At 36.8% G+C, this 53214-nt stretch overlaps 2 protein-coding genes across 3 annotated transcripts; one reads left to right on the forward strand and one right to left on the reverse strand.

The window, feature by feature from the left end:
• The first annotated feature begins 6970 nt into the window (after positions 1–6970).
• Positions 6971–22822, forward strand: Trpgamma (Transient receptor potential cation channel gamma). The gene is made up of 19 exons (XM_017625740.1): positions 6971–7043; positions 7745–7875; positions 8095–8332; positions 9424–9566; positions 11034–11223; positions 11377–11671; positions 11776–11898; positions 11962–12117; positions 13422–13561; positions 13663–13931; positions 14007–14123; positions 14192–14387; positions 16128–16322; positions 16394–16435; positions 16508–16688; positions 16764–17102; positions 19648–19989; positions 20111–20235; positions 22545–22822. The coding sequence occupies exons 2-19, from the start codon at positions 7763–7765 to the stop codon at positions 22791–22793; spliced, it is 3453 nt and encodes a 1150-aa protein (XP_017481229.1). The 5' UTR covers positions 6971–7043; positions 7745–7762; the 3' UTR covers positions 22794–22822.
• Positions 22823–31350: 8528 nt separating this feature from the next.
• tho2 (THO complex subunit 2-like protein) lies at positions 31351–43088 on the reverse strand. 2 transcript variants are annotated; one of them, XM_017625742.1, is made up of 21 exons: positions 42964–43088; positions 42515–42898; positions 42272–42437; positions 40348–40595; positions 40154–40287; positions 39842–40089; positions 39626–39769; positions 39015–39565; positions 38757–38943; positions 38423–38694; positions 38237–38354; positions 37816–38160; positions 37468–37752; positions 37197–37402; positions 37038–37140; positions 36203–36977; positions 35424–36140; positions 35281–35333; positions 31851–32028; positions 31727–31776; positions 31351–31647 (listed from the first exon to the last, which is right to left on the reverse strand). In XM_017625742.1, exons 2-21 carry the CDS (start codon positions 42886–42888, stop codon positions 31519–31521), a joined length of 5283 nt encoding a protein of 1760 aa, XP_017481231.1. In that variant the 5' UTR covers positions 42889–42898; positions 42964–43088; the 3' UTR covers positions 31351–31518. The 2 variants fall into 2 exon arrangements, with proteins under 2 accessions (XP_017481231.1, XP_017481230.1); XM_017625741.1 differs by having other exon boundaries at positions 42515–43088.
• Positions 43089–53214: the final 10126 nt, after the last annotated feature.

Below are 53214 nucleotides of genomic sequence, written 5' to 3' on the forward strand. Positions count from 1 at the left end.
TACCCCTTTTTGAAAAAAAACATAAAAATTATTTTTTATTTAAAAAAATAAATTTTAAAAAATTCATTTTAATTAAAAAAAATAAAATTTGTAAAGACTGAAGAGAAATCTATCGAAAACATTCCTGAAAAAATTTTCTAAATACAATAGGTAATTAGTTATATGGATCCGAAAAAATGGCCGTTTGANAACCTTGGTGCAAATTTCATCCCGATCGGAAGACATAGATTTCAAAAGTTGGGTCACTTGAGGTGAAATGCCCCATATATATATGACCTGGTCCAAATAAAAAAAAAAAAATTAAAAAATTAAAAAAAAAAATAAAAATATTCCAACGAACTGATAACCTCCTCCTTTTTTGGAAATCGGTTAAAAATCGTATGTATTTATGGAATTAAGAACAAGATTCCATCGTGAAATTGTATTTAAATGAAAACTCAACAAATATATACTAATAGTTTTATACTAAGTAGTTATTGCAGCCATCGATTTTAAGTGAATTAGCTTCAGTAGTAACCGTAGATTTACCGCAGTTTTCGTGTTTCTGTAAATTACCGTTATATGGCAAGTGTAGGTGGTTATTGCCCGATTTCAAAGATTTTCAACAGATTTCTTAGCTACACCCTAGGCAAGGCTCACATCGAGTTTGGTAATGATTGGTGAAGCGGCTAGTGAGATACAGCATTTCATCATAAGTGGGCGGGTTCACGCCCATTTTCCAAAAATTTCATAATAATATTATTTTTTACTAAAATTCTACTCCACATACTAATTCTCAACAATTTGGATCTAATATTTAGTGAAATATCGTAGTTTTTTCATTTTTCGAAAGTACCGTTATAATGGAATGGTAAGTCCTAGCTTCCTCATACTTGCACTTTATTATACTAAAATGGAATGGGCTAAAAAATTGCATACTCAACTTTTTTCTAGAGAGCGTAAATAAAAAGTGCAATATTTGAATGTAATTTTGCAGAATTTTCTTTAATTTTGCACAAGGTTTAGAACTTTGATTTTTGGGGTTTTTGTTGTAGAATTAACCATATATTTTTATAAAAAATTAGCGAAAAATAAAATATTTAAATAAGAGTTGCCCGTATTGTAAAAAATTCGCTGTCACTAAACTTTATTGACTGACTGTATGTGCATACATATGTACATATCGTCGCTTAAAGTACAAAACCGCGTATCGTCATTCTGCAAAACTGCGTAACTGACATTTGCTGTCAAAAATTGGATTCGCTCACACAAGCTCTTGGCTCAATGCTTATCCATTCGTCCTGAAATATACTAGCCAGAAAAGCGATTACTTTATAATAAAGAGAACCATTTTTTGAAATCTCTCTATCTCTAGAAAATAATTGATGCAACCTTACATACGCGGTTTTGCATTTTGTTGCTACGCGGTTTTGTACTTTATGTGTAAAAATATATGTACATATATGTTTATTTTTTTTTTCTATAAATGTCTAGCTGGTATACAAATAAAAGCATAAATTATAGTATAAATTCAGATTTCAACCTTTGTAAAAAAAATTAGAAAAATTCTGCATATTTTCACCAAAATTACAAACGATTTAATCAGAATTTTGATATGCAGTTTTGTAGAGCATTTAATTATTGTATAATGAATGAAGTGCAAAATTCAAGCTGCTATAAAATCCCGTTAATTTTTGTCAATTTTGTTTTGCTGGCAGTGTCCGCCATATAAGAGAAAATTGTCGAACAAGGCATGCCTTTGTATGGAAAAAACGTGAAGCACATTCATCGAAAAAAAAAATCATTTTCGCTTCACCTGTACATATCGAGCCCTAACCGCCAAACTAACGTAAGCGACATTTTTTTCAACATTTTCTTTTTGATGCAGAAATATTCTTAGAGCATCAAGATGCATTTCTGCATCAAAAATAAAATTTTGAAAAATATGTCGCTTCCGTTATTTTGCCGGTTAGAGCTCGATATGATAAGAAATTCCAAAGAATCGGCGAAAAAAGGCCGATGCCGATGCCGATGCCCAATTTTGTGCCGATACTAGCCGATGCCGATGCCGATTAATCGGCCGGACTCTAAAAATAAAAATAATTAAATATTGGCGTGGCATATATATTACTTTCTTGGTGTATATCGGGAGTATAGGCCAGGTTAAATAAAGCATGCCCTCTATCCCATCTGCTATCGTAATCTTTCGTATCCTCGTTAACTTATAATGAAACATCTGCCACTTATCCTTGTTTTTCCTGGCTTACTTTTTTAACAAAATATTGCATAGTTGCTAACTCAATTAAGTGACGTTCATTCATCTGCTTCACCTTCTTCATGAGCTCAAATGATACTTGTATGTATGAAGTGTTTTGCTTTTTTTTTTTTTTTTTTTTATGCCTTTCTACACACTCTCACACATGCGCGCATTAAAAAGACGTTAAAGTCAAAGGTCATTTTGGCATTGTACCGCATACAACGAGTAACCGACTCAATGTCATTTCAAATTAAATGCCAAAAACTGGCACACACACACTTGCCACCTAAAGTCGTACGAACACAAACAAGAATGCAACAATTGACCCAGATTTTCAAACTTTGCTGCGTTGGGGTGTTGTATTGACGATAGTGCAAAATATTATCAACAGTTCTTATACATATATAAATGTATATGTACATACATACCTTGTATGCATTCATTTGAAATATGTTTGCATTCATACATACATATGTACGTACATATGTACATGCGTATATGTGAAATTATTATGTATGTGAAAATAGTATGACTGCATAAATTACTCTTTTCAATCATTTGATTGTATTTATATGCAGCTATTTTGATTTATTGACATGATGGATGTAGGTGTGTATGTACATATGTATGTTAATGTGCAAATACTCTATTAATTGTATTAGTATGTTTGTTGACAATCGTACCCCCCAACAAAGTTAATCACAATTTTCATATATATGAAAACCTTCGGACTGCTCTTAGTTACGCCATGCACACTCATATGAAATGCATAACAAGTTAAAATCTCTTTAAAGTATCAAAATAAATTTGTTTTGAACAACACATCAAGGTAAAAGTTGTTCACACATACATACATATGTTTATACATACATATATGTATGCAAATTTATTTGAAGAATTTTTCGCTGATATTAGTTTCTGGAAATAGCCAGCCTTATCCTGAGTTTCGCCCGAACATAAATTCAACCGAAAACTATTAATTATAAAATTATAAATTATAAATTATAAATTTATTTTATAAATCTACAGTCAGCGTCAAAAATATGCATACCCAGACGTATTGACGATTTTATTTATTTATATTTTCCATAGCACCTTTTTCTTAGTTTTGTTTAAAAATAGAATTCATTCGACAGCGTAAACTACAAAAATCAATTTTTTAATTTCGTACCGAACTTAGGAAAATGCAATAAATACCTCGAAGTTTAAAATTTTTCAATTTGACGATTTTATTTATTTATATTTACCATACCAAATTTTTTTCGTATTTTTTCATTAAAATTTTCATGGAAATTTTAAATTTTTCAATTCGATTTCATAGAAAAATTTTGAGTATGCAGTTTTGTAGGCCATTAAATTTTAGTGCAAGTTTCAATAGGCTATTAAAAAATTTAATTGAAAAATTTTAAATTTCGATGAAAATTTTTAATAACAAAATAAGAAAAATTTGGTATGGAAAATATAAATAATTCAAATCGTCAAAATGTTAGGGTATGCATATTTTTTACGCTGACTGCATATCCATATAGGAGTATAAATATATGTATGTATGTATAATAAACCTTTTGCCGTTTTTTCGTGCGCGTATCACGTAAAAACTACTGAACCGATTTAACGGAAGTTGCAGGGAAGTACACAGAGAAGGTTGTGTTATACATATACAGTTTGTTACCATCGGTTCATTCAATTGGAAGATATATGACAGTTTATCGAAATAATACCCAGATGGATAAAGAAAATAAAGAGTTGCCATCAGTTTGAAAATTTCAGTCTAAGTAAATTTAAAACATAACGTAAATATTGCAGAATGGGTATCAAAAGAAAGAAATTGAATAATGCTTACAACCGAAAATATATCCAAGGAGGATTGTCATATATTTGTGTACTTACTTTAATTTAATTGATAAAATAAATTAAATATTACATTATGGGTGTCAAACTGAAGAGTTTATAAAGTTTACTGCCGAACATATTTTTTATGCGGGTTGCCACCTGTTTTAAAAATGGATTCTAATTAAAATGATAAGAGTAATTAAATATTTCATTACGGGTACAAAAACTAAAAATGTTTAAGAAGGGTTATAGTCAAAAATGATTTTGAAGGGGGTTGCCAACTGTTTCGAAAAATTTAATTTAATTTAATTGATAAGATAAAGTAAATATTATTATGTTGGTATCAAACTAAAGCGGTTTAAGAAAGTTTGCTGGCGAAAATATTTTTGAGGTGGTTTGCTACCTAATTGAAAAATTTAATTCAATTAAATTGATAAGATAAACTTAGTAATCTTTGATTTATAAATATTTTATACTATTTACTTGTCACCAATTTAAATAGTAAAACATTAAAATATTGAAATTAAATTAAACATTACAAGATTGGTACCAAATGAAAAGTATTTCGGAAAATCAATTTATTATCTTATGGCTCAATTCTAGACATCAAGCACTTTCTTCAAAGGTGCATTAGTTCAATATTTGTCGTTTTTGGTACTGTGCGCAAAAAATTATTCAAATACCATATATTTATCTTCCATTAAAACCTGAAACTAAATTTTTGGCAATATTAAAAAATCTGCCTAATTTATAAATACCTTCAAAGCAATATTAAGTAACAGCCAATTTAAGCAAAGCAATTTAAGTGAAAAATGATTTTTTTAATTGAACTACACTGAATATTTGCTAGTAAATCAATGAAATAACTTTAAGTTGGACTCTTAATGAAAAAACGTTTCCCTTTCGAATTTACAAATATTCGTTATGAAATTTCTGTATTGGTAAATATTTGAAGACTTAAGGTGTGTTCACACAGAAAGCCGAGCGGCGGCGGAACAAAGCGAAGCTGTTAGTGTGCGCACTGAAAGAAGCGAAGCGGAGCTTTTCTCATGGACTCGACTGCAAAGATACCATAAAATTTCCTGTCAATGAAAAGCGGCAAAAATATTTGCTCAATTTTATTCAAAAGATTAGTTGTAAAATTCGTTTTTATTTGAATATTTCGATATCTTGTTTGCAGAAAAGCGTCATGAAGCTGAAAAATTAAATAGAAATTTCAAAATCAAAAACTGCTTTGCTTTCAGCGCCAAAAAGCTTCGGAAAAAGCTTGCTGTATGAACGCATTCACATAGCTATAGCAATTTGAAAACTTCACTCAGCTCGGAACGGCTTCGCTCGGCTCAGCCCCACTTTCTGTGTGAACGTACCCTTATACAAATTATTCGCGCTTATACAAATTACATATAATAAAAAAAAATTACTTTCCCTAATTACCCCTTTTTGAACTTACTATTTATTTATCATTGCCATTCATATATCATTTGATTACTTATTCACTTTTTAATATTTTTTTTTATTTCAACAGATATCTAAAAGGCACATAAAAAGTAATATATGCCCCTAATACACAAAATTACATCTTATCGGCATACATACAAACACAATTTATCTACCCACACATTTTCCCGCACTCAATACATCGCGGAGCTTTCTATTAGTTCTGGTAAAGTATGCAAGAAAAAAACAGTAGATATTTTATTATTTATGTATGTTGCTATAATTCAAACCATAAAGTACCAAACCATAATAACTAAAATACTAACTTTCAAAGTGAACTAACTTAACATATGTATTATTGATAGGCATACTTAAATACATATATAATAGGCCTTAATCGTTAAAAAAAAACATAGATTCAAAAAGCTTCATAAAATAACAAAATGCGCAGCGTCGCAAAAGCAGAACCGCTTGAGAGAAAAAGTTGCAATGATTCTACCTCATCATCTTCCAAGTAGCCAGTGCCAGAGTAAGGGTATAGTGTTGTATTTGATTTGACGGTTGAGTTGGGCTTTTTGAAACCTAAAGAGATCCTTTGACCTCCTCCGGTTCACCTTCGAACAGGAAGGTGTTGCAGATGTAAAATCGCGTTCAGAGCTTCCATAGGGAACAGCCTAGAGCTCCGCTTATGCATGGCTCCGCACTCCATTGTACTATTTGAAGCTCTGCGAGTCGCCTCACCCTCTGCTGATAGGCAATTGGTGGATGAGCCTAGCCCCTCCCAGTTCCGAGCTCACCAACCTACTGGTAAGCAATTGGTGGATAAGCCTAACCAGAGCTTTATCCATCCGCAAGTACGTCCGAGCTGAGGCATTCGCATACGCGAGGACATTGTTGAAAGCCCCTATAGAGTATCTTGTAATGCTACTAAACCCCAAATTCTTTTATTTCTAGCGATCGTTAAATTTTTGAAACGAAACAGTAGATGGCAGATTTTCGATTGCTGTGGAGAACCCGTTAACCTAACCTAAACTAACCATCAGATGGCTAAAAAGAGTACCTAACCCTGAACTTTCCCAATAAATTGTAAAACGAAAAAAAAAAACAAAACGATCCTATGCACGAATGTTGAAATAATAAATTAAAAGCATTGTCATGGCTTAATGCTGCATCTCTAACTTTTTTACTAACCTTTATGCATTCATGGCAATAAAATACAGTAAAAATACTCGTAAAAGAGGATTTAAAATTTATAAAGCAATTTATTTTTTCTTTTTTTTTTTTGTTCTTTCATTTTATCTCCACAGACGAAGGAAAAAAGTTGCATTTTGTGAGTCCGGCGCGTAGAAAATCAGTGCTAGCGCCAATTTTAAGCAAAATCAAAAACGGTACAGATGCACTGGATGGTGAGAAGAGGATCAACGGCAGTGGCGTTGGTGGAGGCAACGGTGGAGTTGGCGGCCTTTTGGGCGGTGGCGGTAATGACAACAGCAACAGTCACGTGACCGTGCAAATTGAACCGGCTAAAAAGGTCAAGGTGAGTGCGAGTGCGTGCACGCAATATGTATTTAAGCAACATACATACATACATACATACGTATGTACATATGTATGTATGCATCAAACAAATTGGAAACATGTGCGAAAAAAAAAACTTCAAAGCGCGTGCAAGAGCGTTTACATACAGCTGTTAATCATTAAAGACAAATAAATATAGAAATATGTGTGTAAACATTAGGGTGGTAAAAAAAAAAGTAAGGTCGGAATTTTAATGCTCTCACCCTTTAGGATTGTTCTATACCGAGCAAATAAGTATACGCCTGTTTTTTTTTTTTNAAAATATGTGTGTATACATTAGGGTGGTTAAAAAAAAAGTAATGTCGGAATTTTAATGCTCTCACCCTTTAGAATTGTTCTATACCGAGCAAATAAGTATACGCCTGTTTTTTTTTTTTAATTGCTTTTTTTAATTTAATTTTTTGCGGTCGCTCATAGTATAAATATGCATATTTCAAATGGGGAAATAAATGGTGTATAATTATTTTTCGATCGGAAAACTCTAATAAAGAAAGCAGGGTAAAATTCCGACTTTACTTTTCCACATGCATTTTCGGACCACCCTAGTATACATACATACATTTTTGTATGTTTATTTTTTTATAAAACTATGTGTATGTTGCATTCGTGTTTGGCCTTGAACAATTGACTAACCATAAATCTGCGTTACTCGTCACACAGCGTCACAGCATACACGGCATGATGGAGGAGGAGAACATAGTGCGGCCGCATCAGGAGATACGCCAGTTAACCTTGGAGGAGAAGAAGTTTCTATTGGCGGTGGAGCGTGGTGATATGGCGGGTACGCGAAGGTTAGTCGATTTACTCATTTACCTACATACCTATGTAGGTATGTACATATGTAAATGTGTACCTGATCCACATTTACTTATATTTAACCTGAATTTCAATGCTCGTACATCACATCTTCCGTCTGGTGGCCCTCACATTTGCTGCACAAATTTTCCGGTTGCAACTCAATGAATTTGTTATTTTTATTTTTTTTTTGTTTTTGGTTTTTACATTTTTAGAATGCTACAAAAGGCACAGGACACTGATTACATCAATGTCAATTGTGTGGATCCATTGGGACGCACTGCTCTCCTCATGGCCATCGATAATGAGAATTTGGAAATGGTCGAACTACTCATCAGTTATAATGTTGACACCAAGGATGCGCTGTTGCACTCAATATCGGAGGAGTTCGTGGAAGCTGTGGAAGTGCTGTTGGATCACGAGAATGTCACTTTTCATACGGAGGGAAATCATGTAGGTGTAATTACAGATTTAGATTATTTCAATATGCTTGTACATATGAGCAAATCTCACGAGTTGTAACATTTAAAAAAAAACGAACGTGTTTTTTTGGCAAAAATGGCGGCACACTTATGTACCTTGGATAGTGCATTATCTTCATTTTTGCATAAAGAATAAGATTTAATTTTGACTACAATTTCGAAATAAAAAAAATAAAACTTAAAAACGATATCTAAACAAAGCCAAAAAAACAGCTCGTGCTCATATACCCGTAGTTGTGTATGTAACGTATACCACCCGTAGCACCATATACAGCGTGCTAATACGCTTACTCGCACGCCTTAACTTAAAAGTGATATTATTTAAAAATAATTAAATATTGCCATGGAATATTTGCACGCCGTATTCTGCAGGAATATATACATAGATTAATTTCTTCATATATACAACAATGTTAAAACGCATTTCGAGTGCGCCAATAAAAATTTTAAAATTTGGAATTTTCGCTACGAAAATCATCGTCATCTTATAATCAATTTAACTCGTTTTCATTTGGTCGCACACTAGTTTTATTACTTTAAAATTTTTCGCTTTGACAAAAACAATATTTTCGCCGTTAAATCTTAATATTTTGAAGCATTTTAAACTTTTAAAATGAAAAAATCGTTAAATTTCAAAAATCACAAAATAGCTGCAGCCATTTTTTAAATTTGGTGGCACACTTTTTAAACTTCGCATATATGTTTTATTTGATGCCAGCTTTCCTTGCCTCTAATATGAACATTCTATATGAAAACTTTTCAAAGTTATTAAAAAAGAAAACTATGACATTTTGAGTGGCAATAAAAAAAATTAGTAATTTCGGTACTTTTTTGCCAAAATAAACGTTTTGAGGCTAAAAAAACTGTTTCATAGTTCATTATTTATTTTTTTAACTTATTTCTGCAACTCCATTTATTGAAATAAATGCAAGAAATTCTTTTTTAGCGCATTTTCTGGCGAGAGACGTAAGTGACAATTAAAAAAAAACACAACTCGTGAGATTTGCTCTTATATGTAGTCGTTTGTATGTATGTTTATTTTGAAAATTTTTTCATTCATAGAGCTGGGAATCCCAATCGGAGGACACTTCAACATTCACACCCGATATTACGCCACTTATTTTGGCGGCACATCGTGATAACTATGAAATAATCAAAATATTATTAGATCGCGGAGCCGTACTGCCAATGCCGCATGATGTAAGGTATGTAGCAGACACACTTTATATAAAAACATTTATTTTTTTTCTGGTACTATCATCTACTGTAAGCTGTTGTAGGATCAATATCCTAAGTAAGATGATTACCAAAGCCTTTGATATGAAACCACATACATATTTGATCTCCAGTAATGTGGTTTAAGTCCGAAAGAATTCAGGTTCAAATACTGATCCGATCTACATACAATTTTTTTCTAATAACACTTTCCTTAAATATACAATCAGTAACCCAGACTCATATCTCCTCGGCTGTCTTGTGTTTTTTTCACTGGGGAGGATTCTACGATCAGACCGCTCATACTTGATAATGGACCTATATCTAACAGAATATATGTTAAACTGAAGCGCTCAGATAAAATTTTTTATAGGAATCTACACTGGCGCGACTGGCGTACCTCAATAAGCGCGCCGTTGGTTCTGTCTTCACGAAAATAAATAGAAAAATCGGCGAGTACCGAAACCGATTAGATGTATAAGGTTAACAGCAACGTCGACATAGTACAGTGAATTAGGTGACAACACCTACGCTGGCTGGGCCATGGATGGGTGTGCTCCAGCTCTGGCACTTTTCGATATGATACCCAACATCAATGACGGAGGGGTGTTAAAAATTTCCTATGAAGAGTGACTTGGCTTCACTTGGCGTTCCTTATTGACGCCAGTTGACCAGAAGGTAGAACCTATGATCTGTTACGTCGCACCCGGCTAAAATTGTTTTCCCATGGATTACGTCATGGTGCCGTGGCGACTCTCCGCATGCCGGGCACTGGTGGGCAGATCTTCGTTCACTCTGCTCAGGTACGAGTTTAGCCTGTTGCAATATCCAGAGCGAAGTTGGTGCGGGTCTCCCGAACCAGACAAGGTTCTGTCCCATCCACGTCGGGTGGTTGGGTTGTGTGCCCAAAGCGGTATTCAAAGGTTGACAGTCTATGTAACTCGAGACCTACTTTCTGTGAATGCCAGTAGGTATGCAGTTGGTTCCATTGGTTGTTTTATAAACCTCTGGACTTGTTCCGTCGTATGTTGGCGAGGGCTCTTCTGCAAGCAGTTGTCTGTTCGGGTGCCCGTGTCTATGGCAGCCTACTAGGAACTTGGCTTGCAGAGCATTGTGTTATGCTCCCTAATGGAAAGTATCTGGGTCTCGTCGTGCAGGAGGTATTGTGGCGACATCAGAATTCTAGTCTAGTCGCGGTCCGGAGTGCCGTATTCTGGCAGTCGTAAATAATGCTTCTGGCACTACACACTTATTAGCGGAATACAGAATTACCTTTACAAATATTCTCTGCGGCAAATGTAATCCCCGCGGCAAATGCAATTAGTCTGGGTAAATTGTGTTGGGACCATTGTGCTTTCGTTAACGTTGGACATTCGATTATTCTTTAAGTCTAATAAGCGGTGAGGTAGAAGTATAGGAAACCAAGTACTCATTCAGGCCTCCGCATTTCATTTCAGATGCGGCTGTGACGAATGTGTTCAATCACGCCAAGAAGATTCACTGCGACACTCACGTTCTCGCATCAACGCCTATCGTGCACTGGCCAGTCCAAGCCTCATTGCATTGTCGTCGAAGGATCCTATTTTAACTGCATTTGAATTATCCTGGGAATTGAGACGTTTAAGTTTCCTCGAACACGAATTTAAGGTGCGTAGCTTTTTAATATCTACAAGCAAAAAAGCAATTTGTGGTCGTTTTGAACTCCATGTCCTTGAAGCGCATAGGCAGCGCAACCAATCGGCTGGCTTACGAAATTGTGTCCTTTCTTTTTTTTGTAGTAATGAAACTTTGCTCTTTCAGAATGAATATCAGGAATTGCGCAAACAATGCCAAGACTTTGCCACCGCTTTGCTTGATCATACACGCACCTCACACGAATTGGAAATCCTATTAAATCACGATCCCACCGGTCCAATCTATGAACATGGCGAACGTATGCATTTGAATCGTTTGAAATTGGCTATAAAGTTGCGTCAGAAAAAATTTGTGGCACACTCAAATGTTCAACAACTTTTAGCCAGTATTTGGTATGAGGGTCTACCGGGATTTCGGCGTAAAAATATGGCTCTGCAGGCGTTGGATATTATAAGAATTGGTGAGTTGCGATAATAAAGTTGGTACTTAGTAATTGTAGCAATAAAGCCTAAGGCCTTAAATCATTTTTCTAAATACGCATAAATATTTTTGTATTCCTAACAGGCATAATGTTTCCCATCTTCTCGTGGGCCTACATTTTGGCACCCTACTCCAGTATTGGACAGACTATGCGTAAACCATTTATCAAATTCATATGCCACAGTGCCTCCTACTTTACATTTCTATGTAAGTTCCAAATACCTTATCACTATACTACCAATTCCAAAATTTTCCTTCTGTTTCAAACAGTTCTACTGATGCTCGCTTCACAACGCATCGAAACATTCATTGGTGGCTGGTTTTGGAGCGATACGAACAACATCATCGCACAAGTGGAGGAGGTGCCTACAAAGCGTGGCGCGAAACCGACGTTTATCGAATGGCTGATATTGGCCTGGGTTAGCGGTAAGTTTAGACAATTCTCTACCCGTACAAGTTCGCGCAATCAATTACACAGAAGCACACAAATAAAATCGATGAAAGTCAGTCATTTTCAAAATTTAAAATGGCGGACTCAATGAGGCGATCTCATAAAATTTAGTACCTATTTATTTATATAAGTTTTTGAGGCGGCTGTTAACGAATTTGAAATGGAAATACAGCAATTATTTTAAAAACATTGCACCATATTGGATCCACCCCATTCCTGTTTGGGGTTATTTTAGTGAAGAGCGAAAAACGCCACAAGGATTTAGAAGGAAGTTAAAAGAGATATCTGGGCGTTTGGAATGGTCATATGTTGGCGGACTACTGCTGAAAAGCTATTTGTGACGAAAAGCTATTTTTAGAGAAAGCACTTATATATCATTCATCTCGCGTCTCTCCACCACTCGGATTGCCGAGTGAGCAAAGCACAGGCCCGCTATTCGAGAGATCCGTTTTCGAGTTTTCGGACAGCGGAATTTTTGTATATCTTTTTAAATTTGTTTTAATTTTTTTTTTCATTTTTTGCTTATTTAATTTAATTTTGTTTTAAGTTTTAGATCTTATTGTTTAAGAAAGAAAAATATATATTTTTTAATTACATTTAATTTGTAGAAACGTATTTTATGTATTTTTTGTTTGTTTTTTAATTTAGTATTTTTCTTTCTTGATTAAATTTTCTTTAATGTTTAGATGATTTTTGTTCAAGGAAGAATATGTTTTTAAATTAATATTTTTTTCTTTAACTTTCTTTTATTTTTAGATTTTATTGTTTAAAAAATAAACATATTTTTTCAATTTCTTTTATTTTTTAGAACCTTATTATATTTATTTTTTCTAGTTTATTATTTTTTTCTTTTGCTAATTTAATTTTCTTTTAATTCTTAGATTTTATTGTTTTAAAAATATGAATATATTTCTTTTGTTTTTGTATTTGCCTTTTCTTAATTTTATTTTTAGATTTCGTTTTGAAAACGAATTTTTTTATTTAATTTTTAAGTACTATTTTCTTCTTTTCTGATTTAATTTTTATCTGGTTATTTTTTTTTTATTGTATTTTTTTAAGAGGTAAAAAATTATTTTAATTTCATAAAATTTTTAAAAATATTTTTATATCTGTTTGCTTTATTTTCCCTTTTTTTTATTTAATTTCCTTTTTATTTATTTTTATTATTTTCCTCATTTTTATTTAATTAAAAAAAAAACTTATTGCTGGAAGGAACTTTTCATCGATTTTGTTGTTGTGGTCCTGTTTTATTCATTTCTTAAAAAATATTCCACTTCAGGTCTAATTTGGAGCGAGGTCAAGCAGCTGTGGGATGTTGGTCTGCAAGAGTATCTCAACGATATGTGGAATGTCATCGATTTCGTAACGAATTCACTCTATGTGGCCACAGTGGCATTACGTGTGGTGTCTTTCTTTCAGGTGGTTATTTTTAGCTTTAACTAAAAAGTTTTCTATCTTCTGCATATATGTATTTATTAACTCTTTCTAAAAATTATTTTTCTCCCACGCTTTTCCCATAGGTGCAAAAAGAAATGATCATTAATCCGCATGCCACTGATTTGCCGCGTGAGCGTTGGGACACATGGGATCCAATGCTCATTTCGGAAGGACTCTTTAGTGCGGCAAACATTTTCAGTAGCCTCAAATTGGTATACATCTTTTCGGTGAATCCACATTTGGGACCACTGCAAGTGTCCCTGTCGCGTATGGTTATGGATATCATGAAGTTTTTCTTTTTGTACGTACTCGTGCTATTCGCCTTCGGCAGTGGTCTGAATCAATTGTTGTGGTGAGTGAAAAGTGTAAATAAAAGCTGAAATGAAGTTGGATATAACTAATTTATTCATCCAACCAAAATACATAGGTACTACGCAGATTTGGAGAAGAAACGGTGCCCTGAAGTTTCGCCCTCGAATGTACTTATCACCATGAACGGAACCACAGATCCGAATGCTTGCATCGTTTGGCGGCGCTTTTCGAAGTAAGCGTTTAAAGCTTTCAAAATTTTGATTCGTTAATTATCCTAATCCTGTTCTCTTGCATTTTCAGCCTCTTCGAAACCACACAGACACTTTTCTGGGCTGTTTTTGGTCTAATCGATTTGGATAGCTTTGAGTTGGATGGCATTAAGATTTTCACACGTTTCTGGGGCATGCTAATGTTTGGCACATATTCCGTTATCAACATTGTGGTGCTGCTGAATCTACTTATTGCTATGATGAATCATTCATATCAACTTATATCGGTAAGTACTGTTGGTGCCTCTGAAACATGTATACACGTACAGCTTGCGATGGAATTAAGTACTAAGCTTAGATGGAATTAAGTAGCTTAGGTTAGGTTATCTTGGCTGTCCTCATCCCGCACAGGAAAAGGGCACACTTAGGCAACCATGTGATGCCATATTAGAGACATGGAAATGGAAATGGAACCAATTCGTAGTTCTGATGAAGCGCAAAAAGTCGTAAATACTGGCTATAATCCAGTTCAGTCCGACAAAAGAATAGTGGAGGAACGAGCGTCGACAAAGCGGGACAGATTTCCTCCTCATCACGGCAGATATGAGCGTAGTCGTTTGGCTGCAAATCCATTCTATCCGCGTGGGTTCCCTTCAGGCAGTACCCGGTGAGAAATGCGATTACCTTTCGGAGCAGTGGTCGCGCCAAGCTAAGGAGAGGGCGAGATCTACGCTTATCCAATTTACTCCAGATACATATATTTTGCTATCCTGCACCCACCTCGTATTTTTCCGTTCGATAAAATTATTTTCCAGCCAGAGTTTGCAGCAAGATAGCGAAATACCCGCATTACGAGTGATACTCATTGCAGACAGTAAGGTTCATGTCCCTTCCAGTTTATCCGGAACACAGTTGCCCGGTATATCGTTATGGCCTGGCACCCATGCAACATTAGGTACCTAACTCCTTGTCAGCTCGTTTGGAGTACGTCTACGTTTCATTATCAATCTTCGATGTACATTTGTCATAGTTAACTACTTTAATAGCTGCCTGGCTATCAGAAAAGATAGTTGCCGCATGCAAACTAAAAAGAGAATCGATCAGCCACCTTGCAGCATCGCTTCAGCTTGAAAAACGCTACAGATATCTGGTAGACGAAAACTAAGGCTAAGTGATAGTTCTTGCGGGTATAACCCACTTTCTACCCTCACTTCCAACTTGGAGCCATCATCCTCTCATACACCCCTTGAGGGTTTCTTTAGTCCAGTAGGCGGGAATGTGTAGTCCAGGCGCCCGAAGTCTACTGGAATATCTTCTAACCTAACCTTTTTTGAATTTGCGAGGCCAATGTGTACCGATATAAATCTAATCAGAAATCTGTTCATACGTCGAGTCAAGAGAACCTGACTTAAACCATTGCACGGTAGTTATTATTAGCACCTTTGATTGTTTGGTGGGTGAGATGAGTGTTCGCAACTTTCCATTAAATCTAAAAAGAGAGCATGAGAGAGCAAAAAGGCATAGCTTGTCGGTAGTTTTCCGCGGGCGTAATTTTGTTAGAATTTGAGCACTAAAGAAGGCAGAACAACCGCACAGAAGATATTCTACTGTTTCTGTCACTACTGATGACTTGGAACCATCTGTATAGCCGTCGACGCTGTTTTATTACTGGATATGTATACTTTCATAAAATTGTCGCACAATGTCGTTAGTTTGAAGAAGACTTAATTTGGCTATCGCGATATTGCCGGAAATGAGAATGCTTGTGAGTTAGTGAAAGAGGGTTCCACAATACCCTCAATCTGCAGTGGGATCTCAACCCAAATCAGAGCGACCTATTAGGAAAACCCAGACCTTAAAATACGCGGTTAGTAGCGATTCTAACTGGATATTGTCCGGTTAGAACCCGCGCGAGATTTATGGTACTAAAACGATGCGTAGTTGTTACTCAGGCGATAACTGATTTGTACTTTTTACTCTTAAGCAAACCGAGCTTCAACTCCTGTTACTGTTACTTAAATTTTCAGGAGCGTGCTGATGTTGAATGGAAATTTGCGCGTTCCAAATTGTGGATAAGTTACTTTGAGGAAGGTGGCACCTGCCCACCACCATTCAATATTATACCAACTCCAAAATCCATATGGTATGTGTTCAAGTGGGCGCGTAGAGTATTTTGCAGTGGCTCTTCGGCTGCCAGACGTGAGCATTTAAAGACAATACGGGTGAGTGAGAAATACCTATTTTATATTGTGAGAAAAATAGCACAGCTATACTCTCTTCATCTTCTAAATAGCGTAAAGCGCAGCAGGCGAGTGATCGCGATTTCAAATATCAGGTAATATATATATAGTGACGTATATTAAAGTTTGACTTACTAAAAAATAATTTAATTGCTTAACCATGCCAGCAAATAATGCGCAATTTAGTGCGTCGGTATGTGACCGTGGAGCAACGCAAGGCCGAGTCGCAGGGTGTCACCGAAGATGACGTGAACGAAATCAAACAGGATATATCGGCATTCCGTTGCGAATTAGTGGAAATTTTGAAGAATAGTGGCATGGATACCAACGTTTCTGCGGGACAAGGCGGTGAGCGGAGACTTTTACTGTTTTAAGTGCACAAATTAATTTTTGCTTTCTCTCTCTTTTTCTTTTCTCATACAGGTGGTGGTGGCAAGAAGAACCGTCAAAAGGAGCGCCGGCTTATGAAAGGCTTTAATATTGCGCCACCTGGTTCTACCGGTTCATTGGCGCCGGTAGCGGAATTCTCCACATCGCTGGACAATTTCGATACACAACATGAAATACTTAGTAACACACTATCGAATCTTTTCAATTCAAATTTCATACACAAAAATCAACAGAATGGTCAGACAAGCGGCAAGGAATCGCCAACAAATGGCACTACGACAACAACAACCACAATACAAACGACAACAAAATATAATAAATCGGCATTGAAACCGCACAATAAGCGCATTGCCGGCCACAAGAAGCGTTGGGGTAAGCAGGCGAGGTAGCAAGTAGGAATCACATTATAAATTAATTATGTATATATATCGAGCCTTAACTGCTTACATTATTTTTACGGTAAGGGCTCGATATGTAGTAACGTTTTGGAAGCCCATCAAGATCTTGTTGGTGTCATAAAGCCTTTCATTTCAGCCAGTCTGCGAGAGTTCTTCGAGTCAANGAATGCAAGTCGTTTTTCGAGAGTTGAATCGTATCGAAAATTTAGCGTCATTGCCTAAAACTTCCACTCGACTAGTGTATTAAAACGGAAGAACTTGGCAGCACTGCATAGTTTTCCACAATTTTCGTCGTTTACTTATTTCAGCACGACAGTAGACAATGCTAATGTTGTCGAGTCGTACAATTCAGCCTAATTTACGACTTACGCAATGAGGCTGAATATTAGGCTTGTTCCACAAGCTACTTGAAGTCACTTCGAGTTATACATACGCGTTCCACAAGTAAGCTTTAGAGTTTATTTGATATACGCTCACAGTTTGAACTTTGCTCGAGCTTTTCTACAAGTAGCCAGTGGAACAAATCTATTATCTTAATGTTCATGGACAAATCGTGCAGATGCTCCTATATTTACCAGCTCTGCTTCACCATTCAACTTTGTTTTATCTAAAGCAGGCAGATCGCTTTAGTTTGGCGTCCCAAAGCTAACAGTGTCTAGAGCAAAAACTAAAAAGTACCATTCGTAAGGATCAGGATTCAAAAAGCGTAATTTTAATTTCGAACCCCTACTCTGATCGTGATCACATAGTACTTTGCCCCATTATCGGCTCTTTCAGGAATGGTAGGTTCGTTTAGTTTCATATGGATTCCCTCAGGGCGGAAGGCGTTTCGACACTTTTCGACACCTATTACCTTTCGGAAAACAGCTGATGCAGTTGGTATGAGAAGAAATTTGTTGCTGTAGCAGATTAGTTCATTGAGTCCATTAAGCGCATAAAGTGGGCTATTTTATAAGGATTGGACTAAAGAGAGATGAGATTTGAGTGAGCATATGAAGAATTGATTACTGCTGCGCAGGACATTTTCACATCATCTCGATGACAACATTTATGGGACAACTTCATTCAATACGGCTCCACATAAGGATCTGTGAGATGACTTTTAATGTACTGGTATAAGTTCAGACGGTATCAGCCAATAAAGAATTGTTCTCCGCGAATGATGTTCAGCTCAACCGTTTTAATTCTGGAAGCGCCAGGGAAATACTCAGACAGGTTGCTAAATTGCATAAGCTAGCACGGCGCCAGGAATTTTCCACTTTTCGTAAAGCCCAGCTTGGAGCAGCCAAAGGTCCATTTATTATCATATAATCTTTCTTGACCTTTTATTCTTCTTCTTATATCCGGGTTGACCACTTCGCACTCAAACGGCGGTGATCTAAACAGAAGAGTTGGTGAAAGGAAAAAACACGAACTTAAGCTGCCATATAGATTAGGTTAGGTTGCTGTGGCAGTCGGTTAAAATAACCAACTCTCTGCTGCATATTTGGCTGACCTTGCGAAGCATTCGTATGCAACCCTCCATCTTAGTACTACCGCGTTCATTGCCTTGCTGTATGCCATTCTCTTCTTGACGGGATGCTCGTTTTAAAGCGCCTATAGCAGGTGGGCTTAAAGACGGAGTAGTCAACTTCTTGGTTGTAACTACCCAGAGTGTGCAGTATTTAAGCGTGGCCGAACCGCACCATACTTTTTAGTCTGAGCGCCGCAGCGGCGTTCATGTATTTTCCCACCAGGTTTATTGCGGGCAAATTCGTTAACACCTCTAGCGCTTTGTTTGGAGTGGTCCTTAGGGCAACTTAAATGCGTAAACACGCTTTTTTCTGGTAGCAGGATAATCCTTAGGAAATTGTTAAGCGGTGTGCGTTTAAAATAAAATTCCGCAGGCAGCTTATGTTCACTCCTCGGGAGTGTTGCTGGAACTCTTGCCAAGATATTTAATCCATAATCTTGCGTAAGCAGGGCAACTGAGAAAAAAATGCTCAAATGATTCCACCTCTTAATCCTCCAAACAAATACGGTAACAGGGCTTCGAAACGAAATTAAGTCGTACCTTAAGGGTTCCTAATGTATACTTCCCGATCAGGACACCTGATAAAAGCGATGGTTGGTGCTTAGCCAGCTGCAGAAGCTTCTGTGAGCGCGGTTCTATCCAGCACAGTCCACAGGTTGTCACAGGAACTCCTATAGCCTTGCTCTGAGGAGATTGAACTCAATGGTGTCCTGCTTAGCCAATGCATGAGCCATGCAGTTTCCTGCAATGTTACTGTGCCCTCGGGTTTGGAAGTACTCCGATGAGTCATAGCGCTCTTTACGGCCCTTGGCTTCCAGAGTACACCCTTCTTATCGGTTTAACACTCATACACGAGCCATTCAAAAAAATATTAGCTGGACCTCTCTTCCAGAGGCTATCACTCCATCAGCGGATTATTTGAATAGAAGGATACAATCGGCGCCAGCTTCGGCACCCATCGAACTTGTTCTTTTTGATATTTTCACTATTTTCTTTCCAATCGCAGGTACACTCATCGAGGCCGCCAAAGTGGGAAATGTCTCAAAAATGCTAGGCCGCTCCAAATCGGAAGACTCCATGTGCAATTCCTCGGCCAATTCGTCGCCAGTTCATGGCCAGGTGCGCGTCACATATGCACAGAATTCTGCGCAGCATTACATGAGCAGCAGTGGCGAAACGACTACGACAGGCAGTCATCGTGCCAATGCACACACGCCGACACACAGCGCCGGCATACATGGTGGCATATTCATGAAGGATCACAGCAGCAGCTTGAATAGCGGCAGCGGTAATAGTGTCAGCAGCAATGGTGGTAACGGTGCTTCGCATTTCTTTCATACAACAACCGGTAAATTAATCAATTTGATTTTGGTTATTTTTGTCAGTTACTTAGTAAAAAAAAAACAAAAAAAACAGAGTTGATTTCACAAGTGTTATTTATTTGAGTAAATAATTTGATTTTTCTTAAGGTCTCACTGCCATAGCCGCTTTGAAAAAGAAGCGCAAGAAGTTTTCATCGAGTAAGAATATCTGTCCCGTTAACGAATCCATATCCACTGCCAATGGAACGGCTGAGGCAGCATTGAACGACAAGGTTTTGTATATTTCTACTAGATAGTATTGGAGCAACTGTACTGGTACAACCGAACGAACGAACCGGACGAATGCAGCACATAAAGTCGTATGTGCACATAGTGTTGTTATTGTTACTTACTTGGTAGTTACCACTTTCATTTGTAGAAAAAAGAGACGGAAATTAGTAATGGCTTTTTTATACTTTTGTTAAACATATTTTCGTCATTTTGGTTGAATTGATGTTACGCTGTACCGTGAAAACTCAAAGAGTGGTAAAAACTGAATTTTGGAATGAAATCGCCCTGAAAGAATACTTTAGTACAGAAGCAGTTCTCTGACCAAAAGTTGATTTTTCCGTCACCAATTACGCAAACGATTGGAATATATCTTTCAATTTACATACAACGCAATTTGTAAAAGTTTATCATAATTACCGTCCCTAATTGAATTTCCAGTAGTACTTAGCGCTTTAGTTGATTTAAATTAGCATTCATCGAAATAAAAAATAACGACAAACATTTCATAAATTATTAATTTCTCTAAAACATAGATATTACTAAATTCTATTTAATTGGCCATCACAACCCGTTTAGCTATCATTAGACTTCAAATTTTGTTTGTAATCATAAGTATTATGCTCCGTTTACATTATGCCAATAGCCCAGTGAGCCAAGCTAGCGTTGGACATTTCGAGACTAGTTCAGGACTTGATTTTTTATTCATTTCATTTCATTTTCATTTATTATAAAACAAAATTAGTACAATAAGATCCCAAAGATTGTGTTCGAAAATCGCGAACTAGTATCGAAATTCTCCCGAACTGGTAATGAACTGGGCTCTAAATGATCACGAGCTAGTCCTGAACAAGTCTCGAAATTGTCCTGAGCCAGCCCCGTACTTTAAGGCTTAAAATATTGTTTCCCACTCATAATTAATATGAAAAGACTTATAACACAGTGTAGCAGCATTTTTGGGGTGTACTGTGTCTGAGAATACCACTAGTGAAATAAGTGGGAAAAACGTTAAAATGCATACCCTAGCGAAATATGTAGTCTGGGTACATTTAGTAAAATTTCACTAGGAATAGTTTTCTACAAAATGTTAACCCTCTAGCGACCACTCAGCTGCCATTTTATTCAATCTCTCCAAAAAAAAGAGGTCACAGCAACCCTTTCGTGAGGGATCTAATGGGTTAAAATGTTTCACAAAATTATTCCTACTGAAATTTTACTATATGATCCCAAACTACTTATTTGGCTCCGATATGAATTTTAATCTTTTCTTCCCCTTATTCTAAAAACACTCAGTCGAAAAACTGCAAACTTAATATGACCATAAAATATTACCTAAGAATTTGGAGGGTTTACTGTACAGGTCTAGGTCTTTCATCCTGAAAATTTATTGATTTAATTAAAAAAGTGTTTGCATACATATATACAGTACATTAGTGTGGTCCAAAAATGCATGCGAAAATGCAAAGTCGTAATTTTAAGGCCGCCGCTCCTAGGATTGTTCTATATCAAAAAATATACCCCTATATTTTTATTTTGAAATCAAAAAAATCTTAGGGAGTGCTCAAAGCGCTCAAAATTTTCCATGTATTTTATATGGGGAAAAAACAACTTTTCATGGAAATGATATAGAATTCTTGAAAATCAGTTATTTCCAATGTGAAAACTTTGTTTCCCTACAGGAGATGCCCAATAATAATACCCAATTATTTCTTTGGCCATTTTTTCATGGCAAATATATTTTATAGGTCCTCCAAACCCCTAGAAAATGCAATGTGGGACCAATAAAAAATCTTTAGTTTTGAAAAATGGTTAAATAAACAATTATATATCAATATTGGATTTTCAATCGTTTTGTACCATTTCTACGAAAAGTTGTTTTTCCCCATATAAAATACGTGGAAAACTGTTTTATATTTTTTCGGTATAAAATAATCCTAGGAGGTGGCGGAATTAAAATTCCGACTTTACTGCTTTTGGATCACTCTAATGTACATACATATGTATGAGGCACTAAAAGCACTGACATTACAGTGGATTGGCTGCTACACTATGACAGTTGTATTCGCATGCTTCCTGCATAATGTAAACGAGGCATTATTCCTTGAAATATTTTTTTCGAGTGTAGTGTGTGCATAAGATTTCATTACTTTCAGCAACTAAATTTTACAAACATTTGCCTGTACTTAAACAACTCTTATAATAATCATTTTTAAATTTATTTACACACGTCTTAAATTATAAATATTTTCGATAACATTTTTTTATTTCACTTTTCTCATACTTTTCCTGCTATTGCCACAATCAACTCGATCAGTCGCTTAAGCGCGTTTCCAGCTACCCAGCCTCACATGCGGATGGCGTCACGCCAAGTGGCAAAGATGCCACAATCACCGCCAAACCGCGTCGCCATGAACAGACACAAAGTCAACATGACTCTGTCGAAACGTCAACGGAATTTACACTCTCCAATGAGACACATCATTTGGATCCATCCAATACATCCGTCAATTCGCGTGAACCATTAATTAGTGGCAGTTATGCATCGACCAGTATAATGGGTTAAGCATAAGTATGAGTCAGAATAGATAAGTAAACAGCAGCGTAAGCTCTCGAATTGAAGCATTTTAGATGCATGCATGAATGTGCGCGTAGAATGACAAAAAACAAATACGTACTTAACGAAAGTAACATAAATATTGGAATAACACATTTGAGAATTTCAAGGAAAGAACGAAATTTACATATTACATACCTATCCATAAGCATAAAAACATACATACATATTTGCTACTATCATAAAGCACATTTGCATTCATATCATAAATAGCACCGACTACATACATATCTACCTGCCTATAACTATTTATATGTACATATCACATTTGCGTAAAATCCAACTAACTCGTAAAATCCAAACAAATCAGCACTAAGCGAATTTCACCAAAGACATTCTAACAGCTAAACTACAAATTTACACACAAATGCACCATATTAGGGTCCAAACAAACTATGGAAATGTTCAAACGTGTTGGGATAGTCAAAATCAAGGAGGTTTTGGGTACTAAATAGAAATCAAACTTTTTACAGTGGGTTAAAGTTAATACGTTTTGGTCACAAATTCAATAAAATTACTTGTTGGTTTGGCTGACTAGAGTGGTTTGTAAATTTGACCCACACACTCGTACTAACCTACATCGTAGGCTCCCCAGTCTTCGGACGTGCTCATGGCATTGGCCCTATTGAACAGTGTCCTATTCGATTCATGTAACGAGGATAATAACCTTGTCCACCAGGGTGGTTTTGTTTTCCGTCTGCGTCAAACCACCGAAAATCCGGCTGCCAGAGAACTATTCATAGCTTTACATTGTTAATCAACCCGTTCAGTTCCTCACGCGTGGTGGGAACCCGGGAATGAATCTCTGGCAGTTAAGTCCTTATTTTATTGTTGTAAACTCCCTATTCGGTATTTCGTATGTTTCTAAACTTGCTAACTTGGGGAGTTGTAAGATCTATTTCATGTTCAATATAACGATGATCAGAGTAAGACTTTTCATTCGAAACTCTTCATCTCTTAAAACGTTGTTGGCAATTAGGTCGCAAGTCAGGGTTATATCCAAAATTTCTTTTCTGGTTTTTGTTATGAAGGTCGGCTCTGAGCCTAAATTTATTATACTAAGTTTGTTTTCCAGAATAAAGTCTAGTAATTAGTTACCTCTATTGTTAGTGTCGGTGCTTCCCCACAACCTGTTGTGGGCGTTCACGTTACTGCAGATAACCAGTTGCTGTTTCTAGGCAGAGGCTATTCAGAAGCAAGAAGATGTTGATGCTATGCTTTTGCAACAATCCGCTTAAAACCCTTCATCCTGAGAACGCAGATTTTATTGCATTGTATTCATGGCTCTTGTATGAGGGCAACGTAGAGTCCACCGGCAGCCAGACGTACCAGAAAATTCGCAGATGGGCATCTAGAGTGGTGAGGGTTTATTTGGATCAGCTTCATGCGAATCTGTCCGCCCAACCTCCACCATCGTGACATCCGCATCTGCCTCCTCGACACCTCTTCACCCTCGTTGTTATTGGAGAGAAGCCTTCTTCCTCGTAGAATAGCGACCCCAAACCGGTTAGCCTCTCCGAACATTGTTTTTCGGCAGATCGTTGACTCTTTGGTGCAGTGCCCGCCGGTTTTATTGACCTAGCCTGTTCTTCCACAATACTAAACAGGCCCTCAGTGGAAGCTTTCTTATCGTAATAAGCCTGCTTCGAGGGGCGAACATTTTTAGCCATCCTTTGTTCTGAACTAGCGACCTGTCTTGAGCTGTCGGGTTTTTCTATAGTAGCGTGCCAACCACCGACATTAGCCAGGTTGAAGTTGGGTTACCCTAAGCGGAGCTGACTACGCAGCTCCAGCCATCAAACGATTAGAGACCGGTCTTCCCAGGCGTCTTACCCTCGTTTAAGCCCCCAATACCTCCTATCAATGGCGGTCTCTTCACTGCCTTGCCTGAGGCTATAACAGTAGTAGTTTTTTTTTTGGAGAACCGCTCTCCTTATTTGAGTTCTTGTTAGAAATTTAACTCATAATTTTTGATGCCACGAGTGTCAGACAATGGAGGTCCGCCTACGCAGATGTCCGTATGCACGGTACGGTTAGATAGAACCGGAGATCGCCAGGTATGCAGAGCACTCCGTTCGAGACTGCGTTAGTTATTAGTCTAGGTTTCCAGCCAGGTTGAACATCAGCACGGGTCGTCTAACACCTTTTTCCAATCCAGAGCTGTTTTAAAGAGCTTTTTAGCTCCTCCCTCACCTGCATAGGCCACGATCAAAAACGATTTCCATATGACTAGGTTATTGAGGAGCTTAAGCACGTCGCACTGATTTCCGATCTTAGCTGGACACCATTCTGACATCGAATAGAAGTCGATAGTTGGCATCCTCGTGTATACAGATTTTGTTAAAGGGTAAAATATATTTTTATAAAAAAGTTATTAAAATTAAATACCAAAAAAAAATAATAATTGTTAAAGCTTGCCAATATGTGGTGCGCTTATAATTTTGACACGCTGTTGCTTGCATTTTCTTTTGCTATTTTTAATTGTAGTTGTTTGTTATTAATTAAGAAAAAACTGTATCAAAATAAAATAAATCAAGTTCTGTGAAAAAAGTTCAATTCGGTTCGTTGCTCATCATACAACAGCCGACAGGGCGTATGCGTAATATTTTAGCTTTTTTAATTGCTGTTCAATACGCAAACAACAATTTAAATAAAAACAAAAATTATTGCACACCTTACCACCAACGCTATGCACATTTACATACACATACATACATATCATTTGAGACGTCTGCGACCAACCAAACAACCAACCACCCACCCACCCACACGCATTTAAAATCATATCATTTTGTCAGGGTTAATCACTTGCACCGCAGCACCAACATAACCAACGAAAAAAAGCATAATCGCATGCAATCCGTTAGCATAAATTGAACAACTACTCATATCAATGTTAAAAGTTGCCTTAGAACAAATGTTTTTTTTTATATATATAATACCACAAAAAAGTGTCACTATAATAAAATAAATAAATGGAAATAAAGTTTTGGAAGAACATTTATGAAAAAAGTTAATTTAATAATGTGTAATAACAAAGCTATATATAATACATTTTAAAATGAAATACGAAATAAAATTATAAAAGTTAGCAGCAATGGTAGTTCGCAAATACTCAAAAGTAGCTTAGAAGGAAATATTTAGATAAATAAAAACTAATAATTTGTTAGTATTAATTTAGTTATATGAAAGCGATTAGAGAATAAACAACAATAAATGTGTGAAAATAAAAACTGGAGTAAGATGCGTATAGTGCTGCTTAGTTTTTACTAGGAATTAAAATGTCAGAATTTTATCTTTCGAAAGTCTATGGCGAGTTGAAAGCCAGTTGCCAGAATTGCACTATTAAAATGGAAATACAACTAACGGGTTTAATAATTTAAATATATGACAATTTATACAGAATTTTTAGACTCTTGCGTTTTTTATCGGTTTGGCCCAAGACCTTTGGCAAAATGTAGACTAATTCTTCGACTCTTCTTCCTTTGTGCTCGTGGACGCCCTACATTTCGTTTTCCCCTCATGCGCCGAGTTGAAGGATCCTTTCGCCGTCATGCATGAGCGACAACATTTCCATCCAGCTTAATCGTTGCATTTTTGAGGCGTCGCGCGGTTGCATTTCGGCGGAAAAATACAGTTTTTTGAACATTCAATTCTTATATTTGAACGGTTTAGCCTTATAGAGCAATAAAAAAAGTATGTTCAGACAGGCCGCTAATAGCGCGATTAGCCAAGCTTTCTTGATTAATTGAACTCGATTTACCACAGAATTAATTGAGTGATAATTGAATGAATTTTTCATGTAACCTTGCTGCATATGATTAGTTTTGACTTTGTTTATTGAACAAATAGCAATCAGCACTAGTCCACTTTTACAGCTGATATTCCATCAGGGATAAAAAGTCTAATTTTCAAATTGTACCTAATCTGCGGTACCTAAATGTACCTTAAAAGTAAATATCTGACGTTTTAAAAGGAAATATGTCATCAGCCCTATTTTGCATTTCGACTCGAATCGAAATTTTCTCCGTTTGGCAACTTTGGTATTCTGCGTTCCGTTTCCTTTCGATCAATCTTCGAAATTTTACTCGTTCTCCTCTTCAAGCAATAACGCCGCGGCTATGGATTTCATTCGTATAATTATGTTTCCACTTAAATTAAGAGCAAACAAAATTTTATTTTTAAATTACACCAGAGAATGAGTTGAAATGTGAATAAAAATGATTTCCTGACTACTTCCAAATTTACCTAAAATGTGTTTGTACCGTATGTACTTTCAAACTGAATAAAGGTACAATTGTACGAACTTTTCCATCACTGTAGCGAATGGAGCAGCTGACTGCGTGTCGCTAATCGGGCATCTGACTGTGTGTGAACGCTAAAAAGCTGATTGAGATTTTAGTTCAACTGAGCAATGTGTTTTTCTAATAACTATTGTTTTGAGTGATTTTGTTATATGTTCATATGAACTGTATATGAACATAGCACTTATGAGCATATAGCATTATCTTGTCACAATATAGAGAAAATATAAAAAAAAACAAAAATGATACTTTATAAATGCCGACTTTGACACATCTGATGAATAAAAACTTTATTCCCTCGGTTTACCTTCGTGTTCTAGCTATAGAAATATGTAAAACCGAAATCTTTTCTTTAGATTTCTGAAAAATTGGGATATTTGCGACATTAAGAAAAAAAAACTTGATTCAAATGATGGTATTTATAGCATTTTTAAGGCGTTTTTGAGGTAAAGTTCGCACGAGAAGTATGCGTTAAATAGTCCAACCGCGCCCATTATTACAAACATATGTACCACATTTCTGAGTTTTATATTTATTGGTGCTCTTTTAATGTCATTTAAGGCATTTTTGAAGTTATGGACAAAACACCAGTCACGTCCATTTTTCGCTTAAGCCCTAAGCCAACTTCTTAAAATTTTTCCCAAAATATGGGGCGGGCTGCACCACTGTGCGTCGTTAAAAAGCACGTACTCTTCGTCATTCCCTTTTTCTTTTCATTATTCGTGGTCCCGAATATATGGTCACTGATCTTACAACGAATAGCAATGTACATTTGTACAACAAATAACGTTTTACAGAATTTCAAAAATAGTATGTATGACTTTTTGCATCTAACTCCAGTCATTGTGTACCGCGTATTATTATTAGTAGTAAATGTTGTTTAGAATGAAAACAAAAAAACAACAAGATGCATACCTAACTGTTGTAGTTAAAAACAACACAAAACAACAAATATGTATACTAAATAAAATAAAATAGCCCAAAAACGAATTAAAAGTATATCTACAAACATTCATACACGTTTACATACTATTGTAGCAAGCCGAGCAAGCACAAATGGTAAACTAGAAATAAATACAAATTATGTATAACTAATATATGAGAATAATTGTTATTTGCACACAAAACAAGTAATAAATAGAACGAGAGTTTTAAAATAAAATAAAAAAACTGCAGTTCTCTTTTGATAATTACACAGTTTTTTTATGACTTTTATTTTTTAAATTTATTTGGTAGTTAATTCGTTTAACAGGAAAAAAATTTAACAAGTAATTTTTTAGCAAAAAATCATACAAAAAAAATATTACGACTAGGATGTCCCTATCAACAGTTTCAAAAGCTCTTTTCAAATGCACAAAAACTGACCCCCCCTCTCCCTCCCCGAAATGTAGCATGTCCGATAAAAAGATGTTAATAACCAGGGTTAGAATTTTGAACTTGAAAAAAAAGGCAAAATGAGCTTTGAAAAAAGGCAAAAAAAGACAACATAATTTTTAAATTTTGTTATGCACATACCTTTATGTAAAATATGCATGTCCAATTAAATATATGTGACCTGGGCTCGAATCGTCACATACGATATCGTACTACTCGTCACGTAAAAACACATTTTTCGGATTATGACATACGCGAACGTACCATTCAACTTATACTGCCTGACGTATCACGTAATTTTCTTTCGTATCGTTTTCGATCCGTGAACGGATGTCACGATTCGAGCCCTGGTCTACGGAAAGGGGGCTTAGGTGTCAAAAAATCAATTTTCACTTTTTGGTTGATTCGGATGGAAGATGAGATGCTTTTTCACGTGGTGAAAAGCAGAAAATCCTAACTTGCTTAGAAGTGTACTAAAAATGTAAAGAAAGAAGAGTAAAAACGAGTAAACGAAACGAGTTGCTTACTTTTAACAGCTTTTTAACAGAAAACTAGTTTTCGCGCGTAAGCTCCCTTTTCGTAGACCAGGTCACATATAAACAAGTAAAAAAGTCTAAGTAAGTATTCAATAAAGTTTTTTTTACCTTTCCGAAAACTATCGCAACGTGGTAGGCAGGGGTGATTTTACGCCTATTTCAAACATCTTCGCTAGAACGTTCAGTTAGACATAATGAGATAAACTTATATAGATATATGTGGGTGGCATCACGCCCGTTTTCCAAAATTCCATAATAATGCTACTTCTTTTCAAGGGATTGTAAAGTTATCGTCTTTAAATTTCGAAATATCGAAGTTTCAAGCATTTCTGAAATTCACCGTTATTGAAAAGTGAGCGTAATTCTAGTCGAATTTCAATGATTTTCAACGTTTTGCGTTTATGTGGCAAGCACAATAATCCTACCGAGTTTGGTACAAATTGGTCGAACGGTTATCGAGATACACATATGTGGTCATAAGTGGGCGGGGTCACGCCCATTTTCCAAAATTTGATTATAAGCGTACCGAAGATTTTGTATTTCTCTAAATTACCGTTATATGGGATGTAAGCGTGGTTATTGTCCGATTATAAAAATTTTCCGCCGTTTGGTACTATAAAAAAAACTAACCAAAATTAAGTAACAACAAAAAAATATTTTAAAACCTATCCAAAAATTTGGTGCGGCTATAATTTTTTTGGACTACTGTATATAAGTTGACTATGATTACTTGGCCGTGCTATCAGAGTAGCACAAAGCCAATAATATTTGACCTACAAACCAAATACGGACAGGAATTTCAACCCTATTTGTGTGAAATATTTTATTTTTATCAGTATTTTTCTTTTAAATAATCTATGCTGAAATAAAAGTGAAAATAAAAAAATATTTTTGGCTACGGCCCTGCTGTGGTGAGTTGAACGACAATTGCCAGAATTGCCCTGTAAGAAAAAATGGCCAACGAGAGCAAAATTTGATTCAGGTACTCACAATGTTATATATACGAACACCATTGATTGATCCTATTTTTATATTTGCTACCACCACTGCATATTAAGCTGGGGCTCATAAAGCAGTATGTCAAAGCTCTAGACAAAGATTACGATTGTTGCTAGTACTTGGAAAAGTTTCCTGCGATAAGTGATGTGAAGTAAAAAAAGAACGAATTTCCAATGGACCCCAAATTCGGACTTTATTTGAGGACGCAAATTTTGTTGAAAAAATGAACGGCATTGAGAGAGCCACTTGGGTATGTGTTAAAAATGTGAGACAATGACGTTCACAATACCATGGAAAAGCGATAATCGAATAATAGTCGTTTACCTACTACTAGTCGACACTCGCAATAGGGGTGTTTGTCTCGTCTACGTCAGATGGTTGTGATCCCAAAACGACATTCACAGGTCCAGAGTCAGTGTAAGCCGGGACCGACTCCCTGTTGCTGTTGCTGTTGTTGTTGTTGTTGTTGTTGTCGTTGCTGTTGTTGTTGTTGTTGTTGTTGTTGTTGGTGCTGTTGTTGTTTTGTGTTGTTGGTGCTGTTGTTGTTTTGTGTTGTTGTTGTTGTTTTGTTTTGTTGGTGTTGTTGTTGTTGTTGTTGTTGTCGTCGTTATTTTGTTGTTGTTGTCGTTATGTTGTTGTTGTTGTTGTTGTTGTTGTTGTTGTTGTTGGTTGTTGTTGTTGTTGTTGGTTGTTGTTGTTGGTTGTTGTTGTTGGTTGTTGTTGTTGTTGTTGTTTAGTTGTTGTTGTTTTGTTGTCGTCGTTGCTGCTGTTGTTGTAACAGCATACAAATTCCCCAGAGTTTGAGGAGAACGATGCTGGAGTGATAGTCCTTAGCCAGATATAAATCAATTCAGTCCTTTACATTAGCGGCTATATAAAACTAAATATCAATATTTTATGAAATAAAAAGCCGTATTTTTAATTTTATATCTAAAGCATTTTCATACGAAAATTCAACTTTATTTAGTGTAAACACACGTCTCTTGTCCTTTTCTACTATAATTTTTTTTTTTTTTACAATCACTTTAATTTTTGTTGACATTTTAAACAAATAATCTTACAACAGTGGACTATTGAGTAACTGAATTGGTGGCATTTATTATGTATTTCATTTTGAAATCGTTAAACTTGAATTCCAAACTACATACAAATAAAAGTTTACTTAAAACTTAAAAACGAATGTAGTAAAATAATTATTATAATTAAATTAAATGTTTTCTGTAGTTAAATTTTAATGGTTTGCTTTGATATTTTTGTTTTCTTCTTTGCCTTTTTGCTTTCATATAATTAAAATGTATGCACATGTATGTATAAGTAATTAATTTGAAGTTATTGTTTTTGCTGTATTTGATGATTTATGGTTGTTGATTAGCTGGATTGGTTTATCGCTGTCACTATTCTAGTTTAAAAAAAAAAAACCAAAACTTGTAGAACGCTTGCTGCTACTGCTGCTTCGACCATTTAGTAGCCTATGCGCGAACGCGCCGACTTTGAAGTGCCATACAAACGATCCTCACGTGTGCTGCGATCACGCTCGAATTTTTCATGCGAACGTTCACGGGTCTCGCTGCGCAAGTGGGGCGACTTTTCCTATAAATGTCGAATTGATAAAATATGTGTAAAACAGTTCACAATGGAAAACATATATGTATGTACAAAAGCTAGTTACCCTCGTATGATATTTATCGCGTTCACGCAAATCATCATCGCCATTTTGCACTGAAAAGAAGATGAAGAAAATTTGCGCTAGAGTTGCAGGGAAAAATATGTATTGTTGATCAACGCCTGCCTACCTTCCCTTCGCCGCTTATGCTCTGTGTTGGAGCTCTCCTCGAGTCGTTCGCGTTTGCGTCCCAATTTTCGTTCTTTACGTGCATCCTTCTCCTCTTCGGTTAGCTTTTCTTTGCGTTCTTTATTCTTAACACCACGATCTTTCTTTGTACTCTCAACCAAATCATCTATAACCTGTTTCTGCAATTAGACAAATATAAATTAAATCATATTTCTATAGCGCACCGCAAATCTCGACGTACTACTGCGTGTTGGTGTTTTGATCGTGTTTTTTTTGTTCTACAGGTTTGTTAGTTATATATAAACCTATGCGTGGCTAATTTGCATTATTAGTAAATAGCTTATTTATGTTTTACTCATTTTGCTTCTAACTTAATATGTTTTTCAATTACACTTTTCACCCACCCCCTACCCACTTACCAACCATTCGATCACTTCAGCTCGCTTATGACCAACGACAAAACAACAAAACAGCATAAGAAGAATTGGAAATGCAGGCAACGGAAAGAAAGACACCTCACAAAGTGTTTAGAAAAGAAATGTGGATATTGATGGGTTCGGGCAAGTCGATCGATTTTTAGTATTTTCTGTACTTGCAGGTCCAAACTAGCTGTTGTAGCCGCACTACCGACTCCTGCCTCAATCGGCTAGTTGTGATTTCCCTTCGTTGATTTGAATAGTAGAAAATATACAACTGGTTTTCAAATAAGATTAGAAATTAAAGCTGCGTCAGAGTAGTCGTTTGGTGCTGCGTTCCAAAGGTATTTTCTATTAGATGCGTACAATTCAGCTTTTCTTTGGTGTTGATTGTTTGTGTCTCCTTAGCTCCGTTACAGCATGCTAAATGAAGATTTACCGCAAGAAAAGTGACGAGTGATTAAAGACTCCCCAAAATTTTAATACTCCAACTGCTTTCAACAGCTCCGCCAAACTTTTTTGTTGTCCCAGGAATGGTTGTATTGAGTAAAATCTTCGCTGTTGTGTATTTAGAATAGATATATTATGGAACGGCAGGTTTCCAGCTTGCGAATCGGTTCCTTTTAGATGCTATTCAATTGCGGAATACCATTTTACTGCTTCTAACGCTATAACTAAATCCCGTTGTCGTCGTCCAAAGTCGTATCCATTGTTTCCTCGCAGTGCCTTTTCATTTATTTAATCAGCAGCTCTCTTTAAACGTTTCCAAAGTAACAGTAGTCTGATGTTCTGCAGATGCTCAAAGTCTCTTCCTTGCTCCCAGTTGTAAGCTGAGCTGAAAGTTGCGACTAATTCTGTTGAATAATGGCCGAAGTAGCGTTTTACCCTCATATGCACAGCAGTTGATGTGTTCCAATTGTTATTTATTGCCTTCTGGTGTAAGAAACTCCAAGTATGTTGAAAATGTGTATTCCCCTCTGACGGCTGGATTATAGCGATTCTTCTTAAAATTGTCAGCTGATGATCGTCTATCGGTAGATTGAGTGGTGAGGTAAAAACCGAGGAAAGCAATTTGCAGACAAGCACCGTATGAACTACGTAGCCTCTTGAATTTTAATAAAGACTACGAGCTCATACAAGACTTGAATGTTTTTTAAGGGATCCAAATTATTGTTATGTTTGTTGTTGTTGTTGTTTCAGCAGAAGTGACAAATGAAGTTTATTATTTGATGTGTTGAAAATATATTCGAGTTGGAGAAGGTGAATTCGATTCAGTTTGATGTGCCGAGTATTTGCGTATAGATAGCTAGCTATTCGTTCTTCCCTCAATGAGTATGGATGTCGGTGATATGTGGACGGAATGATTTAAGTTATTCCCTAAGTCTTTATGGACGTGAGTAGTTGTCGGAAGTTCTTTTATTACTCTTTTATTTCGGATTAATTAACCTCTTAGGATAGTTAAAGTTGATTTATTATTTATATTCCTCCTGTCTGGTTCAAGGTCCTCGTTGAAGTCCATGGCAATCATTAACCCTGGCAATTTGTTTAGTTCCCCTCGACGGTTCTCTTAAAATAAAGTTTCCTTTCATTGTAGTGTTTGGAAATGCTTCAAAATCAGTGTACGCCCGCGTTGCCGCAAACCATTCGATTTTTGCCGCTAATGAGCTGAAGTCAAGGTCCTAAGGCGGGTTTCTCCGCCTCAATTTTCATTCAGCAATCGCAAGATTTCTAGCCAAGAAAAAGTTCCTTTAGTTGTTTTAGTTCCCTTTGAATGTTTTAAGCGTGGATTTTTCATGGTTTCATATTCTCTCCGATACATTTTGCTGGCGTCGAATTGTTTAATACGCCGCTGTATATCCTCGAGGTGGACGCCAAATCTTATTACTGAATGATTGCATGCAGTGCGTTGCATATAATTAATGGATAACACATCCTTTCAGCTTGCAGTAGTCCACTGTCGCTCTGGCAGTTATGGAAGGCGTCGTGCGAATTTTCGTGTTGCTTTTCAAATTTGTCACAGAAACAAGTACATTTCGTCGATACTTTAATAATACTTATTGACTAGGTAATATGCTTAAGTAAGAGGTTTGTTATAATTAAGAAATTCCTGAAGTTTTTGACTCAATTTGTTTTAAACAGTATCTGTTAATATTATCACATTTGAATGCGCCTTCAAGTTTTTACAAAAAAAAGTGTGTATGCAAATGTATGTATGTACATATATATTACACATTTAGTACATTACTTTTATAATTCTTTTTCTATACATTATATAACCTACAACCTAAATTTGTGTAACAGTTCCATAATTCTTTTTTTTTTTTAATTTAGATGCTCATAATTTCTTAAACTAAATTCGCTAAATTCTTAATAATTTTCAAAACCTCAAAAGGTCCATATTCATACAAAAAAAATCACATATGCTAACCCTCAAAATATAGAAACAAGTTAAATTTCATACAAATAAATTAATCTACAGCATCAAAATCTACAGTGTCTACTCCTCTTGAGCATGTGTGCGCGCGCGGTGGTATTTATTTGCATCAATGGCAAGACTTATTTTCACTTTAAGGTGTTGATTTATTCACAAAGCCTCGCGTGTGCTTTTAAAATCGACTGTTTACTTATGGATGCGCTGCTTCGTTTGATTGACGCAAATGGATTACAATTATTTTTTGATTTTTTTTTTTGTTTGCTGTCCACAGTAGTTTAAAGCTGATTTGTTATTGATAACATTTTTTTTTTAGGTTTTGCTTTGTTTCTGCTCTTCAATTCGTTTGCTAACATCACTACCAGTTACTGTTGCTGTTTTTGTTGTTGTAGTTGTTAAACGCGCTAGTATCACAAAGTTGTGGCAGTGGTAATTTGCTGTTGTGTTTAGCATTTCTATTATACACAACTGTAATGTCGATTTAGTTGTCTTTATTTGACCCTTCTGCTGCGTCTCCACATAAAGGCCGCCTCCCTCTCTCTCTCTCTTTGTCTTAGCAACTACGTTTGCACCAAAATACTAACCTTTGAGTTTGACGAAGAAGTTGTCGACGATTCCACTTTGCGGCGTTTCGTATCTGTGAAGAAAGTTGTACAAAATTAGCACATAGCATTACAATAAAATCAGACTAAAATAAGTTGATAACCTATTTGCGGCCATCTCTTACCTTTTTCATATTCAATAACATCCTGACTGCGTCGATGCATCGACGATCCGTTGCTCTCATTCGATACCGAACTTAAATCCCTAGCACGTTCACGCTCTCGTTCCCTCTCTCGGTCACGTTCGCGTTCGCGCTCGTATTCATGATGCTCATGCTTGTTTTCCACTATCTCAATATGTTCTACAGCTGGTGATTCCAAGCGGTAACGTTCTTCACCACGTCGCTTTTCGCGTTTGGAACGTGTGGAAATTATCGTATTACTGCCACTAGTCACACTGCTACCGACGCCACCACCGCCTCCAGCACCACCGCCGCCGGACAGCTCCAATTCATCATTATGACTGCGATGTTCACGCTCACGCTCTCGTTCACGCAACTCTCGCAATTCACGCTCACGCTCACGTTCACGTTCGCGTTCCCTTTCACGTTCCTTCTCACGCTCCCTCTCTCTTTGCTCGCGCTCACGTTCTTTTTCGCGTTCCCGCTCCCGTTCACGCTCACGCTCACGCTCGCGTTCGCGTTCACGTGTACGTTCCTCCTTCTTGACGTCCTTCAATGAACGGCTGCTACTACGCCGTTCACTGTGTTCGCTGCGATCGTTGATCACAATTGAAGTGGTGGATCTCGTTTCCAACTCATTGCTTGAAGCAATGCTTGTCACAGGCTCGCGATCCATTTTAATGACCTGCTTTGGGGCTTTTTCTTTTTCGCGTTTTTCCGCTGTAAAGTGTTTATTATTTTAACCATTCAAATAGTATGTAAGTAGCACTCATAGAACTTACCACTCTTCACATCGCCGTTGCTCACTTGCTTTGCCAAAACGGGCGTTGTTTCATGTTGTGCAGTGGGTATTTGCTGCACTACTGGCGCTGGTTTGGGAGTAGTTTCTACCAAGTTAATTATATTCGTTATCGCTGTTACATTATTGGTCGTTGCTGCAGTGACCACACTAGCTTGCGTGCCTGCGCTAGCCAATGGTACAGTGGCTGAAGCGGCTGTTGCAACCGTTGCTGTCGCAGTAGCCGATTCAACACGCAACTGTCGCTCAGTAACCTGATGAAAATCGCTTTCCTTTATCATCTGTGCAGCCTTCGTTTTTAGCTGTCCAATATAACTTGAGGCAATCACAAACAAATCGGGACGCTTACTTTTCTCTTCTTCACGCACTTTCTCCACTTTTCTTTCAATGATTTGGGCAAGTTTAGCCAGTACTGGATAATGCGGTAGTATGCGCATGAGAATGATAAGTGCGTTACGTATTTGCATATAGTCTTTAGAGTCCAAACAGAATACGATTGCTTTGGTAATTTTATAATGCCATTTATGACAGACATGACGATAGTTTTCATAGCCAACATGATCGTTTGCCTCGGAAAATTGATTGCTGACACGGAATTTGGTAACAAAGCCAGGATAGTTGGCACATTCCTTATTGAAAACAGCCTGATCGGCATGCCAACGCATTACGGTTTCCAGCATGGCACAGAGAAAGCGACCATAGCGGGTGGCCTCGTTTTCGGTGCAGGACGTCACGGAGTAGGTGATGTCGCAAAATATCTAAGAACAGTTTTGATGACTTAAGGTTTAGGAATAGTTGTAGGAAAACCACTGACTCACCCGATCGTAGCATAGGAGTGTGGAGAAATTAGCAGCTTTTAAATTATGTATGGTGTGTACGAATTTAGCGCAGTAGAGGGCATCGAGGGCAGTAAAGGTGCACCTGTTTAGTAAATTGTGTGAAAAATAAGTTCCTTCTTTGAATGCATAAATCGTTACCTTGGAAAGAGACACAACTGCAGGAATTGTGTTATGGTTTCATTTTTTGCTGATTTGGCAGAACGCGATAGAAACCAGTTGTCCTTTTGTTGTTGCAAACGTTGTAAAATCTTATCAACATGCTCCTGCTGTTTTTTGCGCTCATCCTGCAATTTATCCATCAAAGCAATGTAACGTTCCTGCTCTTTCTTATTCTTTGAGGCATTCTGTAAGAAAATATTTTGCTCGATGGATTGAAATTATTATATTACAATTATTTTCGCAAAAATACCGAATCCTTTGAGTCTGCAGCTTGTAGTGAAAGTTGTTTCAACTTGGATATTTCCTTCTGATAACTATCGGCGGGCACTTGCAAATCATACATACTAAGCGACCAGAAGGTCACCAAAAACTGTGGACTAATATCCTCCCACACTTTTGGACCATGCAATGGACGCACTGATTCCACAATCGGATTCATAATTAAATTAGTGGCTTCCAGATATTTTTGTAATTTTTGATTAGTTGTCAATTTTTTGGCATTGGGATCAGCCTTGCGTAACTGATCGTACTTTTGCTGTTGAATAAAACTAAATTAGCTTAAAATTACTCTAGAAAATTCTTTGTCTCATGCATTTACATTAATTTGATGCGTAAACATTGGACGTGCCAAGAAGAAGGCCACATCTGCATTGATGTGATACTCTTGCAACATGGCAATGATCGATGGCAAACGTTCGACATATTCATCCACCGAGTAGGTGGAACCAAGGAATGTTCCAAATTGTACTAAAGTATCCTGGCATTGATCGTAAAGCTTGCCAACAAGTTTCAAATGGCTTTGCGCCGTTTCACGATAGATTACGCAATGTTTTTGCTGTGCCATAAGCAAGCAAATGGCGACAGCTAAGTCGTTGTTGGCGAGCGCATCCTTCAGGCGCTGTGAAGATTTCTTCGTATTACGCACTTGGCTAAAGTAGCCGGCCTGAAAGTTGAAACAAAAATTTTTGTTATTTACTACATAAAAAGGTGTTAGCTTCAAAGGAGCATTTAGCACACACCTCGCCGCGGAGCAATTCACCACCGCACATGGCATTCAAATGCTCATTAGTCATTTCTTCAGCCGATTCGACTCCGGCCATTTTTTGCACAATTTCCTTTAAGATTAGCAGATCCAAGCTGTTTACAAGCGCGTTAAAAATGAATTCAACATATTCTTTATTAAATTGATTTATTTTAATACAAACCTCTTTTGCGATTTCAATTGGTTAGCTACATATTGCAACAGGCCACTCAGTTCGATGTTATACTTTTTAAAGATTGCACCACAAAAGGAAGCTAAACTTTGTAGCCACAGTGAAATCGAAGTGCCATCGTGCTTGAAACGATCCCTATCAGCCATGGCTAGCGCCTCAATGAGACAATAACCCAAACAGTCAAACGAAAGAGATGTGAGATATTTTAATGAATCCACGACAGGACCAATTAAGTTATCATAGATTTGAATTTGCATTAAGATCTACAAGCGAAAATACTTTACGTCATTTTAAGTTATTGGGGTTAAGTTAATTTAAAACGTACATAGTCAAAGAGGAAGCCTGGCGCGCAATGACTATGTTTGCCAATCAGACGTCCCACTGGCTTCACATTCTCCTTACTGACGCGCTTCATCAGCGCTTTTATATTTTTGTGTGCCAAACCTCGGCGTCTTATTAGAAGTGGATGCACTTGATATGTGTCGTTCTTCCAACGGGCATATAAACTATAGCTGTTCCGCAAAACAAAACAAAAAGAAAACTTGGCAAAATACTTTAAAACTATAAATGAAATATCATTTACCGAAAGTGGTATGGAAAGAATTTCAACACGGTCCAAATCTCTTCAGCCATTGGACAGTTACAGTCAAGATAGGAAAGCGCTGGCAATATGGCTGCGTCCATAATAGTCATCACCTCAAAGTAGAGCGTTTCCGATTCAGTATTCGGTGTAGGAGCATTTAGACTATCCACACCCATGTCGGTCATTATTGTGCGTAAAATGCGTATAAGTTTATACATAAGCACTGTATCGAAATGCAAGGCGGGTCCAAGTGCAATCACCATTGGTATGGTGTAGTTGCGCATTTGAGAAAATTCACGTGCTTGCAATTTTTGAAGCAGTTTTTTGTCATCACTCAATTTTGTACGACGCATATTAGCTTTGAAGCATTTCTCTGTGTACACATAATCAATGGAAATGTGTATAAGTTCGGCGAGCGCACGTGCGATAGGTTCATGTACTATAACCGATTGCTCAGGTAATTTTTTGATAATCTTCAAGGCGTTTTCCCAATCACCTACTCTGAGTAATCCCTCACACAAACCGAATTTTTGATTAGCATAGTATTTTTCCTACATAGTTAGAGAGCGGTTAGCGAATTTGTTTTACATTTGTTTTTCAAAACAAGTTACCTCATCATATGGCTTCTCCATTTCGGGCTCGACATGTTCCTTATCCTTATTCGTTACAATTATATTCAATTTACGCACAAATTCTTTTGCCTCGGTGAGGTCGCTCTCCCATTCGCTAATTATAGTTTTATCGACAGGTGTGAGCTAAATAAATAAATAAAAAAAATAAAACTAATGGTGCCACATTCTATCTAAAAAATATGAAATTTTACACACCCATTGATAGATATCATGAAGCTCAATGACACCGTACTTTAACAACAGCGAACAAACGTGGAAAAGTGATCGTGGCGTTCGCGTTTCAGCGAAGTAACGAAACTTATAACCGAGTACTTCACATATAATTGAACCAGTTGGCATGTACGCACGTAGCAATGGTATAAAAAGATGCCTTCGTTCTGGGCGTGTCTCAAATGATTCAATTATTATATCAAGTACACGATTGGGATCCAAATTGAAGCAGCCTGTATTTAAGTAAGGATGATTTTTGTTTTATAATTGTATTGTACATTTTTTTATTTCATGTACCTATGAGTGATTTAATGATATCCATTATGCTTGTTGCAGTCACGCCTTCCTCAAAATCCTGATTTAACTCAGTTATTAGCTTGGCGTAGCCTTCACTCTCCTCGCGAAAGAGATTAAAGCGGCGTTGTTTATAACTGAATGCATTGGATAAATATGAATTAAATACACACACTCTATAACGGTATCATACTCACTAAAGCTTAGTTTTTATTTTGATAAATTTCGTGTAGAACACCTTATTCTTTACGATTCCTACATCCTGCAGGGTGTCTATTTCTAAACGCTCCTTTATCAACTTATCCGAGATCACTTTGTCGAGATCTTTTACAATCTGACTGAACATGAGACGCTCCTCCTGTATGCCATCGGTCATTAGTGAAGTTTCTGCATCCAATATATTCACAATGTCCAGAATAACGGATGGAAAATCAGTATGCAGTGCCTACGGTGATAAGACAAGAAATATTAAAGCTTCCATCTTAACGTACATATCTTGGACTTATATTCAATACCCTACAACTTTCAAAAAAATTGAGAGTCTGATGCAGTGGACGTTCAGAGTTCTTAAGTAGTTTTTTATTAAGCTCTAACGGGTTTCAAATTAAAATTTTACTTTTACCTCCGCTGATTGTAAGTTTTTGTTGTTTTTCCCCAATATCAGTGAAAATATACTGGTTACTAGATAATTAAAAACGATTTGTCTTTAGAAGTTCTGACCATTTATTTTTTAACAACAACAAACAAAAACAAAACAACAACAAACAATTTTCGAACATACTTTGTATGGAAGAAAATGCGTAGCATCGTTAGCAAAAAAATTCTCAAAAATCAAGGAGAAATTCCGATTAAAATGTTTGAAATTTTGATGACCGTTTTTCCCAAATTTGTCGAATTATTATAAATTTTGTACAGAGTTTAAAACTTTGAGTTTAAGGATTTTCGTTCCTAAAAAAAAATTTATTAAAATTAATAAATAAAAATGAAGCGATGCGTACATGTCCGACGATAGCGCTAGAAGTAGTCCTCGACCTCGAGCCTTTTCACATAACCATAGAGCAGGTAGCCAAAAGAACTCTGCTTTGCTTTGATAGAGAGGGATGTGGAAAAGGTAAGGTCATATCCTCTATGAATATGGAGAAGCTAGGGTCCCCTCTCCCGCTTGCTATTTTCCCTAGAGATGATATGGGAGAAATCATAGTATTTGAGAAGAGATTTAAAATATAGCTATCACCGCCTTCGAGAGATTACTTCCGGGTTGCACACTGCACTGCTGCACAGATGGCTTGAAGACCCCAGAAGGAGTAGGGGCTGGAATATTTACGTCCAGAACCAGAATGTCTGTTTCTATGGAGAAATATCCGAGCATTTTCCCAGCAGAAGTCTATGCCATCTTTCTATGTGCGGAGACAATCATGAGGGTAGAGGGTACAGAAATGAGAGAATTATAATGCTGAACGATAGTCAGGCGGCAATCAGCGCTCTTCTATCCTACGCAGTCAAATCTTCGTTGGTCCTTGAGTGCATTAAGAAGCTAAACAGCTTTGGCAGACACAATAACATCAGGTTAGCGGTGCAAGAGGAATGCGCCAGGCAAAGAGTTTACTGGGAGGATTTAACAAGAAGAGATTCCAAAGCTTAATAAACCTCCCAAAAGAGGCATATGGTCTAATGATGTTCGCAGGTTCGGCGACTTGACCACCGAGTGTGATGCAGTCTGCAGAAGACGTGGGAGGAGTCTAGGCTCGATGTGGCCACAGCTTGAACACATCCACTCCCTACCCCCAAAGGCGCTATTGTACTTTTTGAAGGATCTGGGCTTACATGAAGTGATGTGAAGAGAAGAGGGCACAATAGATGACAACAACAACAGGTCGCAGTGCACACCTCATGTTAATATCCTTCTAATATCTGGGGGTTATAATCCCTAAGCGGGGCCGAAGGCCGCCTACACAGAAAGAAGTTCTGCGCGAAAATACTTTGGTCAGCATAGCTGGATCAAGAGCCAGAAACTACATTTTGTGAAATTTGCAGATAAGAAGGTATTGAATATTAGTCCTTGATATGATTTTCTTCAAAAAAAAAATCAGCGCATGCACATGTTCGCACTAATTTACTCACCACAACATCTGCCAAAGTATTCAGCACTGTATCTTTCTTCAACGTGCAGCGTAATCCATGCCATAGTAGATCGTAGATTGCCCTAGATATCCCAAATTTGAACTCGTCATTTTTCCCAAAAATCGGATTATCATTTTCCTTCACTTGTTGTTTTAAGAACTTCAAACTAAAATAAAAATTTTTTCGTTTAAGCAATGTTGTAGTAAACGCATATCACTCCTTTCATTATTTCCGGTCACATACAATTCACTCTTCCCCGTCTTTTCAAAGTTTTTAAATACATCCGCACTGAGCTTTACGTCCATCATGATGTGTCTTAGGCGTCCCGCAGCTGTTGCAGTGCTCGCTGATGTTGCAAAGGTGGTGGTGGCGGCGGCTGCAGCGTCTAGGGCTCCTGGAGCACCCGTACGGTTGTTGGTTGTCAAGGCACTATCACCACTTTCAATGAAACTGCTTGTGTTATGTGCACTTTTTCTGTCCGCATACGGCGTTATTCCTGTTGTAGATACACCGCTACTGGCACCACCAACACCACCGCTTCCACCTTTCGCCGTCGTCGATGTACCTGACCCTGTCACAGCCGTCTGCGCCTTCGTTGAAGTCCGCAATCGCCTCATACAGTAATTACTAGAGAAGTCGAAAAAACAATATTTTTAAAGCAGCGTCAGAAATGCGCTACAAGTTTTTTTCACAATTTTCCCGGAAATTTTACACAAATTTTGCACGATTTTCCTTAATTAAAAGGGCGAGAATTCGATAGTGTACCACAAATTGAGCGTTTTGGCTGTCAAAAAAATAATTCCTATAGCCCTTGACAGCTGTCAAATTAAAGAAGAAGCAGAGAATAATCGCATGGCTGGGTTGGGACTTCACTAAGAAATGAAATTAATCAAATAAGAAGAAACGCTTATTTTTATAGCAATGCCAAATAAGAGTTGCGATCCCGTACGAGTCCGGATTAGTCAGAAATAGTCAGAATCAGTCAGATTTTACTGGAAATCGATCCCGTACTCGGTTCTCTGACTATTGAGAGGACAAAAAAAGAGAGTAAATACGGTTCTCTCTATGTCAGAAGTTACCAGTTTTAAGAGCGAAATACACCACACAAGCGGTTTGACAAACCAAGCGAAATTTCCCTTTGCTTCAAGCCATTTGTGCTGTGTATGGGGGTGTTTGAAGGTTTGACGGCGGTTTGTCAAACCTTCAAACACCCCCATACACAGCACAAATGGCTTGAAGCAAAGGGAAATTTCGCTTGGTTTGTCAAACCGCTTGTGTGGTGTATTTCGCTCTTTAGTCCGAGAATTTTTTGCTGGTAAATTCTGGTAAATGTGTCAAACGATCAGCTGTAGTGTGTTTGGCAACCAAATTGTAAACAAAAGAAAATTGCACTCTGCTAATTCATGTTGAAAAGTATTTAATTACTTGTTTAAGTGGATTCTAATGAATTTGAAAGTATTTTTGGTTATTTACATGTGTGAGCCGAGTGTGTTTATATACAAACCAAGCAAAAGTTTACAACCAAAATTTGGAGGTTATGTTGAAGTTGACAGAAGTTACAATTTTTTACTAGAAAGCGATCCCGTACTTTACAATGTTACTCTCTCGCTCTGAGCGAATATTTATTTTTTGACAGTTTAACTAGTCCGAGTCCGAGGAATACGGGATTGCACCTAAGAAATGTAAAACTATTAAAATTAGTAATTAATTGTTAATTTTTTCCAGCTTGAGTTGTGTATCATCAAAAAATTAAAGGCTATTCATGTTCGGCTTTGAATAGCAACAGCTGTTTTGGAAGAGTTCACACTGAGAGGCAGTGATTGAACTTTTTCAAAAAATATCGATACTAGTACCAAAGAACGTAGATAACAAGAAGGACAACTCGTTATAATTGTAGCGAAAGTGACTAACAGGGACGTGTCTTCTCTTTTCATCCAATTAAAAAACATACTAGAGCAAAAGAGAAGGCACGTCCCTGTTATTCACTTTTGCTAGTACTCATTTAGAATACTCTAAAAAAGAATAGACACCATTACTCATAATACTCGATAAACACGTACTACAACCATTTTTAAGCGAAAAGTGAAAAGTAAACGAAAATCAGATTGCTTTGACCTCTTCCTATTTGTAAGTTGAATAGTCTGGGTCAAGGTGTATTAAACAAGGTGGTGTTGGGGCGACAGCTGAGTTTTTCGCCGTGGAGGCCATTACGTCAAAATGATGTGTTTGTTGTAACTCATACCAATGACAGTATGGACATCAGCGTATAATTTGTTAGTGTAATTTTTTACTTATATACGGCCAACACCACCTTGTTAAATACGCCTTGGTCTGGGTTCAGACGGGGCTACTTTTGTCGCGGCAACTCGTTACTTGTGGGAGAGGGAGTGACGGGAGGAAGGCGGAAGAGCACTGAGTTGCTCGTGCTCGGGCAACACGCTTTGTGCTCTCGTTCGTCTGAGTAATTCTAGTTGGCAGTTCACAGCTGACAACAACAATTGGGTACAAAGGAAATGCTCTGTGTGAACGCGAAGGGCAACACTAAAAGAGAAGTTGCCGAAAATGGGCAACAAAAGTTTCTTTGTGTGAATCTAGACATATACTGCGTTTATACACACGTCTTATTTGCAAATAACAATTTGCAAAATGGTAAACTTTGCCGTATAGACGCTGAGTTAATTTTTAATTTGCAAATAACTAAATAACGCAAATAAGTATTGATTAGTGATAGTATTTGCAAAGAGCGCGAGACGCCGCCATTTTTAGGTTTATTTTCTTTTTCGATGTACATCTTATTGCCTTTTTATAATCAAGACGTTGCCATTTTTAATTTTATTTTTTTTTTCGATGGTCATATTATTGCCTTTTTATAATCCGGCAATATTAAATACAAATTTTTCACCGTCGAATTAATAGTGAGTTAGGTATTTGCAAATTATTTTTATTTGCAAATAGCTTACGTATAATCGTGGTAATAGATACTGCTGAAATCTGATCTAACCAAAGAACGCAGAGAACAAGTAGGGGCCACTCGTTATAATTGTGCCGAAAGTGACTAACAGAACGTGCCTCCTCTTTTGCTCCAGTATGTTTTTTTATTCGATAAAAAGAAAAGACACGCCCCTGTTACTCACTTTCGCTACAATTATAACGAGTTGTCCCTCCTTGTTATCTACGTTCTTTGTTATAAGTTGTTACTTTAAATATGGATTTTGAAGTTATTTAAAGATTTGGCGCAGTCTTAAGGCTGAATTAGTGGTGCCATACCATAGCCATAACCATAACCATAGCAATTAAATGTTGATAAAACGTACGCGCAGCTCTGTAAACGATTATTGGTGCTATATTATAACGCCAGAGCCATAACCATAACCGCAGGTATCTATTTTATTTTAGTTTATCGCCGTAAGGCGTTATGATTATGGCACCTCTAATGTGGCCTTTAAGCTTAATATTAATTTTATTCTCGATCTTCATTTCCAGAGTATTTGTAATGTAAATATTATTAGAAATTTTAAAATATAGCTATCAAAACATTTATAATAATTTATCTCATGAATTTTTCATTTTTAACCGACTTCAAAAAAGGGATAAGGTTATCAATTCATCGGAATATTTTTTTTATGTATGTTAACGCATAACTTTTGGCCACATCAACCGATATCGATAATTCTAATTTTCTATCGGAAAGGCGGTGCCTCAGGGGTGGTCCCATATTAATTTGGTTTAGATCCGATCATTGGATCATGATTCATGAAGAAATGAACGATACTTCTAAATTTTTATATAAGAATTGAAGTCGGTTGGATTTTTTGCTTAAAAATTGCTTGTTATTGTAACAATTGAGTTGTACCGAGCCCTACAAAGGAATTTAAAATTTTTCATCCGCCCAAAATAAATCAGGGTTATATCATGAGTTTCATTTCATGTATTTTCTATGGCCGGAAGAAAATTTTTTAGGTGAACTTTTTTCGGGCAAACTCAGGATAAGGTTGAATATATGGGAACCGCTTCGGGGGAAAGAAAAGCATGATAAGGCTGATTATAAACTTATTGAAGAGTTAAAATAAATAATTGTTAGTTACCTTAATTTAAAATACGACTTCGTCCTCAAACCAAAATTGTAATTTTTCTATTATTTTTAACCGACTTCAAAAAAGGAGGAGGTTATCTATTCGTCGGAATATTTTTTTTTTATGTATGTTACCGCATAACAGATTTCGATCCTTCGTTTTTTAAATGAAAGGTGGTACCTCAGAAGTGGTCCCAGCCTAATTTGGTTTAGATACGATTATTGGATCATAAAGTTTTTCCTAATAATTGAAGTCGGCTTTGCTTTTTTGGCTAAAAAATTACTTGTTTATTTAAACAATAGTCTTTCAGGGTCTTTTGCAAATCGTTAAATTGTTTTAGTGGGGATTTCATTTATGTTTTTCCTATAAAACCTTTGTGAACGCTAACTGGCCGTCTCCACAGGATACAATTTATTCCTGCGCAGCTGTCATTTTGGTCGCTAGATATAAGTTATATCTGTGGCAATATTTGTGTGGGCTTTTTATATCTTGATATAAGCATTTGTAAGATAGGTTTGAAAATGTATTTTTGTCGGATTTAATCGCTTAAAAAATTTAGAAAATAGGCTATTTTACATCCAAGTACATAATTACAAATGTTTTAACAGGAAACAGCTAAATTTTTGCTTTTATATTAAAATAATAATGATGTTGCAGCCACGAAGTTTTCGTGCAAATGAAAATGTAGCTGTCAAACTGCCAGATTGCCGGCAATAGATGGCGAGATATAAGCTCTGATATATATTGCTCTTGAAGAGCAATGAGCGGTGTGGAGACGGGCAGTAAGCATACATAAACCTAAATCACAAGTACAAACTAAGTAGAAAATATTAAGAGATAATAATTTTACTTTTTTTTAAGTAAATTACCGATATGATTGAGTAAAAATTATTAAATTTTCGGTTACAATCTATTTTTTGTATAGGAAAAAAGTATCTGCGTACACCCATGTCCATACATTCGTACTCAAACGGTTCAAAGGATGGAGGACAGAGCAGGTGCAGCAATTTAGAACCAGGTACTAAACCTGTAATACCCGTATGCAGATGGCCCACGGTATTTCAAGCTAAAATGTAAGATTCTTTACCTGTCCTTTGTAGGATCGGAAACATTTGATGCTGTCGTTGATCTTATTCGAGACTTATGTATAACACTGTGCGACAATTTTATAGAAATTCAAACCAACCCGACTTTGCTAATATTAGCTGTGTTTTCTTGGACAGTGGTCGGGATCCGGATACAAATTTTATACGCAAATGCAGCTACAACGATATGATCCTGACAGAATTTAACAAATTTGCTTTTGAAGTAAAGGTTAAAACGACCCTTTCAGGCTAATGGGTTAAACTGTTCTACGAAAATATTTCCCGTGCAATTTTATTATACGTACAAATATGTCTTAACCTTTAATTTCACTCACACATTTATTTTACCCATCTTTTCTACTTTTTTGAAAACTACTGAGGCCGGGACATCAAAACTTTAATAGGGAATAAAAAAATACGAGCTAACTTTTGCAATTCCATAGTGTTTTATTACCGGTTATATATACTTTAAGAACATAGTCGTATTTTCTTGGGTTATCCAGCTCAGTATTGCGATAATTTCTCACTATAATTATTGGGATGATTTTTATTGGGATTGACAGCACTAATTTTAAAGTCCGTCAGAGGATTGATCTGTTCTATAAAATTAGTCTACGGAAAATTTTACTAGAGGCCTTTTCGCGCTAACACTTCATGGCTCCAATGTAAGATATACGTACTTTCAGAAAATGTTAACAAAGTCCGGGCTGGTTTCAGCTGTCGCACAGTGTAATGACTGGGTGAACACTAGGCTGGTGCAAAGTCGGAATTTTATTAATGCTCTCACCACCACCTGGGATTGTTCTATATCGAAAAAATATATGTAGGTAACCCTTTTTTATCAAAAATTTTTTATAAGTCCCTCAAAGTATGTAGGTATTTTTATTCGTCAGTGCATTTTAGTGAAGGAAACTGTTTACAAAATATAACCACACAAAAAGATAATGTGGCAACCAACAAGGTCTCGTATTTCAATATTCTAATCAAATTTCACAATTAATTACATTTTCATGCAACAAGAACCACGCCCACAACAAACAACATCGGTTTTCTGCTCTGCTGCTTCCTCATCAACTTGTCAGCCATAATTACTCCCCTTTTGAGAGATACTCGTTGATAAGTGAGAGGGGTACAATTGAAGGCGAATAATAACATTTGGCCACACAGAAGCCCAATTTGTGTTGAGAACAGGCATACATACATATGTATGTATGTATGTACATACGCGCGTACATACAAAGCAAAAACGTACTAGTCAGCACAAAGCATTATCGCTGATTTTCCATGCCTATCAACAGAGGGGTGGGCAGAGCACTAGCCATTCAATAACGTCTTTGATACTCAAAAGCGGGTGGGAAACATTCATAGCACGTTCGTTCATTCGCTTTCCCATTTAAATAGTAGGTATGTACATATGTATGTACGAACGAACCCATAATATTCATTGCCATGTCTCAATTGGGGTTTGGCACACAGTACAAAAGAACAAATTACCGCTTGTTATGCAACAACAAAAGCATTGTGCGCATCGAAGACACACCACCAACGGACGCCGGTTGGATTTGGGCTACGTTTGCCGTGCCTTTTAGCGGCCGAACCAAATAGCGAACAGCGAACGAGACCCCGCCAAAAGAGTTTCGCTTCCCTCTTTTCTACTAGGCGAACAGAAAACGCGCACATATCTTGGCCGGCAAATAAACGGAGAAGATGATGGCACATTGTTTGTGTGTATATGGAGGAGTGGCCAGATTGTGCGTTAGAAAATGGAGGTAAAAATTTTGAAGCGTAATTTAAGCATTTTTATTAAAAAAAATTTAAAGTATTGCAATAAAATTAACTTAGTTTAGCATATCTTTACTTTTGTTTTTTATTTTCAAGTTTTTTTTTAACAATTATTTATGAATTAAATGCTATTGGGTTATAATTGGTAATTCAGAAAATGTGAAAATATCATGACTACTCACATCTGGCATTGTGACTTGGCTTTCTGGCTTGGCCTTTCTGACCATGTGCCAGAGTGAGAGTGTTGCAGATGCGGAAAAGGCGTTGGCAAAAGTATAGAGTGAATGAGATGACATGTGGGGCAGTGCTATGTTAGCGCAGCGCTGCACATCAGCTGTTTTGTTATTGTCAAAGAGGAGACGTAAGAAGGGAAAAAAGACAACACAAACATGTGTATTTGAAGGGGTTTGGTTTCAGGGCTTTAGCAGCAGGGGTCGTCGAAAGTGGTTATATTTAAAACTCGTATGAGGAGAGCGTGCTAACATTAGGTTGTGTTGTGGGGAAAATGTGTCATTTCTGGTTTTATTGCTGCGAGATATGAAGGAGAATGAATGGGAGTTCATATGAAAACCAACTGTTGCTGTGACTGTGGCGCTGGTAGCATGTGATTTGGGTGAAATTTTTACCATGTTAAATGCGATGTAATTGGTAATGCGATAGGGGTTATACTATATATCGACTTCTAAAAAAATGTTTTGTAGAAGAGAAGTTTTCTTGCGAGTATTTAAACGATATACCTAAATATACTCTAACTTGGGAGTAGTGTGGATTATACATATTGTTACCTAAATTCACAAAGGCCTCAACCAGCAAATTTTTTATTTTACAAAAGAAGCAAAAAACATTTTAAAAAGGAAATAAAGCTGCAGAAAGCCCTTTTTAAATAGTAGCATAAGGGAGTTAGTCCTACGTATGTATGTATGTACAGGGGAAGTAAAAAAAACTTGTCGATGTACCTACCATGGAAATACAGCGACCAGAAATAGCAATGTGGACTGGCTAATTTTGAAAAACCAATTACGCAGATGCATTGCAATATAAAATGGAAATGGAAGAAGGTGAAGGTATTTTTGACTCGCAAATCTGTGAATCAGATGCAAAAAATAAGAAAAAAATCTATACTTTTCTGGACGACTTCCGTTTTCCGTATCTGGCTTATCTTAGCTCAGTTTTTGTAGCATAAAATGTATGTACCTGGGTAAAATTAGAGGTTTCACTGCAAATATGTGCATAGCACGCACACACTTTGATACGCGGTTACTGTAAATATTTTAGTTTTGTCATTTTATAAAAGGCAGAAAAAGGACTTTAGTAATATGTCAAATTAATGCCTTTGTATATTTTCTACAAAATTCATAAAATTTAGTACCTGGGGCCAAAAATGGTTTGAAGGAGGTGGGCGTCTTAGCGAGAAACTCTTATAATTATCTTCCGAATTAGAGAATATTGATGTCAGCGAGCATGTACCCTACTCTAAATTTCATCAAAGTATCACCTCCGAATTTTATTAAAATCGCATAACATTCACAATTTCCGTGGCAGTGCGTCGACCGTTACCATTTTCCACATATGAACATACATACATATGTATCTTCATTACTAAGTACGAGAGAGAACATATGCGAAATTGCAGCGAATTTGTGTTGAATTTATTACTTTTGGGCGCAGCTTGTTTGGGGTCGTCCCACAGTGCGATGTGAGCGTTGAAGGGAAGAATTTTTTTTTTGTGAAATCGGTTTGCTATTGTTTGAGACATTGTTGGATAACCAAGTAAGTCGAGGAGTATGCGCATACATCAATTATGATGAAATTGAGTTTCTTGATGTGATCGGGTTCCCTACGAATAAAGGAAATAAAGCACAGATCATGGTTAAAGATACCACATCTCATAGAATCTTGTCCAGCAAAAACATTGTTCATAGGAGGTATAGTCCATTGAAGTCAGGTAGAAAGTCAATTGACTATGAGCCCACACGACGGCCGATAGAGGCGAAAGCCGGAAATCTCCTGAAATGAACCAAATTCTCCAATTCACTGTCTTCGAAATATCAAAAAAGGATGAATGTATTGCTATTGTCTTCACAAAATTGTCTTGTGTAAACCCCAAGTAAGGCCAGCGCAAGATGAGTGCTAGGGATACTAACAGCCTGAAATATGCACAGTTTCGAATTTCTGACAGGCTGTTTCGAACATTAGGTGCTGATGCAATTAATATGGACTTAATGTAATCGATAACAACTCCCCTAATATTAAATAATATGCAAAAATTTACTAAAAGATGGTCAATATAATCTTTAGTTGAAAGTAAATTTGATTTTATTGACTTTTCGTGAAGAGTGTGTATGCGCATAAAAATAATGCCCCAAACCCGAATTTCCACTAGGCATTAAAATTACAAAAAATTTGAGGCATTTAAAAAATGTCATGTGGAAATTGAAGTTAATGACTATTTTTTTTTAACGGAATGACACGAATATTGTTTAAAGCCCAACTTTGTCATTACAATTTTTCCTATTTAATGCCAAGGGAAATTAAACGTTAGATTTTGAAGTTTTTTTTCCAACTTTATATATTCTGTAAAAAATTTTAGAACTTTTTCCAACTCTCCATCCTACCCTCTACTAAGCTTGGCGATATTTATTATGCAATTCCTGAACACTTTTGTTGGGGGTGGTTATTACAGAAAAGAACCACATACATACATATGTATGTATGTAAGTATGTGTTTTCGTTCATTTTCCAGACTGGTCCAGATTCAGTGTGTGGATACATATGCATGTACATCCAATTAACCACAACATGTGGGCGACCTTTTTTTCTCCTCCATAGGCACACGAGAGAAGTTCACATTCGACTCTGCATACATGTGCACATACATACATATATGCGTCACCAAACAAATCTCGTTAAACAAATAATGTCTGACGGCATGTTTGTTTGCGCATTGCCCGTTGCACAAACGAACACACCAATAGCAGCGCAGCACAGCCCAAGCGAATTCGCCGGTTGTATTGCAACGACGAGTAGTCATTTTGTTTGTTCGTTTCACAGGCGTGCAGAATGAATTACATGTACGCTTGCTCGCATACGCAAAGTTTAGAAAAAAAAGCACAAATCTCCAAATGTGTCTAGTTGTAAAAAAAAATTCCCGCCAACGCACTGCTTAGAGAATACATTCAATACGCGAGTAGGTTAGGTTTATTGGTGCTATGCGAATGAATGGCAGAAAACAAGCTGTTAATTTGGAAATAAGAAATTAAAAATTAAATAAGTGCTATTTAAGTGTTAACTTAAAGTGTTTACTTTGTACCAAAATTAGTGCTGAAATAACTAAATACATAAACAAATTTCCGCCTCCTCCTTCAACACAAAAGCAGTGAAGCTGCGATTTTTGTTGAATTTAAATCCGCCATTGACGGAAATCGCCTCCATTAATAGAAGAAGTGGCGCGCCGGCATTAGGCAAATGGCGTCGGCTGCATGGCATGGCCAGTCGCGAAAATCATTGCTATGCTGCCATACAATAAATAGACCCCATAAGCGGAACTATTCGATTCGACATTTTGTTTTGTGCCCGTCATTTTGCTTATAACACAAAATTCGAATAGGCACCCAGCGCCAAGCAGCAAGCAGTTATGTCTAAAGTCAAAGAAACCAGACAACGAAGGCGCACACACACAGCTACATATAAATCATAGGAGTATGCGAAATTTAGATTTTATGGCAACAAATATTACTGGTGTGAAATATGTACACTGCGCGTTAAGCAATAACATTTTCGCAAGCTTAAGTAGAAAATTGCCAACACATTTTTACTAATTTACTTGCTTGGCTTGTCTGCCATACTGCTTAGCTATGGATATAGTTAGTAGCTATAACCTAAACTCTTCCCAGTAGTGTAGTGTAGAGACAAAATTTAAATTTACTACGTTTTTATAGAGTATTTATTGTGGGGAGCTTATTGGAGGGTTAACCAGTTAATTGCCAGTAGCATGCTAGTGAAT

This window comes from Rhagoletis zephyria, unplaced genomic scaffold (assembly GCF_001687245.7).
Source record: "Rhagoletis zephyria isolate East Lansing unplaced genomic scaffold, Rhagoletis_zephyria_1.1 Rzeph_scaffold_04206, whole genome shotgun sequence".
Lineage (NCBI taxonomy): Eukaryota > Metazoa > Arthropoda > Insecta > Diptera > Tephritidae > Rhagoletis > Rhagoletis zephyria.

Excerpts from the sequence above, each read along its gene's own strand:
- Trpgamma (XM_017625740.1), top strand. The coding sequence starts at position 7,763 with ATGATGGAGGAGGAGAACATAGTGCGGCCGCATCAGGAGATACGCCAG. Across the intron at positions 12,118-13,421 it reads GATATTGGCCTGGGTTAGCG|GTCTAATTTGGAGCGAGGTC; the intron begins GTAAGTTTAGAC and ends ATTCCACTTCAG. Across the intron at positions 17,103-19,647 it reads CGGCCACAAGAAGCGTTGGG|GTACACTCATCGAGGCCGCC; the intron begins GTAAGCAGGCGA and ends TTCCAATCGCAG.
- tho2 (XM_017625742.1), bottom strand. The coding sequence starts at position 42,888 with ATGAGGCGATTGCGGACTTCAACGAAGGCGCAGACGGCTGTGACAGGG. Across the intron at positions 38,695-38,756 it reads CAGGCTTCCTCTTTGACTAT|ATCTTAATGCAAATTCAAAT; the intron begins GTACGTTTTAAA and ends TTTCGCTTGTAG. Across the intron at positions 38,355-38,422 it reads CAATTGAAATCGCAAAAGAG|CTTGGATCTGCTAATCTTAA; the intron begins GTTTGTATTAAA and ends GCTTGTAAACAG.